The sequence below is a fragment of the Lithobates pipiens genome, unplaced genomic scaffold, assembly GCF_037356315.1.
Source record: "Lithobates pipiens isolate NorthernLeopardFrog02 unplaced genomic scaffold, aLitPip1_a1.2 Scaffold_16, whole genome shotgun sequence".
NCBI lineage: Eukaryota > Metazoa > Chordata > Amphibia > Anura > Ranidae > Lithobates > Lithobates pipiens.
In genome coordinates, this window is record NW_027507748.1 from 566,084,017 (window position 1) to 566,156,105 (window position 72,089).

Below are 72,089 nucleotides of genomic sequence, written 5' to 3' on the forward strand. Positions count from 1 at the left end.
CCCCTCCCTTTTGTTCCCTATGTATTTGTAATGCCTTCGTTTGCCGCTCTATTTTGTGATGCTTGTAAATACTTTCTCAATAAAAACGATTGTAACAGGAAAAATACAGACTTTATTGGGCAGACATAAACAGACTCTATTTCTGGAAGAGATGTTCTAACAGAATGAGTGAGAACTCTACACATCTAATAAACGTATCCACCTTCTTAGAGTGTAGGAACGTTGAGAAAAAGTTGTTTCTATTGTGATATCACACTTTACTAGGTGAAAGGGAAGCAAAAGAATACAGCAGTAAACATAGAAAGCAAATCTTTTATTTATACCACACATTCAAATAAGTAGGAAAAGTAAAAGAGACTAAAGAAAACCTGAATGACAACGTTGTCCTATCTACATTCCAGGCACAAATAACAATTATTGTAGATTTAGAATAGTCATTGAGATTTCAGGTGGGATTGGTTGGGTTCTGAGCCCACGTAGATTATATTGGTGTTGTTTCATGTTATTGTGCAGTCCTTTGTCTTTCTGCCTATACATGGAACTATTGTAAAGTCATCACAAGTAAGAAAAGAGGAGTGTTTCTTCCATGACATTTGCCGGAGGCCATACAAGGTGTGAGCCATTAGCAAGTGCGTCATTCTTCTTCCTTTGTGCCAGTTTTTCACTGACATCATCACTTTATCTGATGCTTGACTGTAGAGGAAGGAGTGGGTTCCACAGAATAGGAACAAAACTATTGCTGGGAAAGCACATTCTTATGCCATAATAGACTAATCATAAAACTCATTAATAATATATAGATTGATATTATTTTGACTTTGCTATCTATTTTATTAAGGTAGAATTACGGGTGTGGACTTTTTATACATAGTTACATTGGTCAAGGCTTGGACCAATGCAACAATGTACATACCATAACTGGCCGAATCCCCTGAAAGCTGGAAATCAATGACCCAAACAAAGCTACTCCAGTTATCTCCACTTGCTTCTGGGTCCTGCGCCGAGCGGCTGCTCAGCTACATTCTGAACACAGGAGGTCGGCCACGTGGCATGGGCGCCATTCATAGAATGATTTGGATTTTCTCAGAAAATATATAGGCTGCCATTATTGATCTCTGATTCTTTCCTTGTTTTCTTGCTCTTATGCTTATTCAAAGGCTAAATGCTAATCCAAAGGAAGCATGACACTTATGGGTGTAAAACTGGAAATTTTAAAATTTGGTGATTGTAAGGTTTTTTTTTGTTGTTTAAATAACAAACATATCATACTTACCTCCACTGTGCAGCTTGTTTTGCACAGAGTGGCCCCGAACATCCTCTTCTGGGGTCCCCGGCAGCATTCGGCGTCCATAGCCACCAAATGTATGACTCGGCCCCGCCCCCCCGGTGCCCGCATCATTGGATTTGATTGGCAGCAGCGGGAGCCAATGGTGGCGATGATATCAATCTAGCCAATCAGGACACGATACGTTGACTAGATCTGGTGTGCCTGAAAAAAAAAAAGAGGGCGCGAGAAAAAGAGGGTTCAGGTAAGTAAAACGGGGGCACTGGGGGGGACGCTGCACTGCAAGAGGCTTTTCACCGTAATGCATAGAATGCATTAAGGTGAAAAATCACAAAGGTTTATAACCCCTTTAAGCTTTGACAAAAAAAGTGGGAGCTGATTGGTTTCTATGCAGAGCTGCACCACATTTTCCACTCTCCAGTTTCAGTAAACCAACCCACAGTTTAACCCCCTTAATCCAGTTCTTTTGTGTAGTGTGAGTGCTTAAAACCGTGTCTGGGAATGGACCCAGCCTTTTTCTGACATTTGTTGTTTACAAGAAAAAATCTGTATTTTTTGCTAGAAAATTACTTAACATGTGTTTTTTTTAGCAGAGACCATAGAGAATAAAATGGTCAGGGCAATTTTTTATGCCACGTGGTTTTTGCGCAGCGACTTTTCAAATGCAATTTTTTAGAAAGAATGCACTTTAATGAGCTAAAAAAACATGATATATACCTCAATTTTTTTGTATAAATCTCCATAGATGACATGTTAATTTTTTTTTACAGATTATCAGTTTAGAGCAGGCTTTCTCAACCTTTTAATTCTAGAGCAACCCCAGAAATAATTTTCATGTCTCAAGGAACCCTTACTAAAACCCAATCATCAAGGCTCAATAGGAAAAATGTTCCTTATACTGGTGGTCAATAGGAAGAATGTCCCCCATAAAATGGTGTTTAGAATACCCCCCTTAAAGACAGCTAAAAATATATTTGGTGTCATGCTGCTGGCTTTGCTAAGTGGTGCTGAACCTTGAACTCTGTTGGCAACATCAAATAGGGGGTTCATCAGCCAATGCTCAAGGAACCCCTAGCAACCTAGGAACCCCAGGGTTCCACAGGACCCTGGTTGAGAATGGCTGGTTTAGAGTTACAGATTTATTTTATCTTTTGCTTTAATTAAAAAAAAAAAAAAACATGTTGACATAGCCCAAGAACCGGAAGTGACGCTATGACGTTGCTGTGGTCCTCCAAGGGCAAGACACGGAAGGACGCCGGGTGGTTCCCGAGTTCAGCAATCAGTAACATAAGCCCGGGAACCATCGGAAAGCGCCAGGAGGGTCCAACACCTCTCTCTGCCTCAGGGATCACTTTTATCTGAAAGAGAATTGCCTAAAGAAAAAGAAAATGCTGGGGTTATGGCATCTAGCTGCAGCCATAACCCCAGTATTTAACATCAAAGTATTGACATAAATTCCCAGTTAGGTGGTCGGCAAGGTGGATAAAGTGGTTGTAAACCTCAGAAATGAAATATGAACAAAGAATACCCCCTATAGGGTGCACTTGTCTCTATCTAGAGCATTCTCTGCTATCTGCATGAGTCACTTCTAAGCCCTTGTACACACGGTCGGACATTCCAACGGAAAATGTCGATCGGACCGTGTTGTCGGATAATCTGACCGTGTGTGGGCTCCATCTGACTGTTTCCGTCGGAATATCCGACGGACCAAGTTTTCCAGCTTGGCTATAAAATTTTCCGACAACATGATCCGATCGGACCTTGTCCGATCATGTGTAGAGAATTCCGATCGGACAAAGTGCCACACATGCTCAGATCAAATTCCTACATCAAAGCTATTGGCCACTAGCCTGAACGTAGTCCCATCGTAATGAAATAACGTCATCACGTTCTGAACGATCAGATTTTCCGACAACTTTGTTCGACCGTGTGTATGCAATAGTTTCGGACAAATTCCGTCGGACAAAATCTGATTATAGATCAGTGTGAGTACAGACCAGTGAGGGAGTGGGGACAAGGGACGACAGTCAAAGAGGGTTCAGTTCAACCGTGTCCAGTGTTATTGCTCCCTTAAAAGTTCTGACATTCTTACAATTTCTCTATCTGCATGTTTTTTGGGGTTATTAATATAGAACATAATGAGGCCAGAGGATCTAGCATTTCCAGTAGTAGGTCATTCATGCAAGCCCCAACATTTCTCTCTTTCATATCTTTCATATCTCTATTAAAGCAAGTTAGGGTAAGGAACCCTTCCCCACTTTCAACCTGCTACATGAACACAGACATATTAGAATTGTGAAGTTGATGGCAAGTTAAATCACGTTTTTCTATTCAATACCAGGCACTTTCAGCCCCTTCCTGCCCAGGCCAACTTTCAGCTATAGCGCTGTCCCATTTTGAATGACAATTGCACGGTAATGCAAAACTGTACACAAATGAAATTGTTCTAATTTTCCTCCCACAAATAGAGCATTGTTTTGGTGGTATTTAATCACCGCTGGGCTTTTTTATTTTTTGCTATAAAAAAAAATGAAAAAAGGACGAAAATTTGGGAAAAAAAAATGTTTTTCTTAGTTTTTGTCAGAAAGTAATTTTACTCCTTCACTGATCTGCGCTGATGAGGCAGCACTGATGGGCACTGATAGGCTGCACTGATTGGCACTGATAAGGCAGAACTTATGGGTACTGACCAAATGAAAGAGTTATAGATTCCATAATGGAAATGTATGCTAAACCAGGAAATCAATGTTTGGCACCAAGACACATTTATTATGGCTTTGTCAGAATGGGGAAGGCGACTCTTTCTGCCAAGGTCTACCTAAATTACAACTGAAATACATACCAAATGTCAAGGATAGGCTACTTCAAACTAAAGACAAAGAAATGTATGTTTGGCCTGTAAAAAGTACTACTATATACTCGAGTATAGGCCGACCCGAATATAAGCCGAGGCCCCCAATTTACCCCCAAAAAAACTGGCAAACTTATTGACTCGTGTATAAGCCGAGGGTGAGACATGCCTGTCCATCCCTGTGTGTCCGTCCATCCCTGTGTGTCCGTCCATCCCTGTGTGTCCGTCCATCCCTGTGTGTCCGTCCATCCCTGTGTGTCCGTCCATCCATCCCTGTGTGTGTGTGTGTCCATCCATCCATCCATCCCTGTGTGTGTGTGTGTCCATCCATCCATCCATCCCTGTGTGTGTGTGTGTCCATCCATCCATCCATCCCTGTGTGTGTGTGTCTCCATCCATCCATCCATCCCTGTGTGTGTGTGTCTCCATCCATCCATCCCTGTGTGTGTGTGTCCGTGTGTGTGTGTGTGTGTGTGTGTGTGTGTGTGTGTGTCCAGCCTACCTGTGTCCCGAGCCTGTGTCCCGAGCCTCCGTCCCGTGCCTTGCCTCCTTGCCTCCGTCCCGTGCCGTGCCTTGCCTCCTTGCCTCCGTCCCGTGCCGTGCCTTGCCTCCGTCCCGTGTCGTGCCTTGCCTCCGTCCCGTCCCGTGCCGTGCCTTGCCTTGCCTCCGTCCCGTGCCTTGCTCTTCGTCGGCGCCTCGGCGGCCATTCTAAAATTCAAAAGCCGCGCCTCCGCCTTCGCCTGTGATAGGCGGAACACTGAATTTCCCAGCAGCCTGTGTTCTGCCTATCACGGACATCGTCTCATCCTCGTCCGTAGTACGAGGATGAGCGGATGTCCGTGATAGGCGGAACACTGACTGCTGGGAAATTGAGTGTTCCGCCTATCACAGGCGGAGGCGGAGGCGGAGGCGCGGCTTTCGAATTGTAGTATGTCCGCCGTCTGTCTGCTCGATACGCTGATCGAGCAGTCAGACGGCGATGACTCGAGTATAAGCCGAGGGGGGCACTTTCAGCCTCAAAAAAGAGGCTGAAAATCTCGGCTTATACTCGAGTATATACGGTATGTTAAATAAACGGATGGACGGTATTGTATTTTTTTTCTTTTTATTTGATCGTTTTTTGTAATTGTAGTATGCATTAGTGGAACTATGTGACATCTGTTCTTGTGATCCCAGCGTTATCCCTAATATATTCACTTCTGTCATAGAAATTTGGCTATATGCTATGCACACAACCCCATCTACCGCTGTGCTTCCAATAAGCACCCATTTCCGTCTTAATGATATAATGCTTTAGGTTACCTTCCAACACATTCATCCCAATGAACAGACTCAACCATTCTTCTACGTTCTCAGTTCCATGCTTCTGCCCCCCCCCGGGGGCTCAACATTGACTTTTATTATCTCCCAAAGAATGACAAACAGGAAGTCCTGCCCCCAACAGGCAGGCACTCCCTTAGTACAGAAAATGACATCACAGGAAATGACATACATTAAAGGGGAGGGCATTCACAAGAGGAAATGCACACGCCCCCTTTTAGTCAGTATGGCGCACAGACCATAGTGCTTTCAAAGTAAACAGTATGGGGTGAGCTCATTATGATTCTTAAAAGCTTGAGACAATCTGCGGGGACATTGCTACTGGTGTTGTTAACATACGGTACTAGTATATTAACAAGGCAGATACCAGATGTCCTCTTATTAAAGCAGATATGTATCCAAAAAGGATAACGTAGCCACACAGAGATAAAATAATATGTCTATCTCGTTATGTAGACTTCGCTTCTCTAATGCCCATATTCATTTGAAGGCAAGAAGCCCAGCGCATTGCGCTTGGTACCTACAAACATCCACAGACACAGAGAACACGTCTCAAATCCGATGAGAAGGTTTTTATACTGACTTTTTACCACTGGTCTCGATTTGACCCAAGTACGCTCTGCTAGAGCGCTCCTAAATCAAACCAGACACAGGGAGACAGATGACAAACTATAAAACACACATCCTAGAATAAAATATTATACAATCAAATTGTCCACAACACTTCTTAAAATAAAACTGATTTACCTTTTGTATGAGGCCATTTTTAATGTAGATTTTTTTTTTCACTGTCATATTTCACAACATGAAATCATACTTTTGGTTGTGGCAAAAGGGGCAGTAATAAGTGCATCAGTATCTAATTATCTGTTTGCATTTATTTTAAAGGCAGTTAGGCACATCAGATACGTGGGATAATGCAAGCACATGAAGTTGTGAAATGTTGTGCATTGATAAGTGGGTTTTTGCACATGCAAATGTTAGCTGAATTGCTAAAAGATCCTAAAGGTTATGTGTTGTGATCATGCTTATCCCATGAATTGACTACTTTATTTATTGGCGTATAACACTCACTTTTTCACCATGAAAATTGGGTGCAAATAGCGTGTGTATGTTATACGCCAATACTTCAATTTTAGCTGCCTTGGAGGGGACAGGGAGGGGGCGGGACGAGCGTCGTCAGATTACATACAGTTAGAGTCTCCTGTTTACTTATCAGCCTCTGTAATAGGAAGTCCCATCTCTTGGGCTGCCATTGGACCACTGTTCTGTCTATCATAGGAGATTCTCACTGTATGTAATCTGTCTGCGCTCCTCCCACCCCCTCCCTGTCCCCTCTAGGCTGCAGATGGGCATCAATCAGGCTGCACTGAAGGCAGTGGTGAGGCTGCTGCATTGAAGGCAATGGCGAGGCTACTGCATTGATGGCAATGGCGAGGCTGCTGCATTGATGGCAATGGCGAGGCTGCTGCATTGATGGCAATGGCGAGGCTGCTGCATTGATGGCAATGGCGAGGCTGCTGCATTGATGGCAATGGCGAGGCTGCTGCATTGATGGCAATGGCGAGGCTACTGCATTGAAGGCAATGGCGAAGATGCTGCATTGATGGCAATGGCGAGGCTGCTGCCTTGATGGCAATGGAGAGGCTGCTGCCTTGATGGCAATGGAGAGGCTGCTGCATTGATGTGGACTGATGAGGCTGCATTGATGGCACTTGTGAGGCTGATGATGGGCATTGATCAGGCTGCATTGATGGCAATAGTGAGGCTGCAAATTGGCACTGACCCTTATTTTGCTTCAAACTTCCATATTTAAAATTTAAGTTTTTTTCCTGAAACTTCCCTATTAAAATAAATGTGCATGTTATAGGCCAATAAATACAGTTGTTGTTTAGACTGTATATATCCAAAGCTCCCAGTATTGCAGATCAGATCATGGTCATCCTATCTACAATGCCAATTCCAAAAATGTTGGGAAGGTAATTTTAAAATAGAAAACATATCAAATGTTTAAACTGAGAAAATGTACCATTTGAAAAAAAAAAATAAGGTCATTTTAAAATTGATGACAGCAACATGTCTCAAAAAGTTGGGTCATAGAACAAATATTGTATTTGCCTTTTGGGGCGTCCTATATCCCAACTTTTTTGAGATATGTTGCTGCCATCAATTTTAAAATGACCTTATTTTTTTTTTTTCATATGGTACATTTTCTCAGTTTAAACATTTGATATGTTTTCTATTTTCTATTGTGAATAGAATATGAGTTCACGGGATGTGCAAGTCATTGCATTCTGTTTTTATGTAGATTTTACATGATTGGCCAACTTTTTTGGAATTGGGGTTATATAAGGATGAAGGTTTGTACCCAATTAACAGATGTGTGTCTCATGGCTTTTGCCTGGGAGAGCTGTTATTTAGACATGATCATGACATGGTAATTAGCATCACAAGCAATCAGACCTTTATATTACCTAAGCTGCAGCTTCCGCACAATAAAGAGGAGAGATCCTACAAAATGATGACTCATGAATGTCGCAATATAAATCTCTTTGTATGAAATAACAAGTATTGCCAACTTTGCCCTGAATACATGTGCAAACCTATTTTCTAATGAACATTTACAGTAATGCCACGTACACACGCTCAGAATTTCTGACGGGAAATGTTCAATGTGAGCTTGTTGTCAGAAATTCCGACCGCGTGTAGGCTCCATCGGACATCAGACATTTGCTGTCAGAATTTCCAACAACAAAAATTTGAGAGATAGATCTCAAATTTTCCAACAACAAAATCTGTTGTTGGAAATTCCGAGCGTGTGTAGACAATTGTGACTCACAAAATGCCACACATGCTCGGAATCAAGCAGAAGAGCCACACTGGCTATTGAACATGTTGTACATCACAGCGTTCTTGACGTTCGGAATTTCCAAAATTTGTGTGACCGTGTGTATGCAAGACAAGTTTGAGCCAACATCCGTTGGAAAAAAAATCCACGGATTTTGTTGTCGGAAATTCCGTGGCATAAGACATACAAGTACAAATGACAGAATTTGTTGCTACCATTAGATGTTAGACTTTGGTGGAACATCTATGACCACGTTGACAAAGGATTTATTTTCAAGACGAGGTGAACATCCATTGGATCTACATGTAGGATGTTAGGATTCAGCAGCTGGGAGACCAGATATACACTCACTTTGCTAGTACCAGGATGGACCCCCCTTTTAACTGCAGAACTGCCTTAATTCTTTATAGCATAGATTCAACAAGGTGATGGAAACATTCCTCAAAGATTTTACTTCATAGCCACACGATAGCATCATGCAGTTGCTGCATATTTGTTGGCTGCACATCCATGATGAATCTCCTATTCCACCACATCCAACAGGTGATCTATTGGGTTGAGATTTGATGACTGTGGGGGCCATTGGAGGTGGCCAGTAGATCAGCAGTTTCAAACACTCAGACCAGCTTGTCTGGTACAAACAACCATGCCACGTTCAAAGTCACTTAAATCCCCTTTCTTCCCCAGTTCCGATGCTCAGTTTGAACTTCAGCAAGTTGCCTTCACCACGTCCAGTTGTCTAAATGCATTGAGTTGCTGCCATCTGATTGGCTGATTAGCAATTTCTGTTAACAAGCAATTAAACAGGTGTACCTAATAAATGGGCCGGGGAGTGTATGTAGCTGAACCAAGAAACTGGGACCAGACCATGTATGTATATCTTTAAAGTGAGATTTATTTACAGTGAACAATAACCACACACCAACAGCAATAAACATGAGAATGCATGAAAATCAAAACTAAAAAATGACAAAATGCCTAACCAGCACCCCAACAAACTAACTATATACATACAAATGTACAGCAACGCAAGAGCAAGATCAAAAGAAAATAGCTACAGAGTCAAGCAGCAGCGCGACAAATAAGGTACAAGAAGAAGCAGGCAAAACACTGAGGCAAGGAGCAGTAGCAAAAGTGGAACTTAAGTACCCTCTCAGCGGGTGTGGCCAGGTGAAGCTGATTGCTGGAACCTGCTGAGTGCTGGGAGACACCTGCTGGTGGACACGAAAACTGCAGCTTTCTGCCCAGAGAACCACAGTGCCACCAGCAGACGGACTCCATCCTAACATACAGCCAGATAGCTGCATCTTCAGGCTGATGAGCACCACTGTCATTGGTTGGTGCATGTAGAATGTCCCCAATTCACTTCTTTGGCAAAAGCAGGTTGTCATACTGTACATAGGGTAGGAAGTATTCAAAGCCAAACTGAATCCACGCATGCATTTACCTGCATTGGAGTTGTGATCTGACTTGTACAGGAATTTAGAGAAGAAAATTACAATACATTTACATTTAGTTTTATTGTTCAGTACCATAGCAGTGAATGGAGCCATCTTGCATGGATCCAAGCCCAGATGGGCACAAAGTCAGTAAGATCCTGGGTTAGTAGCAGATTTAAGCCCGTACACACGGGCCGAATGTCGGGAGACAACGGCCGGTTCAATAAAAACTGGGCGACATTCGGCTCATGTGAATGTCGGTCTGTCTGACAAAAGCCAACCATTTGGCCAACTTCTGTCGGGCGAGCATGCTGGAAAACCAGCAGCCGACTGACTCCCAATCAGTGCTCCCAGCCAATGGCAGAGAGAGCTGATCAGAGTGTTTTGGTAGGGGGCCGTCCTCCTGTCAGAACACAACGACTCAACAGGGGAGATCGCTGTACTTACTTTGCACAGTGAGTACATTGGCTCTGACCGGAGCTGACAGTTTTTTTTTTTTTTTATTCAACCCTTGGCTTGGTTGAAACCTATAGTGCGTACCAGGCTTAAGACTGAATGTTTAACTTTTTAGGCTGGGCAGTAAAATCATTGTATTGCCTCACAAGGATCCAGGGGTAACATTTCTGCACTAGTTTCCAAGCCCATATGCCCAATACATCATTTACAAGCCATCCCATTCTTCCTGATGGGTTATTTTATAACATGGAGCATGCAACAGCAGCAGTAAAACATAAAGCTGTCCCCATAGGGGTTATGTAACATCAGTAGAAGAAAAATAATTGCATAAAAAGTACACTGTTTAGTCTTTCTTTTCACGATGCCCAGTGTAGTGCCAGAATCAAGAAAAATTCTGATCTGAACAATACCTCTGTCATATATTGTTATCTTACAGCTTCTAGGTCATCTTGTTTAAATCTGTCGGACTCATAATTCATTTTAATAAATAGGTTTGCTGGGCCATTGTTCTCTGAAGCAGCTCAGTTATGGCTGTTGTATAACATTTCACGTTGCATCCCAGCAACAGAAAATAGGAAAATAATTTGAAAATTAGAGCAATAGCATTTTCAATTAGCATGAGACATTGTGTGTTCCAGCTGAATACAAAAGAACGGCTGAGCAAATTTCTATTGCATTGTGTTTATTGATACAACTTGTCTTGTCCATATTGTAAACCAAAATGTGCACATTGCTGCATCATTGTATTAAAGTTTATTTCACAAAATAATGGAGCCCAGACTTTTTAAAACCAATGCAAGTATAAGTTTACAATAGATGGAAATATTATTCTAGTTGAGTATAACTTTATGTAACTGCCATAGATGGAAATATTATTGTTGTGTATAACTTTATGTAACTGCCATAGATGGAAATATTATTATTGTTATCTATAACTTTATGTAACTGCCATTTGCTTATAGTTCATTCAGTTACATAACTATCATAATTCATTATCATTTTTGTATGTCATTACTTTTTTCAATAAATTTATATATTTTTCTAAATTATCTTTGAAACTTTCACTGCAACACAAAACACTATTCCAATCGGGGCACGCAGTTACTTTTTATTTCACAACCAGCATTGCTTTCCATTTTTTCAAATTAATTATAATTATTTATAAACATGCTTCAGAATAATATATATTTATTAAAATGCTTATTAAAAATGTTTGTTTGGAACAAATAATAGATTCAAAAAATCACAATAAGGCTGTTCACTTAGCAAAGTGAATGTTCTGTTTGAAAAGTGTGTGTTTACTTTGCAAAGTGAATAATAACAAATAAGGCAAATCTGTGTTTCCTTTGAATACCCAATCATGTATAAGGGGGGAAAAAAAAGAACTTTAGCTAGCATTTGGTTGGTTGATTGAAGTAAACTCTACTTCATCTTCTTTACTAAGCCTTTTTGCTCTTTACTACTTCAGTAAATGAACCCCCCAGTTTTAAAGTCTGCTAAATAGCCCACCAGTCTTCAAACCAACTAAATCACCTCCAAACATTTTTAGATAATATTTCAAAATGTTTAAACCTGTTCTCCCTTGATTTGTCTAAGTTCTGCCCTAATGGAATACAATATGCTAGTGCTCAAATCAGTGGCAGCTGGTGCTCTATTTTTTTTTTGCGGGGTGGGGGGGCGGGGGGGGGGCGGCACACATATCACCCGACCCCCCCCAAAAAAAAAAAACATTGAAATCCATGCATCTGGCATCCTGTAGATTAGGGAACATGGATTTGTGCCTCTGCGCCCCTAAAGGAGTGGCCGCCACTGGTTCAAATCAAAACTGAAAGCTTTATAGACAAGTCTTTATCTAACTTCCTTTTTTGTGTATCATTTATTTTTGTTTCTTTTGTAAAACACTTTGAGAAGGTACCTTTGAAGGCACTATATAAAATAATGTTTATGGTAATAATGATGTCTATAGGCACTTCCATAAGTAAGCAGAAACCCCCTGCCAACCAAATATAGAAGAAAAGTTAGTCATCCATAGGATGGCACCAGAGCTGTCAGCCTTGGTGAGCATCATCATGTAGGATAAATATTTCTATGAACGTTGAATCATATAGACACCATCAATCCTTTGCCTAACATCTATGATCAACTTTAAAGTGGTTCTAAAGACTAATCGTTTTTTACCTTAACGTAGGTTGTAAAGTCACAAATCACAAATCCAGTATCCGTGTTCTTTTTAAATTATGCAGTGAAACACCTTATTTCAGAGCACCGCTGTGCGCTCTCACATTACCTCCTGGCGCTCAGCTTCCCTGATCTACAGTGGGAGGGGTTGAGATTCCCCATTGACGTCAGCCGGGAGGAGAGGAGAAGAGAGACAGGAGGTCACATGAGCGCACAGCAGCGCTCTGAAAATTTTTTATTTTGCTGCATAATTTTTTAAACACAGATGCTGCACAGTATATCTTTCTGTAACAGAGAGGCTTCCAGGATTTGTGATTTGTGATTTTACAGCCATAGTGGCGGGAGAGGAGGAGATGGCTGACACACAGACTCCTGAGCTGACAGGCAGGGAGGGAGGGGGAATGGGAGAGACTGCAGGCTGATGGAGGCACGTAAACTGATCACGGTATCATGAATCAGCAGCCATGATTACCATGGTCAGCACACTAAGGGGGACACAGGAACAGGCAGGATCAACCAGGTATTTTACAGCATAGAGAGGGACAAATTACACTGCAAAAGGACTATGCTGTATATTTTGCTTTAAAGGAACAGGGTACATTTTTTTCTAGGGTTACAACCACAATAATACATTCCCTCTGTTAAGATAAAATACTCCTCACTAACTGTTCCCCCCTTTATCCCCCCACAAACACTTACCTGAGCCTTTCAGCAAACCAGTGCTTTCCCAACTGCAGGCCTTCTTCTTTAACTTCCTGGTGACTCAGGCAGCAGCGAGAGCCCCTGGTTCCTGCCTCCTGCTGTCAATTAAATCCTATAAAGAGGGAGCAGAGGAAATGGCTGAGCCATGTTTTGCGTGTCTATGGACACACACAGCTTAACTCTGGAACACGCCCACAAGGGTTCCCCCATAGCACGCGGCTTGCTATAGGGACACATAAGAAGAAGCAAAGTGCACCAGTGGGGGGCTCCAGAAGAGGAGGTAAGGGACTGCTCTGTGCAATACCGTTGCACAGAACAGGTAAGTATAGCATCTTTTTTATTTTCATTTAAAAAAAATTAGGCTTTACAATTACTTTAAGCTTTAATATTACAGATTATAGCCCAATTATTTTTCTACTTTTGAATAAAGAAAGTGTTAGAACTAGAACCTCTGCCACGTTTTTATTGTTGTCTGTGTTCTAAAGGGCAGATTGATCCTCTATTGTCTGATCATCATTACCAGTGGGGTAGAAGGGGGTGAGAAATTTAAAACTTTAGAGTTGTTTCCAGAACAAGAGGTGAGGGTTAATCTCCCAGTAGGGATATCTGTTCCAGTGAAACTGTCTAACATAGGAATTCCCGTCACTTTGGAGTCTCGGAGTTGGGTCTCAAAAAGGAAGCAAAGAAAATCTCCCAAATGGAACTGAATGAAGTTTTAAGCCTTCCGTAATCTATTAAAAACTGCATTATTTTTTTTACATATACAGGTACATACATTATATTGCTATGTGTCCTGCTTTCTAATTGTTAACAGCGTGGGGGATGTTTGATCTACCCCTTGGCATCTACTGTACGCAGCCAGAGACAAAATAACATGGATAATCTGTGCACATACTGTAAGTACCTCCAATAGTATTATGTGCAGGTTACCAATCACCCTTATCCAATATCTTCACTTTAAAATAGCTTTGCCATGTATAGCTTCCTTGACAGATCAGCAAATGGCAATCTAAACAGAAACACTACATCAAAATCAGCCACATAACCCTCACAAATAACAGGAAGGAAAGAAAAGTTAATATATACATGTAGTGTACTGCAAACCTTCATATTTCATCAGTTAACTTTCTAGTGCAGGTTGGAAAGAAAACTTTTGATTGGTTCTTATGAACACCTCCTTCATATATTATTTTCCTCAGTTTTTATAGAGTGTCTCAAAGGAAGCCTGAAAAAGTCCTGTTCTTGATTTAAGCATCACCCAAGATCCTGTCCTACCCCTTTCAGGACCTCTGATAATCCACTCCACCTGTTCCTCTCCCTTGCAGGCCATTCAGGATTATCTGAAACTCCAGCCAGTGCTCTACCATCTGGGGAGCAGACAGGTCATGTCTGTTGGAGTTAAAGGTTACTGAAAACTGCACAATTGTGTACGTGGAAGCTGACAAGCATCAGGCTTTGACGGTCTGATAGTCAGGACTGTGATTGTGTAGATAGTGCCGGGACACGGCTAGGATTTTGTTTTGGAAGTTTTTGGACTGTTTCCTTATCGAGTACTGTACAGCAAATGTTCTCAACGCCAGTCCTCAAGTACCCCCAATAGGTCATATTTTCATGCTTTCCATTGTTTTGCACAGGTGATTTGATCAGTTTCACTGCCCTAGTAATTACCACAGCCTTTTCATCTGAGGAAAATCCTGAAAACATGACGTGTTGGGGGTATTTCAGGACTGGAGTTGAGAAACATTGCTGTACAGCACCTTTACATAGCCTTGTAAATAGCACAAATAAACACCCGCTGGTCACTATATCACTGGACTGGTTATCTGTGTCTGAAAGAGTTGTTCGTCCCAGGGAGCATTATCCCCTCTACCTATTCCCAGGTCATGATAGTTAGACTTAGCATCTCTGCCCTTGTTCTGCTTAGCACATTCAGTTACAGGAACTTGTCTGTTCTTGTGTCATTGGGGGTTATTTACTAAAGGAAAATCCACTTTGCACTGAACGTGCTCTTGGAAGTAAAGTCACTGTAGATCCGAGGGGGACATGCAAGGAAAATAAAAAACAGCATTTTAGCTTACACATGATTGGATGATACAATTAGCAGAGCTTCCCCTCATTTCAGATCTTCCCCTTAAATTTAGAGTGACTGCACTTTTAAGTGCACTTGCAGTGCAAAGTGGATTTACCTTTCGTAATGAACCCCCATTGTGGCACATTTTTATAACAACTTCCATTAGTGTATTAATCATTATATCCTCCGAGACATAAAGGGTTATAACTAAACTATCTAGGCATGGACTTGTGCGTAAATAACAGCCTATTAGACACAATTACTATTTGTGGTGGGCAGTATTTTCTTCTTTTGGTTAAAAGATGTCTACCTGCCTTTTAAATAGTATAGGGCAGTGATGGCAAACCTTGGCACCCCAGATGTTTTGGAACTACATTTCCCATGATGCTCATGCACTCTGCAGTGTAGTTGAGCATCATGGGAAATGTAGTTCCAAAACATCTGGAGTGCCAAGGTTCGCCATCACTGGTATAGGGCAATAAAGGCTTACTTTTAAGCCTTTTGCATCCTGCATGCTTGTGTTTTAATATGTTGCTGTTAGCAATGGGTTACCTGGGTTTGGCCTTGGACTGGCCCCATGTAACCTAAAAATGGATCGGTTTTTGAAATATTTTAGATTAGAACTCACCAGACATGAGGTCCCTTGGCACAGATTGTGACTTTAAACATTTTGGCAAAAATACAGACTAAGACCCTATGATTTCATGAATTTTGGGGAGTGTGTTCAAATATTTAAAATGCTTACCAGCCTGCCTACTTAAATAGAAAAGGCAACAAGAAGCTGGTTTGCAAGCATTGTGCACCCACAATTATAATATGGTTTTAGACTTTAGTATGTTGCTGTTAGCAATCAAAGGCAAACCAAACTTGATAATAAATAACAATTGTTTATTAAATATTTATTACAAATTTATTTAATTACATTTATTTTTGAATACTTATTTGCAGAGGCAATAAGAAAACATTGTTTTTCATATAAAATAAAAACATATATTTAGTTATTTAATAAATATACAAAAATATAAAAAATTATATACACAAAGGCAAGGTAACAGTATGCAAATAAATAAGTTTTAAATACATATATAAAGAAGTTATAAAAAATATAATAATATACAGCAGCAATTAAATTACTGGAGGTAATGAAGATTAGGGAACAGAGGACTGTGGTGACAGAATAAATTACTATAAATAAATTATTGTGTATATATTTATATAAAAACTCATAATGGCTTAGTAATTTCTCTTGTACGGCCATCTGCACAAGCATCATTGGTCCATTGCTTGGTGTATGCACAACGATCATAACTTAAAACATGATTTGACTGTGATGATTGCCATTATCCTAAATGTCTTGGCTGTCTTCATTTTCATCTGGACCTATTTAAATGAAATCGTAACTCTCCTTTTGGTACTGTAAGGCAAGCCAATGACAAAAAGGTTCTTAAATTGCATTCATTCATGATGTATGTTTGCACTGGCCGTTGATGTTATCAACTGCATCATAACAAATGGTCAAGATGTCTATAGTTATCAACAAGTAGCCATGAAATCTCAGTCACACCTTGTGCCAAGATATCATTTTGGACATTGCAGACATTTTAAGAGGTTGTATGAATTCAATTTTGGAATCTGATTCCCTTCTGTCATGCCTCACAGTAATACATTCCAAAAAGTTAAAATGCAAAACATCCCTAACCTTTATAAAAAGTTGGAAATTTCTTGAAATCTTCAGTGTTTCACTGTTCTCTATTTATGCTTCCTTAGTAAGTATAAAATAAGTTCACAGTTGTAATGTTCTATGCATAGAACTATATGGTACATAAACCTGAGGTGTAAGGTGAGGCTGGTACACTTTTATGATTTCTCTCTGTATATCAAGGACTCCTGCAGGCCTTGAAACAAGACATATGCGCACCTCTAAAAGGTGACCAGGTTTAGGAAGTTCTACTTCTAATAACAAACAATAGCAGACTAATTAACGGTCCAAAAACTGAATGTTGATTTCTCTGTCCGGTACTAGGAGTGTCCTGGTCATAGGTTTCACCAAGTTTCCTGGGCATTCAGGTCGAACTTCAAAATGGGTAAGGATCTGCAAAGGATATCAATAGGTCATTATTGTCAAGAGAAAAGCTAAAGTGAAATAATGCTTTCCATTGAAACATCACAAAGGGTGATTTTCAGTGCACACAGAAATAAAAATAAAAAAGTCCACCCAATAATTGATCTTTCAGTTTTTGGTAAATGTTAGTGGGTTGGATTGTCATTCAGCTTTGTATATTTCTTAGAGCTGTGGATTTACTAAAGCTGGAAAGTGCAAAATCTGGTTCCGCTATGCATAGTAGCCAATCAGATTCTAACGTCAGTTTGTTCAATTAAGCTTTGACAAAAAACTTGGAAGCTGATTGGTTTCTATGCTGCACCATATTTTGTACTCTCGAGTTTTAGTAAATCAACCCAGAGAGTCTTTTTGCCTTTAGTAAATCAACTCCTCTGCTCACATGTAGATCTTCCATTCAATATTTTTTTTCACATTACACAGACAGCAGCAGTAAGAACAAAAGACCCTTAAATGAATTCATATTGGTAGGAGGGGGCAAAATCAGGAACTGCATCATGAAGGTTTTACTGGAAGAGTCCATTAAAACTCAATAGGTGATATTTTCTTTTTTTTTTTGTTAATTGTCTGGATAAACTTTCAATAAAAACGAAATGAATCAAAAACTCAATAGGTGATTCATTTCTATAAATATTTAGCCAGAACTGGAGAATACATTATTAATACTTGCATAATAACACCCTTAACCTCTAAACAACCCTTATGTTTTATATTTATTTATCCTAGATGTTTTGAAGGGTCAGGGTTTTAAAATGTATATGTGGAGCCTAGTCGGATAAGTCAGGTTTTAAATGTATCTCAGATAGTCCCATAAGGTACATCTCTGGACATCATTCTTGATCACTGTCCACCTGGAAGTTGTGGATGTTCCTGCCTTCCTTTCAGTGTTCCAGCCCTCCTCGTTACATTTCCCATTAAAATACAATAGGTATAAATCCAGCAGGGAGAGCAGGAACCCCTCAGAATGGTCACACCAGGTATGTAGATACATGAATTCTAGCATAGAGATGTCACTAACAGAGTTGTTAGAGATTTAAAAAATGGATGGCCTAACCTACCAGTGTATACTACAAACCAAAATATCAGTTATGGGGGGGGGGCACTTTAGGAGAGGTTGGGAAAGTCCTCTTACCCGTGAAAGAGCAAGGTAAACTTCCAGTTCAGCTATCCGCCTCCCAATGCAGCTTCTCTTTCCAAATCCAAATGGGATAGAGGCATATGGATGGTGGCACTCATCTTTCTTCAGCCAGCGCTCTGGTTTAAACTCATCGGGCTCTGAGAAGAACTTCTCATCTCGTGATGTAGCATAGTGGCAGAGGGTAATAAGTGTCTGAAAGAAATTTGAATGGATTAACGTTTTGCCCTTATCAAACCAAGCTTACTATTCAGTGTGTAGAATGGCTACAGAATTTCTAAATGGTTGTGTGCCGTAAATCTGACAGCAAAACTGTATTTTTATACCAATCTTGTAAATTCTGCATGTTTAACTTACCTTTTTTGGTATGGTGTACTCTCCTATTTGGATATCTCTGTCTGATACAACTCGGGCATTGCCAGGAATTACCGGATACAACCTACAATGATCGAAAAGAGCTCAGAGTTACAAAGGTGATTTTATATTTATTTTCAAATAAAAACAATTTAGTCTGTTATTCCCTCAGCAAGATAGTACTTTCCAGTATCTGCTTTTTGTATGTTTTAGGGGAACAATTAGACAGAGCAGCTGTTTGAAGCCCCTGTGGGGTTCACAAGAAGGACTTCTTTATGCAATGGTAATTAGAGATGGCACTTAGTTTTCTCTCTGCTGATGCAAGTCCTATGTTCAGGGCATAAGTTCAGTCCCTCCTAACCAGTCCATTAAGCACAGATCGCTTACTGGCACAAGAGGACAGAGCAGCAGGATTTAGCTTTTGCCAGGGGAGTTAAATAAGAAGTCAAAGTGGGCTTTAATTTGATAGTTGCAGCAACATTTTTGCTTGGAGCTGCATAACATCAATAAATACCCACTGCCAATGTAATAATGCATTTCTCTTCCCTAGAATATCCATATACTGGAAACCACCCATAATATAGTGCTGCCTATTGTCTTTTCACCATTCCTTGGGCTTACTTTGGACAATATACCCTAATGATTTAGAAATCAAACTATATTCATTGTCTTTCCAACACACCTTTTCTCAACCTTTGTATTTTATTGTATCTCTATTGTTTTATTTACGTAATTTTTACCTTAATACTTCTTTTACAACGGCCTTCATTAGGGGCATTTTAGCTACGTCAGCTGCAGTTGCAATTGTCCGTCCTTGTTGCACATCCGTGATCTCTTTATACAGAGCAGACTGTACTTGTGGATGTCTTGCTAGCTCATACAGGGACCATGAAAGTGTACTTGATATCTGGCATAAATATAAAAAAAGTTTATTATAATAGGTGAATCCTGAATATACATTATAATAAATACATTTATTGCAGGAAGCATCTTGTCTACACAAGCCAAGATTAGGGGTTGTAAAAATTAGTAATAATAAAGAGCAAATCCAGACAAGTGAAGACAATCAGAAAATGGCTAATTCTACTGAGCAAATGCTGCAGCTACCACTTCATATTTCAGACATGTTTAATATGAGACTTTCAACGCAGCAGAGCATCAGTGGGTGTGTTTGGGAACAGCTCTTATGCATTACAATTAAAAGTACCGACCAAAGATAGTGGAGTGGTATTGATGAACTTAAGCAATGACTGTATTTAAAATTAAAGTACTGAGCAGGTAAACAGTGTTCCTTGCAGGTACCTAATGGTTAAGTTTCGACTGATGTTTACCAAATAGAAATATAAGCTTTCAGATAATACTACAGATCTTTAGAATGTATGACCACGTCATTTAATAATTGGAAATCCAGATTCATTTCCTTCTTATTATTTGTAAACCAACATCATAATGCTAATGATGGTCCTAAATCTGCAAGCATTCCTTGCAAGTCTTTTTTTGTAAAATGTATGTAGAGTCAGCATATTATGCTGAACTTTAGTGATTAGATAATATTGTCTACATAGTGGCGCTGATAACCTCAGTATTGCTACCTTGTACAGTCAGCCAGGGTATCTTGTAAGGCAAATTACAGGTAAAAATTACATAATCTAATAGCATGTTTTCAGATTGAGAGAGGAAGTAAAGCACAAGTTAATGCTTTAGTAGGGTAGTGTGGGAAGTGGTAGAACCCCACACATCAATGCTGCAAGGCCTCAGTGGTAACCAGAATATTAGCATGTGGAACATCCAACGTTTTTGTTGTATATCAGGTTTACTAGTATGTGAAACCCATAATGATCCCTTACCGTGTCTACGCCCGCCAGAAGCAGCTCGGTGACATTGCCATAGACTGCCTTCATGGGTATTTTCTCCTGGGCCAGGTAATAGGTCAGGAATTTTCCTTCCACTTTTTCACCTCGGGACACTTTCTCAGCTATATCAGCCATTCTTTGATCAATATGTCCTTTAGCTGCACAAATAAATGATATCATTAAATATAAAACAGATGCCATCAAATTCTTAACAATTAGTAAGCAATATGATTTTTTCCAAGTCTACTTTAATTTTAAAAATGTATGAGGTTTCTATCTAATCTCCAGCAATGGAGTTTTATATTTATGCAGTGTCAGTTTACTGAAGGGTTATACTAAGTGTTTAATGATGGATGCATATTTAAGGGAAACTATAGGCAATATTAAAAATTACATGTTATATAGTCTGTCATCAGGATTAACACATCGCCCCCTGTAACATAGTTTTATTAACTGTTGATCCTGTCAGTAGAATAAGTAAAGCAAAAGGTACCATTGCAATGGTTAGGGGAAACCATATAACACTGCCTGTGGGGGTTCTTACAACTGTCAGTTTTTACTGATATTGCATAAAGTTTGTTTCCAAAGATTAAAAAGGCATGTTGTGTAACTGCATAAAAACACATCAGATAGAGCCCACACACGATCGGATTTTCCGACAACATAATCCGATCAGACTTTTTCCGTCTGAATTTCCGACCGTGTGTATGGGGCATTCGACTACCATCGTATGATAATACTGCTGTGCGCTTTCACTGAAGAGCAAACAGCATTGTCTTCTTTTTCCAGGAAGTTGGAAATAATGTATCAACTGGCAGAATCAACAGCATAGTTACACTTACAAAGTTACATAGTAGGTGAGGTTGAAAAAAGACACAAGTCCATAAAGTCCAACCTATGTGTTCGATTATATGTCAGTATTACATTGTATATCGCTGTATGTTGCGGTCGTTCAGGTGCTTATCTAATTGTTTTTTTAATCTATCGATGCCCCCTCTGAGACCACCGCCTGTGGAAGGAAATTCCACATCCTTGTCGCTCTTACAGTAAAGAACCCTCTACGTAGTTTAAGGTTAAACCTCTTTTTTTCTAATTTGAATGAGTGGCCACGTGTCTTGTTAAACTCCTTTCCATGAAAATGTTTTATCCCTACTGTGGGGTCACCAGTATGGTGTTTGTAAATTTAAATCATTTCCTCTCTCAAGCATCTCTTCTCCAGAGAGAACAAATTCAGTGCTCACAACCTTTCCCCATAACTAATATCCTCCAGACCCTTTATTAGCTTTGTTTCCCTTGTTTGTACTCGCTCCATTTCCAATACATCCTTCCTGAGGACTGGTGCCCAGAACTAGACAGCATACTGTAGGTGAGGCCGGACCAAAGTCTTGTAGAATGGGAGAATTATCACTTTATTCCTAGAGTTAATCCCTTTTTTAATGCATGCCAATATTCTGTTTGCTTTGTTAGCAGCAGCTTGGTGAGCCTATCATCTACTAGGACCCCCAAGTCCTTTTTCATCCTAGATTCCACCAGAGGTTCTCCCCTTAGTGTATAGATTAACTATCTATAACAGCCATTATCAACCAGGGTTCCATGGAACCCTATGGTTCCTCCAGTGTGGGGTTACTTGAGTTCTGGCTAACCGACCTCCCATCTGATGGTGCCTGCATAGTTCCAGGTTCAACATCACTTGGCAGAGCCTGAATCATGACTGCAAGAGTGTCATTCCGGCCAACTTGTAAGGAGGCATTCTTCCCCCCTTACCACTACAAGGTCAAGGGGTATTTTTTCAATGACCGGTAATGGACTAATCTTACCAGGGGGTTCCCCGAGACCAAAAACATATTTCAAGGGTTCCACTGGGGTAAAAAGGTCGAGAAAGGCTGATCTATAATATAAACTAATAGTTCTTCCAATGATTCATTTTTAAATGCTCCTCAAAATGTAAATATTAGTAAACATACTATAGCAAAGTACAACTGACAGTAAGGGCCGGTTCACACTGCAGGCGAGGCGAGGCGACTCCGACTTGCCTCGCCGCGACCTGCCGCGACCTCAGCGGCAACTTGCAGATGACTTCTGTATAGAAGTCAATGCAAGTCGCCCCGAGGTCGCCCAAAAGTAGTACAGGAACCTTTTTTCTGAGTCGGAGCGACTCGAGTCGCTCCTCTCAGAACGGTTCCATTGTACAGAACGGGGGCGACTTGCGAGAGCGAGGCGAGTCGTGTCGCCTCGCATCGCCCGCTGTGTGAACCGGCTCTAAACCAGCAGACCTGCAAAGAGCAGTTGCTCCAGAGCTTAGTAAATTAGCAAAAGCTCTACTGACTTCTATTATCCAATCACATGCAAACAAAAATGCTGTTTTTTCTATTTTGCCTGCACATGATTGGGTATTCTTTGCCAAATTAAGCTTTATCTCATTTACTAAGCTCTGGAGCAACTGCACTTGCACAGTCTATTTGCCTTTAATAAATCAACTCCATTTTGTTATTTAGTTACCTGATTGTAAACATGGGGTCGATCATGTTTCATGTAAGCTATCATGAACAGTAACTAGCATGAGCAGTAACTCTTGTATTAAACTGCATTGTACTTGTACTGTCCCTTTATTTTTTATAGTGTTGCGCTAACTTTTGGAACTTTATGAATCCTGTATAATAATATACAAATAGACTAATAGATAGTAAAAGACTACTACTATAACTTGTATAAATGAACGTTGCCAAATTCCAGATCCTTTTTTATTTTTTGCAAACAAAGAAAATAATGAACGCTTGAAAGTTAAATATATACTATAATTGGCCTTATCAATGTATACACAACAGTAACATCTATTTTCAGTGTTTGCCTTTCATAGGTAAAAGACCTCGGAAGCGGCATCATGAAAGCCTAACCCGGCTGATGTAAACTTTCCTGTGTCCTTCATGCCATCTAGAAAAGGAAATTACTGTAGGCCTTGGAGTGATAGGAAAGACAAAACAAAGCTTACATCAGCCTCACTAACTACTTACAGAAAAGGTAAACTTGCATGATTGGCGTTTCATAGCTTGCCCAAGCCAATTCTTCAGTTCTAATGACTGTCAGGAAGATACCCCAACATTTATTTACACACCTTTATACACCTTAATCTAATCACAATAGAATGTTTAGATGCTGGTGACTGGATTAATATGGATATAAATGTTGGGGTAACTTCTGATGTTCCTTAGAAGACATTGCTTGTATAAGCTGTGAAACATCTTCGATATTACAGAATAAGTCCACCTGAATGTGAACTAGTTAGTTACTCCACCTATAGAGAGTCCCATGACTCCCTGTAGAACATGCAACTCTTGACATGACCGTCGGCATCCTCAACATCCCTCCCCTTAGTTTTGCTTCTAATTTTACCCACAAGTGACCAGAATTGACCACCAAAGAACAAAACTAATAGAAAACATAACCTGAAAATGTATGTTGGAACTGTACCCTGGTGCCTCAGGCCCTGTCCCCCAAACCTTAATGGGAAACACATGCCTACTAACCATCTGTATCAAGTAGGGGATGTCTGGATATTCTCCGTGGAGTTTCAAAAGTCAAAGAGGGCTGTATAAATAACAGCCAGGGCCTTGGTGCAAAATCCTAATAGGAGTCCCTTGATATATCATTCAAAACCATAGAATGGTCCAGCTTGTATATTAATGAGATGATAGTAGTCCAAAAAGAGGGAAAATATCTGGGTGGAGAATTCTACTTTCTGCAATGTAAGCTAGTTAACACAATGGAGTGCCAACCAGAGCAGTGGTGACCTTTGCAGTTAGGCCATAGACCATAATCACTACTGATATACGTGTAAAGTATAGTGAGACTTACCAAAAGAAAACATGTAATCCCAGGACTCGCAGAACTTTTGCCAGGGCTTTCTGAAAATTTTGTGCAAAAATTTGGGCATGGCCATGGTTAGAAGGGTCATTACAAACATAGTATTGATGGACTTAATGAATTTCTCAGTTTCTTCGGGGATCGTGGTCTCCAGGCAACCAATCCGTGAATCAAACAGGACAGAGGAAATACCTAGGAAAATGCAGAGTAGGAAAAGTTATTGGAAAATGCACAACCTGAATCTGTTACACATGAGGCAAAATTGGAGCATTGTGGAGACAGGTTACATTTTGTAATAGATACATTGTTCTGCTCTAGATGTGTAATCAGTAGTGGGTGATCAGAGACTTGGCACCTTTTATTGAAATCCCTAAAACTTTTGCATAGAGCACCCTATAAGCTGCACAATAGCTGCTTAGTGAATTTCCTGATATTTCACTTCGCAAAGAATATCCAATCAATTGCTTTTTTTTTTTTTTTTTATTGCTTGCAAATGATTGGATGATGGAAGTCATTGAAGCTTCTCTTCTTTCACTAAGCTCTAGGGAAAATTGCCATTCAAAGTGCAACTTCCCATGCAAAGTGAACCATCTATTTGCCTTTAGCAAACCAACCCACCGTAAAGCTGCATCCACATTTGAGCTCAGTGTCTATGGTCAGTTTTACAGGCTTTTTTTTTTTTTGCATTTCTACAGGAGTTTTTGAGTGTTTTTGTTAGTTCATTTAAATATTTTAGCTGGTTACTAGGTAGGAAAATGCAGAATATGCATTTTTATGGGTTTTGAATGCATTTTTCAGGCATTCTTATTGAACTCTATTGGGGCCAAAATCTTATGCAACTTGAACCTTGTAGCTAAAAAGATGAAAAAGTTCCTTCACTTTTTCGAGCTTCATGCGACACAATACTTATGTGTGAACAGGCACAATGGAAAACCATGGTTTGAGGATGTTTAGCATTTTGGAGCTTTGGGCTTGATAATGCTCAGGCGTGAATGGGGCCTAGCAATGATCTTGACACTGCAGTACTTGGGGGGCCTGAATTTATTCCTAAATTGTTACAATGTTCTGGACACAGTCGGACTCAATGAACATATGTTACTTTGATAATCGGTGAAGTGCTACATGTCCAAGTGTTCGTTTGTAGATGAATGAACCATTTAGCGGGGTTGCAACTTGTACAAAAAAAGTCAGTAATAAATCTATATTGAATAATTACCTTCTAAACCAAATCTGTAGAATTCGCTGGAAATGTCTTTGACAACCTGATTTGGATTTTGATTCCGCTGGTGATTTAACTTCTTTATAAGATCCCCAACCACATCGTTGAAAACATCACTGTATCCCTCTACCTCCTTTGGTTTCAGCATGTATTTCCCGAGAATACTGCGGAACTGCTGCCATTCTTCTCCCTCACTACAAACATCAGAGAGTAATATTTAATGACATTCCTATATACAATCATATGTGTTACACTTACATAATTACATAGTTAGCCAGGTTGAAAAAAGACACAAGTCCACCCAGTTCAACACAAAAAAACATAATAATAAAAAAAATAATAGAAAAAAATAATAAAATAAAAATAATAATAATGATAATACATAATGGGGGTTATTTACTAAAGGAAATTCCACTTTCCACTGCAAGTGCACTTGGAAGTAAAGTCATTGTAGATCCGAGGGGGATATGCAAGGAAAATAAAAAACAGCATTTTAGCTTGAACATGATTGCATGATAAAATCAGCAGAGCTTCCCCTCATTTCAGATCTACCCCTTAGATTTAGAGCGACTGCACTTCCAAATGCACTTGCAGTGCAAAGTGGATTTGCCTTTCATAAATAACCCCCAATGTATCATTTAGTAAAGCATTACTTATGGGCATAGTGCAGTAACCCATACAAACAGAAATCTGCTCTTAGCTGGATATAATTCAAATGATTTTACATACAAATGGCATAGGTACCTAAATCAGGCCTGATATTAGCCATCTGTAATCTCCTACACAGCAGTGCTCAGACTGGTAGAGGGAGAAGCAGCACTCTCAGCCAAGCAGGTTCTAACGCTTTGCATAGTACTGTTGGTTCAACACACTAAACATGCTTACAAGAAGGCAGAAAAGAGAGGTGATCTCATTGGGTGCTGCAGTTCCTTCATTGTCCAGTAAGAAGCTGTAGAGAGCCATTAACTATGCTTTATTGCGTCATTACTGTATAGTGTGCAGTAAGACCTGGCTGTGCTTTCTGGCGGGGGTATCTGAATCACAAGGCTTTTAGGACAAAATTACAAATGCCTTGGCTGGTAAAACAGTTATATATATTTTAATTGTGTGTTATCTGCTTGCCTGGAGTTAAGCATTTAATGAACAGACAATGATATCACTGAGTGTTCCCTAGCAGGTACAGGTAATATGCATTTTTTTTGTAGCAGTGTCCTGCTAGTACATGGTTGGGAGGTGAATTGCTATCAGATATAAAGTTTACCCTGAAGTTTAAAAACAAAACATAGATTTTAAATAGTTATTAGAGGAACACCTTCAGTTCTTTTTTGCAGCTTTAGAAATCATTTTGTGGACCCCAGCCCTTATACCAGTACTACAATCATAATAAGACGTTTTTGCAGGATACTTACGCAGTAAGCAGACCGTATGAGTGTCCTCTGTACTCCCTGTAGTCTTTCCAGGAGGAGAGATCCGAACGAATGGGATGTTTTCCTTCCTGACGTAAGACCTGCTCAATTAGCGATGGATCTGCCACATGAACAGTAAGGATTGGACCAAAACTCGCCTTCCACACTGGACCATATTTGGCTTTTCCTTGCAGCTGAAGAGAACGTATAGGAGTTAGACATTGTTATTTATTACTTAATTAATGGATGTATATCCTACTAATTCTTGGTTTCACTCTAGATAATAAATATATATATATATATATATATATATATATATATATATATATATATATATATATATATATATATATATATATATATATATATATATATGAGCGTGTGGCACTCACGGGTCTTGAAAGGTGAATGCTCATGGGAGGTTTCATTTTGACGTTTCGATGAGGACCAAGCTCAGCTTCCTCAGGACGAACTTGAGGAAGACGAGCTTGTGCCTCGTCAAAATAAAACCTTCACTGTGCATTTACCTTTCAAGACCCGTGAGTGCCGTTTGCTCTTTTGAATTATATGTACTACAGTCTTTATTGGGCTCCCAGACCCATTTTTTATTTCTGATATGTGTGCAGTGGTAACCTTTGGATAATATATATATATATATATATATATATATATATATATATATATATATATATATTATGCATATAATATGCATATATACATTATTATATATATTAGAGCTGCGCGGTTAATCGTTAAAAGATCACAATCTCGATTCAAACCCCCTCACAATGCTAATCAACTGTTTCCGCGATTCTATGTAAACAGTGCAGAGCCGAACTGTCAAAAAAAAAAAAGCCAACAAATGTTTATCAACATTCCTCAGCGCTGAGAGGTGGCCCCTTTCAAATAGTGCTTAATCACTATGATTAAGCACTATTTGTAGTGTGAAACGTGTCAGTTCTGTCCTTTCTGCTGTGGCATGCGTTTTTGATCTTGCATTTTGAATAAAAGGCAAATATTTTTTTGGAGTGCGGCAGTCCAGAACTACTTTCTATCTATAATGCGAAAGATTATGTTACGCCGAGAGAATCGTGATCTTTATTCTAAGAAAAAAAATTGGGATTCTCATTTTAGCCAGAATCGCGTAGCTCCAAAATATATCTATATATATATATATATATATATATAGATAGATAGATAGATAGATAGATAGATAGATAGATAGATAGATAGATAGATAGAGATAATATATATATTGAGTGGATCAGAAGGCTATTCTTCCAAAATCTGCACACAAACACATAAAAAGATGTGTAATTATTATATAAAATAGATAAATAGATAGATAGATAGATAGATAGATAGATAGATAGATAGATAGATAGATAGATAGATAGATAGATAGATAGATAGATAGATAGATAGATAGATTAGATAGATAGATATAAATTACACGTCTTTTTACGTGTTTGTGTGCAGATTTTGGAAGAAAAGCTTTCTGATCCACTCAACGTTACATAGAATAACATTACAAGGTTGCAGATTAGCTTGCTTAGTTTTTGTTAATGAGAAATGTCCCGGTGATATGTGCTGGCAGCTGTGTCTGAAGTGACAGGTATGATACAGCCCTTTCAGCACTGAGTATGTGGCCTGAGCTGATCATCCTTGTCCACCCAGTGTGGTGCTGAAACGCATTGCCCCAGTTTGTGGTCAGGAAAGTGATGATGCATATTCCAGAAATGAGGCTCCTCATTCCTTATGAAAAGGAAATTAGTAAGAGAGGAAATACGATGACTCATCATTTATATCACATATGTGATGTCAGTCTAGCCTCGGGTATTGGACAGTGATTTGCTCCCGTGTCTATCCTTCCATGCAGGCAGAGGCTGCAGTAGCAGCGATTCACCGACTGTATTCATGGAAAGTTCTGCCAGCAGACTAACTATATAGGAATGTTAATTGCGACCTCATGAAATGAGATAATGACAATAGTGTATTACTATTACAGGAAGGAGGATTGCTCATTCAGATCTCCTTCTTTTAATTCAGGAAACAAGCAATTTATTTGCAGGGGGACTCAACATGCATTTTTTTTTTTAAATAAGCACAATTCTTAAAGCATCATCATGTCCAATGCAGGGCTATGGACCTTGCATCAGTCTGGGGGAGCATGGGGGAGAGCATGGGGGAGAAGCCGCTATGGGGACTGGTCTAGCAGTGCAGAGAAGCTGAAGTTCAGGCATATAAATCTGCTTTTCTATGCTCCATAGACATAAACCAACAGTTAACCCTTATAGTGCAGACGCAGCCCCACTGCAAGAGACTTTTCACGTTTCCTGGAGTTAGGGTTTAATAACATGAAATAGTTTTAAATAACCAGATTAAAGCATTACTATGTTAACAGCAGAAGGGGCTTCCTATTAGAATTCACATACTATGCATATTTAATTATTATTAATAATAGTCATGTAGAAACAAAGCCATATGTAATATACTATAATACAACATACAGAGGAATAATATGGCGGACAGCAATCACACTGTAACTGGAACCACACAGTACCCTAGGAGAAATCTACCATTTTTAATAAGCCCAGCACTGCCCTTCTCATCATATATATAATATAAATGGAAGATAATGGGGTATTTTTGTTATTGGTCGCTCCTTACAAACGCTGCGTTTGTTATTCAAACGCTCAAATGGAAAAGGCTGCATTTGACAACAAATGATTGTTGTGACCTGCTTTGTTGGCAGATCAAATGCATCTTAATAGGACATGCGGGCATCCAAAGAAACGCAGTGCAGCGTAAAATCTGGTCAAACGCGAACTCTGAATGGCTCAATTAAAGTGTGTTTCAACAGCAAGAAAACAATGCCTATTGCCATGAGCCCCTAAGCTGGCCATACACTATACAAGTTGATTGTACAATCTCTGTATAATCTCATTTACCAAAAGTATGTGGTGGAGCTGCACAATTAATTAATCGTCAAGAATCGTTATCACGGCCGTGACTAAAGTGTTTCACAATTATTTCTAGGCAAAGAATTCTCTCTGCTCTTCTGAAGCCACAGCCAAAAGAAAGGAAGAGAAAAACTGGGCAGTCTGCCAAGAATCACAACATTCTTTATCAGTTGAACTTAACTATAAACATTGTAACAATTTGTCAATGGAATAGACTTTGTGTGTAAGTGAAAAAAGTTTAACCACTTAAACACTAAACCCTTTTCTGCCATTTGTTGGTTTCAAGTTAAAATAATTTTTTATTTTTTTTGTTAGAAAATTACTTAGAACCCGCAAACATTCTATATATTTTATATACTATATATTTTTTTAGTAGTGGTGGTTGTTGCAATATTTTATGTCACACTGCATTTGCGCAGCGATCTTTCAAATGCAGTTATTTTGGAAATTATTACTTTAACGAATTAAAAAAAACAAAAACTAACCAGTAATGTTAGCCCATTTTTTTATTTTTTTTTTGTATAATGTGAAAGATTTTATGTTGCGAGAATCGTGAGAGAATCGTGATGTTTTTATTCTAAGCAAAAAAAATTGTGATTCTCATTTTGACCAGAATCGTGCAGCTCTAGTATGTGATAGGAGGACACAGCTAAACAATCAATTTCATTTGTATCCAATCAGGGAGGTCCTTGTGCTACATAGTTGATGGTAGATCAGAAGACAAAAGAAGATTGTACAATCAGATTCTATAGTGTATTGTAAAACAAGATTATAGTGTGCTGTACAATCACATTGCATAGTGTGTAGCAAAAGCTCATTCTATAGTGCATTCTACAATCAGATTCTATAGTGCATTCTACAATCAGATTCTATGGTGTGCTCTACAATCAGATTGCATACTTATTAGATTGTAAGCTCTTCTGAGCAGGGCCCTATTAATCATCTTGTATTTTATTTATTATAACTGTATTGTCTCCCTTTTATATTGTAAAGTGCTGCGTAAACTGTTGGCGCTATTTAAATCCTGTATAATAATAATCACAATAATAATAGTGTCTTCTACAATCAGATTCTATAGTGAGTTGTACAATCAGATTCTATAGTGAGTTGTACAATCAGATTCCATATTGAGTTGTACAATCAGATTGCATAGTGTATTGTACAATCAGATTCTATAGTGAGTTGTACAATCAGATTGCATAGTGTATTGTCAGCTTCTGTCATCATATAACGAGTATTCAGTGATTTCTTGGGGTGCCTCTTACCTGTAGCTCATGCAGCCTGGACAGGCCCCCCCTGCAGAAGATATCAGTGAGGAAGCTGATGGCAGAGGGACCAGGCACGTCTGCCAGGGACTTGTGCCTCTTGATGACAGTCTCTGGTCTCCTCAGTAAGGACTCAGTCCATGCCTCAGTCAGGGTCCTGAATATAGAAGAGGACCTGTTAGCCAGTTTAAGTGTCTGTGCCATGTTGCCCTCGGGATGCCTGGGCAAGGATCGGATAAGAAGTGTAAATTCTGCATCCTCCAGCTATGCCAGCTCCTCTATTTATACACAAACATACTATATTCCCCGCTGCAAAACGCAAGGCATGTGTACACCGCAGACACGCCCCCTTGGGTCATCCCCCAATCAGTTTCATCATCCTTCTCTAGAAATACTACATACTAGTGAGGAATTAATGGGAGGGGCGTGGTCAGGATGAGACAGGGGCACTCGGGCAGCCTATACCTTTGAAGAGGGCGTGGTTTTGTCGCTGGGTATTGGCCAGGCTCTGCATGTGTGGAGTGTTGCCAACAGCCTGCCCTCCACGTGGGCCGCTGGTGACAGGGGCAGCCAAGAGTGAAGGGGAGATGTCACCTGCTGGGATGGCAGTCACACTCTGCAGCATTCCCTAATAGACTGTTCACCTGTCATCACCTTACCGCTCTGATACCACCAATCGTAATCATAGGGGTAAGAAAAGGGCTGATCCGGGCACTGCCATGTGTATGAGATCCTCATACCTCGGAATAGTGTGTGTGTGATCCTGTGACCATCCGACTTCATATATATAGTGAGAGACCGCCCATCCTACTTCATATATAGAGACAGACCGCCCATCCGACTTCATATATAGTGAGAGACCGCCCATCCTACTTCATATATAGAGACAGACCGCCCATCCTACTTCATATATAGAGACAGACCGCCCATCCGACTTCATATATAGTGAGAGACCGCCCATCCTACTTCATATATAGTGACAGACCGCCCATCCTACTTCATATATAGAGACAGACCGCCCATCCGACTTCATATATAGTGAGAGACCGCCCATCCTACTTCATATATAGTGACAGACCGCCCATCCTACTTCATATATAGTGACAGACCGCCCATCTTACTTCATATATAGTGACAGACCGCCCATCTTACTTCATATATAGTGACAGACCGCCCATCTTACTTCATATATAGTGACAGACCGCCCATCTTACTTCATATATAGTGACAGACCGCCCATCTTACTTCATATATAGTGACAGACCGCCCATCTGACTTCATATATAGAGACAGACCGCCCATCCTACTTCATATATAGTGACAGACCGCCCATCCTACTTCATATATAGAGACAGACCGCCCATCCTACTTCATATATAGAGACAGACCGCCCATCCTACTTCATATATAGTGACAGACCGCCCATCCTACTTCATATATAGTGACAGACCGCCCATCCGACATCATATATAGTGACAGACCGCCCATCCTACTTCATATATAGAGACAGACCGCCCATCCTACTTCATATATAGTGACAGACCGCCCATCCTACTTCATATATAGTGACAGACCGCCCATCCGACATCATATATAGTGACAGACCGCCCATCCTACTTCATATATAGTGACAGACCGCCCATCCTACTTCATATATAGAGACAGACCGCCCATCCTACTTCATATATAGAGACAGACCGCCCATCCTACTTCATATATAGTGACAGACCGCCCATCCGACTTCATATATAGTGACAGACCGCCCATCCGACTTCATATATAGTGACAGACCGCCCATCCGACTTCATATATAGTGACAGACCGCCCATCCGACTTCATATATAGTGACAGACCGCCCATCCTACTTCATATATAGTGACAGACCGCCCATCCTACTTCATATATAGTGACAGACCGCCCATCCGACTTCATATATAGTGACAGACCGCCCATCCGACTTCATATATAGTGACAGACCGCCCATCCTACTTCATATATAGTGACAGACCGCCCATCTGACTTCATATATAGTGAGAGACCGCCCATCCGACTTCATATATAGAGACAAACCGCCCATCCGACTTCATATATAGTGACAGACCGCCCATCCGACATCATATATAGAGACAGACCGCCCATCCGACTTCATATATAGAGACAGACCGCCCATCCTACTTCATATATAGAGACAGACCGCCCATCCGACTTCATATATAGAGACAGACCGCCCATCCGACTTCATATATAGTGACAGACCGCCCATCCGACTTCATATATAGTGACAGACCGCCCATCTGACTTCATATATAGTGACAGACCGCCCATCCGACTTCATATATAGTGACAGACCGCCCATCTGACTTCATATATAGTGACAGACCGCCCATCCGACTTCATATATAGTGACAGACCGCCCATCTGACTTCATATATAGTGACAGACCGCCCATCCGACTTCATATATAGTGACAGACTGCCCATCTGACTTCATATATAGTGACAGACCGCCCATCCTACTTCATATATAGTGACAGACCGCCCATCCTACTTCATATATAGTGACAGACCGCCCATCTGACTTCATATATAGTGAGAGACCGCCCATCTGACTTCATATATAGAGACAAACCGCCCATCCGACTTCATATATAGTGACAGACCGCCCATCCGACATCATATATAGAGACAGACCGCCCATCCGACTTCATATATAGAGACAGACCGCCCATCCTACTTCATATATAGAGACAGACCGCCCATCCGACTTCATATATAGAGACAGACCGCCCATCCGACTTCATATATAGAGACAAACCGCCCATCCGACTTCATATATAGTGACAGACCGCCCATCCTACTTCATATATAGTGACAGACCGCCCATCCTACTTCATATATAGTGACAGACCGCCCATCTGACTTCATATATAGTGAGAGACCTCCCATCCGACTTCATATATAGAGACAAACCGCCCATCCGACTTCATATATAGTGACAGACCGCCCATCCGACATCATATATAGAGACAGACCGCCCATCCGACTTCATATATAGAGACAGACCGCCCATCCTACTTCATATATAGAGACAGACCGCCCATCCGACTTCATATATAGAGACAGACCGCCCATCCGACTTCATATATAGTGACAGACCGCCCATCCGACTTCATATATAGTGACAGACCGCCCATCTGACTTCATATATAGTGACAGACCGCCCATCCGACTTCATATATAGTGACAGACTGCCCATCTGACTTCATATATAGTGACAGACCGCCCATCCGACTTCATATATAGTGACAGACCGCCCATCTGACTTCATATATAGTGACAGACCGCCCATCCGACTTCATATATAGTGACAGACTGCCCATCTGACTTCATATATAGTGACAGACCGCCCATCCTACTTCATATATAGTGACAGACCGCCCATCCTACTTCATATATAGTGACAGACCGCCCATCTGACTTCATATATAGTGAGAGACCGCCCATCCGACTTCATATATAGAGACAAACCGCCCATCCGACTTCATATATAGTGACAGACCGCCCATCCGACATCATATATAGAGACAGACCGCCCATCCGACTTCATATATAGAGACAGACCGCCCATCCGACTTCATATATAGAGACAGACCGCCCATCCGACATCATATATAGAGACAGACCGCTCATCCGACTTCATATATAGAGACAGACCGCTCATCTGACTTCATATATAGTGACAGACCGCCCATCCTACTTCATATATAGTGACAGACCGCCCATCCGACTTCATATATAGTGACAGACCGCCCATCCTACTTCATATATAGTGACAGATCGCCCATCTGACTTCATATATAGTGACAGACCGCCCATCCTACTTCATATATAGTGACAGACCGCCCATCTGACTTCATATATAGTGAGAGACCGCCCATCCGACTTCATATATAGAGACAAACCGCCCATCCGACTTCATATATAGTGACAGACCGCCCATCCGACATCATATATAGAGACAGACCGCCCATCCGACTTCATATATAGAGACAGACCGCCCATCCGACTTCATATATAGAGACAGACCGCCCATCCGACATCATATATAGAGACAGACCGCTCATCCGACTTCATATATAGAGACAGACCGCTCATCCGACTTCATATATAGTGACAGACCGCCCATCCTACTTCATATATAGTGACAGACCGCCCATCCGACTTCATATATAGTGACAGACCGCCCATCCTACTTCATATATAGTGACAGATCGCCCATCTGACTTCATATATAGAGACAGACCGCCCATCCGACATCATATATAGAGACAGACCGCTCATCCGACTTCATATATAGAGACAGACCGCTCATCCGACTTCATATATAGTGACAGACCGCCCATCCTACTTCATATATAGTGACAGACCGCCCATCCGACTTCATATATAGTGACAGACCGCCCATCCTACTTCATATATAGAGACAGATCGCCCATCTGACTTCATATATAGTGACAGACCGCCCATCCGACATCATATATAGAGACAGACAGTTCACACCTGTATGAATTGTTGGGTGTGGGTTTCCCCACATCCAATTCGCATAGCAGGAGAATATGACGGGCTCTCTATGTCTCTCATAATTTCTGTGCATCTTTGCCTCCGTTTCAGGGCTGAATTTAGGAAAAGACTCTGCCCTGATTCGTCCCTGAAATGGAGAAAAGCTGAGCGTTGCTGTGCGATCCGCGGCCGGCTTAGGTGTGGACTGAGCCTTAAAGTTCTTTTGATGTATTACAGTTTTTACTGTGTTGAACGTACAGATCAATGCATCATATGGACTGTGTTATACAATAGAATGGATAGGCTCATTGTTTACTGTAATGCTACACATTTATTATTTTCATCAGTTAGAACTATCATCAGTCATGATCCATGTTCCAGGCTTTTATCTCTTTTTAATACAGAGGTAGAATTGTAGTATTCCTATTTTTTTTTACAATATGCGACTGTGTTTAAAAAAAATCCCAACTGATACTCCAGACTTTGATTTCTATAATACAATTGATATATTTATATATACACTGTACATGTTGCAATGTCCCGCTCACACCATCTACTATACGACATTAAACATACCCCAGTGCATATTCTTGACATATTTACTTGTATTTTCAAACCATTTCCACTCTTATTGGCTCCAGTGCATTGCCCCTTATTGATGTCTAATTCTCATTATGTACCCCCTCACCTGTGATTCTCTTTTTTTTTTATTCTGTAACTCAAAATTATATTTTTGTTTAATAAAAAAATATTTAGCAAAAAAAAAAAAAAGTATCATTTGTGCACTGTGCAATTTATTCCATAGAACTATAAGAGCAAGAATTTCTTTGCAGCACTTTCAATAGAATTTATCTGACTGGTTTTGATTGATAATTTTCAGTTCATCTTTTAAATTTAGAATTTTTTACAATTTTGGATAACAAAATATTAACCTGTCCTTTATATTAACTCCATAATATATATATATATATACAAAACTAATTTAAAATCACTTGTAAATGTGTCAGGAGCCAACTAAGAGCGTGCAATTTTTGGCATCCTCCTGAAAATACAACTTAACTGACTGTTGTGACACAATACACCTCATTGCAACCTGACTGCAATTAATAAAGGTGAATGATACTGAATGTTTCTTTGTGACAATTCAAATGAAGGTCAAAAAGTATCTAATGTGGTGCTTCAGCACCACTTCATTCACAGCACACCTTAGGACTCCTTTCACACTGGCACCGCTCCACGTTAGCGGTAAAGCGCTGCTAGTTTTAGCGGCGCTTTACCTTCATTTTAGCTGCGCATTTTCGGCCACTAGCGGGGAACTTTTAACCACTGCTAGTAGGGCGATTTCAACCGCTGCTAGCAGCCAAAGAAAGGGTTAAATGTACTCGAAGCTCTTTGCAGGCGCTTCGGCAGCGGTGCCCTTGCACTCCAATGGGCAGGGGTGGCGGTTGAGCGGTGTATACACCCCAAAGATACTGCTTGCAGGACTTTTTCTAACGTCCCGCAAGCGCACCGCTCCAGTGTGAAATCACTCGGGCTCTCACACTGGGGCTTCAGGGGAGGCATTTTACAGGCACTATTTTGAGTGCTTTAGCGCCCGAAAAATGCCTCCAGTGTGGAAGGGGTAAGCGTCTCTGTACTCCCTAAGCTTGGTCAACATTTACTTTTAAAGTGATAATTTAGTACTTCTTTAGTAATTCAACACCACGGACTTTGAACAAGTATGCAGATTAGAAATGTCAGAAATCTTCATAATTGTTCCCAACAACGTAAGAGATCCCACGTGACAGACAAAATCACAGCATTGTCAGGATGTCAGCTTAAGAGAGGACAGTCTTTGGCAGGATAGATAATTAGCTGTATCCATGGCAGGTAATAAAAGCACATTTCAATTCAAATTGGAAAGTAAGCCTTGTAATGCCAACAGGGGGCACCTAACCTACCTAATTACAATGTGTATTCTTCATCCTGGCGTGATTGGTTCTCCGAGTCTCTCCATTACCTGCAATCACCTTGCTACCAATAATCTGGTGTTGTTCGAACACTGATGCCCTGTACACACGGTCGGACATTCCGACAACAAAATCCCTCAGATTTTTTCGGATTTTGGCCCAAACTTGTCTTGCATACATACGGTCGCACAAAATTGTCGGAAAATCCGATCGTTCAGAACGAGGTGACGTAGAACATGTACGAAGGGACTATAAACGGGCCAGTAGCCAATAGCTTTTGTCTCGTAATTTATTCTGAGCATACGTGGCACTTTGTCCGTCGGAATTGTCTACACACGATTGGATTTTGTTGTCAGAAAATTTTAGATCCTGCTCCGACAACAGGATCCGATCGCACATTTTCCGTCGGAAAGTCCGAACGTGTGTACGTGGCATTACTCTTGTTTGGCCACTACTTCACTCATCACTTGCTGTCCTCACACATTGCTTCTGTACAATGTTTTCTATCTCATTCTCTATGGCTGCTGCTTATATGATAAAAAGTAATAGAAAACACAGAGAGGGACACACATGGCCCCCTAGATGTTTGTATGTGTAAGGCCGCGTACACACGGGCGGATTGTCTGCCCAACTAAGTTCGTCAGACAATCCGACAGACAGTCCGTTCAAAATTTGCATGAACGGACTTGACCACACACGATGAGCAGACAGTCCGCTGAAAGCGTGCGCGATGACGTGTACAGCACGTACGACGGGACTAGAAAAACGACGTCCTATACACTGCAATGCAACCTTCGGCCGTGTAAATCCTTTCTGAGCATGCGCCATACTTAGTCCGTCCAACTTGCCTACACACGAGCGGACTGTTCGCTGAAACCAAGTTTGGACGGACAAAACCAAGTTTGAACGGACAAAATTTCGGAAATTCCGTAAGACTTTGTTCGTCAGACAGTCCGCTGAAAAAATCCGCTGAAGCCCACACACGAGCGGATTGTCCGCTGAAACACGGTTCAGCGGACTAAGTTGGACAGACAATCCGCCGTGTGTACGCGGCCTAACACTTTCTTAAGCAGATTTACTGAAGGTGAATCATTAATACTTTCACTTGGCTAGTATGATTAACACTTTTATTACTAGCAGTCTTATACTGGCTAGATTTGAGTAACTTTCTTGTTACTCACAGCTCCCTAATTTCATTGACAGGAGCTGGATATGGATAACCCTTGGATGACAGATGGCTGAGAAAGATTATATTTTCCATTATAGGGCATGATTATCCCTTGGTGTTGGTTTGAATTATTCCTGTTCTTCATAGAGCAGCAAAAAGGCCTATTGGTCCTTTGCTGATAATCATCTTTTCCGTTTTATCATGATAGATTCTAACACACTACTATAACTATAAGCCAGCCCCCTGGAATTCTAAAACAACTTACTGCCTTCTGGAATATATTCTGAAAACAACTTTCAATTTCACCCAGAAATCTGTACCCTGCAGTAAGTTGTAATAGACATCACTGAATGTTATCACTAGTTTTAAATATTAATAATGCACCTTTGCAGGGTCGGGACAAGGGGTGGGCGTTAGAGGCGGCTGCCCCGGGAGCAATGGTTTACTATAGGGATGGGGACACCTTCCTTCTGTTACAAGGCTGACAGTGATTTTGATACACAAGTCACCACTGGGCATAGGATCCTCTAAATTTGCACATCATGAACCAGAGGGCAAAGTTTGGCACCTTTGACCTGGGCGCTGGATGACCTTGTCCCAGCAATGCATCTTTGCCATCAAAACTATGTTCATGCGTCTATTAATCTAACAGAAAAACCTGTCAACAATTTTCCAGCCATGCACCCACCAATACCAAGCCAAACTATTCCACCACCTAGACCTCTTAGGATATTCTATAATGCTGTCATTTCTACAAGGGATACCAAATTGGCCATAATAAGTATTATGCTAAATAGGATGTTAAAGCAATGATGTCAGGGGAATCCAAGTGAGACCCCCTCCAGATTTACCTACATGCTTAATTCCTCCAAAGGGATACAACTAACTTCTTCAGCTTCCAACTGTGTGCAAGTAAGGGCCTTTACTCCTCCATTAGGGATGCTGCCCAGTACACTTGCTAAATTAAGAAGAGTGTGATCCAATTCAAACTTAGATGTTGTGGTTCTGTCTTCTACATAAGTGCATGCACAAGGAAATGGGTAAGGGATCTTAAGAACCTTTTTACCAATTTATCATAGGCTGGTTGACCTTACTCCCCATGAACTACAGGAAGATTGCACATAATCTCCCCATCTCTATGCAAGTAATAGGGTTACTGAACAACTCAGTACCAGATTGCACATAATCTCCCCATTTCAATGCAAGTACTATGGTTACTGAAGAACTTAGTATTCTTAATGAACGTAGTATTCTTAATGAAATATGGCATCCCAGTGAGACGCAGACACAAAAATTAGTTAAAACTAGTTATGGGCAAATTTGCTTGGGCTTGATTTGCCGAGGGGTCAGCAAACTTTGTTTGAAATTTGGCAAACACAAAATAAGAGGTGAATCTCTTTGAAGTCTATAGAGGGCAAATCTTGATGGTAAATTTGTTCCAATTTTATAGCTAATACGCAGACTACTGTTAAAAAAAAGGCATGAGAAGCTGGGCACTGCCATGAGGGACATGTGCCAATACAAAAAATGTTTTTAAAAATCATATAGTGCTGGAAGGGTCTTTTCATGTGGCTTGAAGGGTGGGCCTTGGCGCTGAGTGACCTCATATTTGCATGCATTAGTGCAAATACAGCTGTGCAGAGAACGTATGCCCTGCACGCTCCCACCACAGTTACCAGCGGCTAATGGAATGCTTTTTCCGATCATGTGATCACAGTGACAGCCAATCACGGCAATAACATGATCATAAAGCCCGCCCTGCGTTCCAACATCTTAAACCCTTTTAAAGAGCTAGGAGGCACCGGCTCCAAGGGGTTAAATAACATATTTGGGGGATGCATTAACGCTGTATGTTGTTTAACAGCGCAGTATGATTTTCATGGACAGTCTCAGTGACAGTGTATATTGGCATTGCATATTTGGCTGTGGAATTTGTTTTTTTCTTCTACAATTAGCTTGGCTTACATATAGTAGCAGTACCCCATTTTGATTTAGTTCACTTAGGAAAAAAAAAAAAGTATTTTTCAAGTAGATTTAGCAGCAAGACATGTTTTTTCATCAAACAGTAATTGACCAGCTTTGAACGGCATCTAGATATTGGCCAGTAATCCGCTGTGGCTGTCCCTGTTCTCTTTGATGACTTTCCTGCCTCTGGACAATTTCTAAAAGGCTCTTATTAGAAGTTAAAGTGGCGCTAAACTCCAACTATATATTGTTAACTCAAAAAATACCTTCTATTGCTCTCAGCCTCCTCCAAATCTCCAAATTCCTTTCTTTTTTTTTCTTTTTTTGGCGACTGTGATCTGACTTCTTGTTAGATGATGGATACATTCATTCTTCATGGTCCCACTGTATAAAGCAATGTATCGACCCTCCCTTGTTCGCTCCCAAGATGGACTACAGACTATTGACCAGCAGCAGGTTGGTTTTAGCAAGTTATAAAACTTACTGTAAATGTGTATGTGCACTTAAATGTACTTTTTTTTTTTCCTTTAAAAGGATGCTGTGATGCTGCAAACAAAAGGCAACTCCAGGAACAGATGGTTAGTAAAAAGTGAATGCTCCACAACTTAAAAAAAGGCCCTATCATTGAGACCTCAAATGTTTACATCAGATGTTCTGGGTATTTATTTGGGGCAAAAAAAGACCACGTATAAGTTTTTGTACTTTACAGCAGCACCCTACCAGTGGTGGAATCCGTATGCCTGAACTTGAATTACATAATTTAGCTTCCCTTACCAGATATATAAGAGCTTGGATTTATGGCACTTCAACATATCCCAATAAATGTTTTGATCAAAACATGTTCCCTCATATCAACTTACTATATGATCAGCATTTTCATAAATAGCTTTTGCCTCCTTGATGCTCCTTAAGTCCTCCCTTATATTGCCTTACACAATGTCTTATGAACAGCCAAGCTTTACTCTTTCTTCCACTCTGGCAGAATCGTAATTTTCCTGAATCCACAGATCTACCCATTCTCAAAACATTGTACAATAAAGGTATTCAAAGTATTAGAACTGTGAATAATACTATTATGAAACAACCACTATCTTTGACTTGTCCAGGAAAAATTTCAGTTTTTAGGCAATGATCCTTTAGTTTTCTTGAAATTAAATCTTATATCACCTTCATAATTAAAAGCCGTTCTCAAAAAGACTGGTCAAATCCACTGGATACTGCATTATCTTAATCTGAACGGCGAGCTATTTCTAGCCTATACGCCAGCTACAGGTCACCTTTGGACTACTCTCAGGCACTGACTGGCCTTAAAAAATGGACTTGTTCCTTCCCCAATAGTTCCACAGAAACATATTTGAAATCACTATGTCTATCTTTGGGAACAATCAAAGCCATGATGTATCAAGAAATGGTACTAAGATTTTTTCATCACTCATATACCTCAACATCATTCTTACCTCATGGGTTTAAGCTCCTCTTCTTCCTGTTTAAAATGTGGACATCAGATTTGTATTATGCATTTTTGGCCTGTTCCAAGATCAAGAAATTCGGGACTGCTGTGGTACAATATACCACTACACACCTAGTTATTTACTTTTCTTTAACTCCAGATTGGGCACTCTTGGTATAGTAGACATCCTAGTACTCGAATTTCCAGGGGCTGTAATCAACTTCTTACCATCATTTCCCTGGTGGCCAAAAATGATATACTAATGCTAGATATATTCTGAGTGCCCTTGTGTTTTGTTGTTTACAGTAAAGTTGATGTATGCATGCCATATGGAGTGCCTGTCTAATCAAAAAACCCAGGTCTAAAATTTTTATAAAGTATAGGAATCATATATAAACGTGGTCGCCTGATACTCAGCGGTCAATAAAAAAAAGAGTTTCCGTCATATCCAATGACATCTAACCTTTCTGCATTGACCAAGCATAACAATTGTTCTAGCTGAGGCATCGCCACTCCCTGAAAACAAATTAGTTATCTGATTACCGCCCATCATCTGGTTACTAGTTTATTTGGTGGGATTGTTATTTAATAGATTTACAGATTTTAAATTGCTTGATGGGGAATTTGATTCTCTTGTGTAATTTCAAGTTTCCATTGGCTAACTGTAATGGCTCTTTTACACATTCTAGCTCCATGACTGCTGAATGGCCAAATGGCGTTGTCTTATGTTTGTCAACTGCATTCTTGCTTATTAATAAAAAAATAAAAACAAAATAATAGTAATTAAAAGGCCATAGCAACATAAAGTAAAGGCCATTATACCCCAAAAATAATTGAGAACTCTAAAATACCACTTCCTGAGACCAAAAGCCATTTTAAAGGGGAGCCTCAGGGCAAAAAAAGTGCTCAAATCAGCCACAAAATGAAGTGTAGCAATTGACCCTCATCTCTCTTTGCTGTTTTCCAGCTTTCCCTTTATAACCTTCCAATTAACTGACACTGCCATGTGCCCCCCACCCACTCTGCTTTCATAATGAGGGGGCTGACCTAACTAAAACCCTGTATTTGCCCTTCTAACATTGCTGATCATAGTTCAAATGCCATATAGTGCAATATGGTTTACAAAAATTGCAGACAAACCTGTAAATTCATTCACCAGAACCACAGAATCTCAAACCCACAGGATTTGCCTCAAACCCATGGTAGCAGCTGACCCAATCCTCATCCCTACTGGAAACATAATAGCAAGTTTACAAACAGACTTATGCAACGAATCCTGAATTGTAGGATGCAGAGGAACTGGCTCTTAATTTGGCAGCATTGGAGGCACTTTTGAAGCAATAAACTTAGCTGTGGAATTTTCCAATATCAGAAGTCAATTCTTTGGGGGGTGGATTTGCACACCAAACTTATTTTGCATAGCATACCTGGGAGCTGGTGCATAGTTTGGTAGAATAAATGACACTTTTGTAATGAAATGATTTACAAACACAGGGAAAATTATATTAGTAAGATTAGTAAGGCACTAATTTATCAAGGCATGTTATGGTGTTATTAGAGAGGCCTTGATCAATACAAACACCAGGGAGCTGCTGTTGGTGATGAATAAATTAATCATATCCAGTCATGCGCAGCAAATAGTCATGTAAGGAATAATTATTTTCAGTCAAGTAGAAGAGCTTGTCATAAATGCGTAATCATACCCAGCCTTTAGTAATAAAAGGCTTAGTCCAATCCAGCCACTAGGGAGATACAAATAATGAAAGAATCAATTATATCCAGCAACTGGGAGCTTCTAGTCATGTATGGGTTAATCTTAGCCAGTCACTAGTCTTGAAAGTGTTATAAAGGCATATAGAAATAAACTCAACATCTGTCAGAGTGCGAGAATGTGCACAAAACATTGCCCATATGGGTGTGGGAAGAGCACAATGACAACACAAGGGTAGTGTGCATGATGCTGAACTTTTTGGGGAATTTACTATTGGAGTAGAAAGTTCACTTAGCCCTGTAGGCAGGGCCATGGCTGGAGTACCCAGTTATAAGGAAGCACACACACAGTCTAATGCTGCGTACACACGAATAGACTTTCCAGCAGACTAGGTCCGACGGTCTTCCCGACGGACTTTCGGTGGAGTTCCGACGGACTTTCCGAACTAATGGACTTGTCCACACATGAATGGACTAAGTCAGTTCAAAAGTCTGTTTGTTTTGAACGTGATGACATACGACGGGACTAAAAAAGGAAGTTCAATAGCCAGTAGCCAATAGCATCCCTTGCGTCGTATTTGGTCCATCAGACCAGCATACAGACGAACGGTTTTCCTGATAGGAATTGAGTCTGTTGGACAGATTTGAAACATGCACTATTTCTAGGTCTGTTGGATTTTTTTTTAGGAAAAACTATCGGATTAGCCAACACACGTTCGGATTGTCCAATATAGTATAAGCAATTCACTCAGTATGCCAGTAAGGCACTGTTCCAGGTGAGACTTTACTCAAGTACGGCTTCTGCTGGAAGGGTGGAGGGCTGAATAATAAAGTAGCGGGACCTCTGTCCTGTAAGGAGTCTCCCAGAAGCTGCTCCAGTGACCAGAATGTTCAGCACAGCCCAACTTACTGGATAGAGGGCAAACTACACCTGTCTACACCCCAGTAAAGCTTTGTTGACTAAACATGCCTAAAAATGTGTGGGGGAACTTCCTTTGCACATGAGCTGTTGATTGAAGTGGGTTAATTCAACATTCTATACCTTTAGTAAATCAACTCCTCTGACTTCAGCACAATTGTATTTTTTCTGAACAGCATTACAGATCACTGATTAAATCAACATATTGCCTGGAGTTGCCTTTTAAGATTGATAATGACTGCCCAATGCTGAGCATTTCAGCAGGATTGGGTAACTGTTTTCATGTCTGTAGGTGTCCCCAAACTGCTACAGGTACCTTAAGATGTCAGGTATTGGTAGGGTTGCCACCTCATCCCTTTAAACCCGAACACATGGTACTGAAGTTAATTGCAGATGAGGCACCAAGTGAGTTTAATTACCGCCCTCATCAGCCACAGAACCTGTGTATTTAATATGTGTTCGGCTTTAAAGGGATGAGGTGGCAGCCTGGGTATTGGATGTATTGAATACTGTTGAAGTATACATGTGTTCTCAGACTGCTTTAAAACAGTAGGCAGAAGAAAAACTTCTGCCATTACGGGATAAGCCATGCAATGTCAGCAGTTTGTCATGAAAGGCTGACTGGGGACAGTGGTCCGTTGCCTGTCTGCGTGCACCTGCGGGCACCTGCGGGCACCTGGGCGCATGCTTGTGCATGCGCACTCGCGAGCGGCGGCACGCGCGTGCGCTGGTGCGTGTGCACGGTTACCGGCGCCAGGCGGTCTATTTAAACCCAGTTCTCCCTTCAGATCTTGTAGCTTGATCTACAGCGTTCCTGAGTCTATTGCCTGAATCTGATCTGATCGTGTGTTGACCCGCCTGACCTGTGACGTTTCTTGCCTTTTGCCTGCCTCTGACCTCCGGCTTGTCTATGACTCTGCACCTGTCTAATCCTCTGGTCCATCCGTGCTAATCCGTTACTGACCCGGCCTGTTCCTGCCTCTGCCTGCTGCATGTGTTCCTGTAGTGACCGTCTGGTTTGACCCGGCTTGCCTGACTGTTCTTTGTGCCTGCTCCTGAGTGATCTACCTGTTCCTGTTGGTCTCCTGCTGTCTGCTTGTTCCTGTCCACTGCTGCTGAGGCCTGCTTGTCCAGCTACAGTTCCTGAAGTCTGCCTGATCCATCCTTCGGCTGTTGATCCTGCCAGACACTCATGCTACCCTTGACTCCCGTGCCTCCTGTCACCACCATCAGGGGCCGTGAGTCGGGGATGCAAGAGAGGTCTCCTTCTGCATTCCGGGCTCACCACTAGGTATGTGACACAGTTGTTCTGCAGGGATGCTGATTATAAAGCCTCATTTAGATAATCAATATAGCATGAACCCACAAATCTGTACATGACATACAGTATGAGCAGTAATGAACAGCAAGCCTATAAAAATATGAAAAAAAATCTATTTAGGAAAACATTACAACACCTCATCATGCTTAGGTTTTAAATACATTATAGCTTCCATTTTGAAACACTTGCGTTTGGGCAGACATAACCCTGTCACATGGTAACATGCAGCAAGTACCTATTAGGTTCATTCTTATGCTTCATATGCTACTCACACACAACAGATTGGTCTAGCTGGCAGAGTTGGCTTCCTCTGTAATTAACAGATCTGCCCACATTGTTTGGAGAGTAAAGTGAACAACTGTAGAATCACTATATGAACTTGGAGAGCAGTGGTCTCCAAAATGCGGCCCTTTGTGTGCCTTTAACCAGCCCTTGTGGAATTATTAACTGATAATAATAATAGTGGGGTATAATTCCTCCTACTTACATGTATGATGGGGCATTACTCCTCCCTCTGATGCTAACAGTGGGCACTATTTCCCCCACTGGCTACAACTTTGGGACACTATTCCTCCCACTGACTGTAATTTTATTGCTCCAACTAACCAACAAGCCTGAGCCACTGTCTGCTTCAACTGATGCTGGGGCATATTCTACTCCCACTAGCCACAGTCCAGACCCCGTGAAATATGAAAAATTACATTTTTGTTGCAGGGGATGCCTGAAATATGACTTGTATCTTAGGCAGACTTATGGGAAAATTGGTGAGCCAATGACACAAGCAGGAAATTATGTTTCTGGGGGGTGGTCCTTACACATTCTGTGTACAGAACAGCTCCATGTAGCCATATTGCAATCTATTCTCCGAAAATTACAGTGACTGCAGATTGAAAAGGAAAGGTCATTTTTAATAACATTCAATTACAATAGGACTTGTATCGCAATTGTATGTGCTATATTATTTTTTCTTGATTTGCTATTTTTTCCCCACGAAAGTGGAGTTACCCTTTAAGCTTTCCCTAAATAGGAAAAGTAAAGGAACATTTTGATGAAAGATAGTCACGCGGCAGCCTATCCATTTTGCTCTTTTAACCCCGCTCCCCTTGCATCAACTTGTACTGAGCCAAAATATCCTACACCTTAGAAGGCAGATCATGTTTTCAATTAAATAATCAGCTGGATTTATCAGCCAGCAGTTTGTTTCCAAATAATACCAAGCTAAATCTTTTTCCATGGGTGTTATGTGTATTCAGAGATTAACATATTTCATTAGAAATCTCACAATTGTTCAAAGTAACGCCACGGGAACGATACAGCAAGATTTGTAATTACTGCTAAACTGCGTAATTTAATATTATTTTTCTTAGTGCAAATTGCGACTCTAACAGTTTGTTTTTTTCATCTGTTTATATTGTGTTTATCTTTTTGGAAAAAAGAACTTGTAAAATTTGAAATTAGCTGTAAAATAAGTTGCTCTGTCATCAAAGCTGTTTGCTCATGGGTGTTGTGTGATTGCTATGTTCCTTCCCGTACACTTAAGTTTTCCATGGTTGTATATTTATTTTTATATTTTCAAACAACTTTAGAACATAAAGGTAGTTGCAGAAAATGTCATTTCAAGGTTGCAGAATTTCAGCACAAAATTTTAATCAAACATCCGATTGAAAGACATGTAAAACATGTCCACGGTTTGTGATAAAAGGATAAGGGTGAATGTAAAAAAAATAACAAGTTCTTCATGCAGATCAATAGAGATCAATAATTAAAAGCTTGGTTCTATCAATCTTACCACTTTACTACTACTACTGTCAAGAATGTAAACAAATCTGTTGCATTTAAGATGACCAGAGGCAGGCTAAAATTCTAAAACTGGTCTACCTCCCAATCACTTTAAACATCTTTATTAAAAATAAATACGGTGGGTATAGTAAAGTTCACCCCTTCCTCCTTAGAATAATCACATTTTGTTTCTTTTCAGCCTGAAATTAAGACAGACACAGTGAGTAAAGACAGCTGGATAAAACAAAAACTAACAGGCAAGTGAAAGATATGACACCAACATGTCATAAAAAAAGAAACATTTCAAAATCAGAATTTCTGAGTTGGAAAAAGGATCGCTCCCTTCTAAAAGTGACTTGTAAAATAAATCGAGTGTAGCTAATCACTTTCTCAATAGCACACAAAGCCATTTGACTTTCAACTGTGATCAGATGTGGTCATTTTGATTCGCTCAGCATGAAAAGAGCTTTCCTGAAGCATTTTATTCCCTGGTAGTGCAACTGAAGCAAACAATGAACTATGGGTGGCAAGCAGGGCTGGACTGGGACAAAAATTTGGCCCTGGACTTCATCCAGACCAGCCCACTTTAATTTTTAACAAGCACAAAAACAGTACATAAAACTATACATAATTGTGCAAAAAAACATAAGTAGAGGAGGCTAGAAAGATCGTAGATTGGAGGCTAGAAAGTATGAAGAAAAAAAAATCAATAAAAGTACTAATAGAATTCAATATTTAATCTTTGACAGGGTTTTGGGATTGCATCTTGGGAATCCAGTGACCTGTTGGTGACGCCCGTTTGTTGCCCCTTCCCTGTTGGGCTCGCTCTCCCCCTCTTATCCCCCTCCCCATCTGCCCCCTGGTCTCTAAACAACAAACACGGCCTCTTGTAGGTCTTCAGTTTAGCTGGGTGGGTACTTGTTTCTCCTGTGGTGTGGACGCATCTGACCTTGTAGCGTGTTTTGGATCAGTGGGCACCAAGCGTGGGCATAATATCTGGAAGCTACGATATACAGACGTCAGTGGTAAATATAAAATGTCCAAACATAACTTCCTTCTGGAATCAATATATTCTTTTGGCTTGTTTTAATATATTCCTTTAAACATTATATATTTTCTAGAAATCTGTATCTTTCCCCCCCTAAAGAAGACCTATACTACATGTGGTCAAAACACATTGAGGCTTTTTTTACATGATGTTCTACAGATACTATGCTATTTTTGAAGGTTAATTGTATTGATAGTGTACTGTACTGTACTTAACCACTTGACCACTGGGCACTTAAACACCCTTAATAATCAGACCAATTTTCAGCTTTTGGTGCTCTCACATTTTGAATAACAATTACTCAGTCATGCAACACTGTACCCATATGAAATTTTTGTCCTTTTTTTCACACAAATAGAGCTTTCTTTTGGTGGTATTTAATCACCTCTCGGTTTTTTATTTTTTGTGCTATAAAAGAAAAAGACCGAAAATTCTGTAAAAAAAATAATTTTTCTTCATTTCTGTTATAAAATTTAGCAGATTAGTAATTTTTCTTCATAAATTTTGGCCAAAATTTATACCACTACATATCTTTGGTAAAAATAAGTACAAATTGGTGGATATTATTTTGTCTTTGTGAAAGTTATAGAGTCCACAAGCTATGGTGCCAATATCTGAAAATGTATCACACCTCAACACATCTCATTTCTTGAGACCCTAACATGCCAGAAAAGTACAAATATCCCCCAAATGACCCCTTTTTGGAAAGAAGACATTCCAAGGTATTTAGTAAGAGGCATGATGAGTTTTTTGAAGTTGTCATTTTTTTCCCACAATTCTTTGCAAAATCAAGATTTTTTTTCCTTTTTTTTTTCCACAAAATTGTCATATTATCAGTTTATTTCTCACACACAGCATATGCATACCACAAATTACACCCCAAAACACATTTTGCTATTACTCCCGAGTACGGCGATACCACATTTGTGAGATTTTTACACAGCGTGGCCACATACAGAGGCCCAAAATGCAGGGAGCGCCATCAGGCGTTCTGGAGCACCCAGGAGAATTCTGACATTTCTCTCCTACATGTAAAAATCATAATTTATTTGCAGAAAATTACATAGAACCCCAAAACATTATATATTTTTTTTTAGCAAAGACCCTAGAAAATACAATGGTGGTCGTTGCAAATTTTTATCTCACACGGTATTTGCGCAGCAATTTTTCAAACGCGTTTTTTTGGGGAAAAAAACAGTTTTGTGCTTAAAAAAAAAAAAGTAAAGTTAGTCCAATTTTTCCATAAAGTGAAAGATGAAGTTATGCTGAGTAAATAGATACCTAACATGTCACGCTTCAAAATTGCACATGCCTGTGGAATGGCGCCAAACGTCGCTACTTAAAATTCCCCATAGGTGACGCTTTACATTTTTTTTACTGGTTACATGTTTTGAGTTACAGAGGAGATCTAGGGCTAGAATTATTTCTCTCGCTCTAACTTTCACGGCGATACCTCACATGTGTGGTTTGAACATCGTTTTCATATGTGGGCGGGGCTTATGTATGCGTTCGCTTCTGCATGCGAGCACATGGGGACAGGGGCGCTTAAATTTTTTTTTTTATTGTTCATTTTACTTTATTTATTTTAGTTTGACATTTTTTTCCCCAAAAATAAATTTTTGATCACTTTTATTCCTATTACAAGGAATGTAAACATCCCTTGTAACAGGAATATGGGATGACAGGTCCTCTTTACAGTGAGATCTGGGGGTTAATAAGACCCCACATCTCACCTCTGGGCTGGTAAGCCTGAAATAAAAAATAAAAAAAAAGATTCTGGCTTTGATCGTATTGGCGAGTTGGTAGAAGCACCGGAGGGTGGCGAGGGGGGGGGGGGGCGTCTATGGCTGGGTATTGCAGGGTATCACCGAGTATGGCTGGGGATCTGCGAGTATGGCTGGGTATCTCCGTGTATGGCTGGGTATTGCAGGGTATCTCCAAGTATGGCTGGGTATGGCAATTTCTGGCAGGGTATTGCAGAGTATTGGCGGGGTATTGCAGAGTATTGGCGGGGTATTGCAGAGTATTGGTAAGAGTATTGCAGAGTATTGGCGGGTATTGCAGAGTATTGGCTGGTATTGGCTGGTATTGCAGAGTATTGGCGGCTATTGCAGAGTATTGCCGGGTATTGCAGAGTATTGGCTAGTATTGCCTAGTATTGCAGAGTATTGGCGGGTATTGCAGAGTATTGGCGGGGTATTTCAGAGTATTGGCGGGTATTGCAGAGTATTGGCGGGTATTGCAGAGTATTGGCGGGTATTGGAGAGTATTGGCGGGTATTGCAGAGTATTGGCGGTTATTGCAGAGTATTGGCTAGTATTGCAGAGTATTGGCTGGTATTGCAGAGTATTGGCGGGTATTGGAGTGTATTGGCGGTTATTGCAGAGTATTGGCGGGTATTGCAGAGTATTAGCTGGCATTGCAGAGTATTGGCGGGTATTGCAGAGTATTGCCAGGGTATGGAGGAGTTAAATTCGATGAGCAGCGATGTGGGCACTGCAGATGCAGCCCACAGCGCTGCTGACACCGATCTCTTTCCCCTCCGCTGTACTGATCGGTACAGAGAGGGGGAGGGAGGAACCGGCGTCATAACATGATGCCGGTTTGTTTACAAGTGATTGACGGAATGATCACGTGGTAAACGGCCACGATGAGCGGCCGTTTACCATGATCCATGATGCGCCGGGTCCTGTGGACCCGACGGTCACGGATGCTCTCGAGTGTGCGCCCCAGGGGGCACGCGAGAGCGGAATTCTGGGAGGACGTCATATGACGGCCCCCCAGAGTTAAACAACCGCCCTGTAGCCGTCATTCGGCTATGGCCCGGTTGTTAAGTGGTTAAAGGAGCTGCACAAACATCTGGCAAGTACTGGCTGTGTGGTACATGTGACAACAATCTCCTGTATTCTTCATATGCCAAAAGTGGTGTTCAAACCTCCAGTTTAGTCACTTGGTCAAAAATGATAGACCATTAAATTTCATGCGGTCTTGGGTGAAGCGTATTCAGGCAACACTACAGAGAAATGCTAACTGTATATCTGTCAGAAAGGAGGATGTATTAATTCAGGAGACACAAGATAGTGGAGCAAAAGTGCTTAAAAAAGGCAGCGTGCTTGGCTCCTTGTGTGTGAAGGCACTTATCATATTCCTTGTTTGAACACGCTATCTGTGCAGGTGATTGAGCCAAAGGAATTCCAGCTATTGAGCTAAGTAAACTTTATGACAATTTTGCATGCACAAATTCAGAGAGATGGTAAGATGTATTTATCAAGAGCTGACACAACTGATGCAATCAGAAAAATGATGCAATGTAGAAGCCTATACAGTGCCCCTGCCAAGTCAGAATTATAAAACATGTTACATAATGCCTTGTACATCTTTTATGTCTTAATAAAATGATAGGCACTAAAAAAATATAAAAAAATATAAGAAATCTGATCAGCCTAAGGGTACTACCTATATCGTTAAAGGTGGAACCCTGGCAAGCAGCTTAAAGCGGGATTCCACCCTAAAGTGGAACCTCCGCTGATTGGAACCCCCCCCCCTCCGGTGTCACAATTGACACCTTTCAGGGGGGAGGGGGGTGGAGATACCTATCAAAGACAGGTATTTTCACCCACTTCAGGGCATAGACTCCCACGGGAGTCTACGCTATTTCCTGCCCTGCCGCGCTGTCTGCTGGGACACACACGGGTCCCAGTGACAGCGCAGAGATTTCCTATTGTGCGGCGCGGCTCGCGCATGCGCAGTAGAGAACCGGGAAGTGAAGCCGATTCGCTTCACTTCCTGATTCCCTCACTTAGAATGGCGGCGGCAGCAGCCGAGGCCCGAGCGGTCGATCGGCCTCGGCTGCCGGCATCGCTGGAACCCGGGACAGGTGAGTGTCCATTTATTAAAAGTCAGCAGCTGTAGTATTTATAGCTGCTGGCTTTTAATATTTTTTTTTTGGGCGGAATCCCTCTTTAAAGTGGTAAACCCCAAACCAAAAATGTAATATATTGCAGCTTACCAATCCTGAGATGTGTTGCCTCCATTGGTTTTCTTCTTTTAGTTTTTTTCCCTCTCGTTTCATCTGGGGATCTGGCCAGTAACACACCTTCTGTATAAAGCCCCATACACACTATCAGTTTTTTTGCTGAGTTTTTCCTTCAGGTTTACCAAAACCATGTAGTACAAGGGCCTGCCTGATTGCATACACATTGAAACTCCTAAGATTTGACCTCATATTATATGGTTTTGGTAAATCTGAAGGAAAAACTCAGAGGAAAAACTGATAGTGTGTATGGGGCTTTAGAGTGCCTACACTCTGAATGATGCAGGACAGGGAGAATGGCAGATATTGGCATCGTCAGTCTGGGGGGAAGGTAGTGCTAAATGTTCTAGCGTATTTGGATACACTTAGGCTGGGTTCACATATATGTGAATGGATGCGGCCACGGTCTGCATTCCAAAAGGGTCCTGTGTGTCTTTGGGTCCGATTCAGGTGCAAAATTCAGGTAGAAATTCTGACTTTATTCGCACCTGAACTGGTAAACAGGGACGCACCGGACCACAGTCACGAACCCGCGGCCACACATGTGTGAACCCGACCTTACAAATTTAATCCAAACTCCAGCTCACATTTTATAATCAGTTGCAGCAAACTGTTTTCATTTTCTTTTAGGATAAAGGTTTTACATGAATAAATTAATGCTGATCATTGTAATCACCCCTGCCAGTGGATACTGGAAGAGAGCTTGTGCTTGCGCTTTTGAAAAACAACAGCTTGTTGGATCACCAAATAAAAATAGAAGAAAGAAAGCCTAAAAAAATGAATGCAAGCTATCACATCTAAGAATTGGTAAGCTGCAATATAATAAATATTTTCTTATAGGCTTAGTACTACTTAAAGTGGTGTTCCACACAGCAAAAAAAAAAAATGCTTAAAAATGCTAAAAAAACAAAACAAAAAAACATTTGGAATTTTTTTTTTAACTCACCTCTAAATGCCTGTTGCTAGGGGGTCCCTCATAGTCTGCCTCCTTTGTCCTGACGTCACTTTCCCTTGGCGCAGGAAGGGCTCAGCTCCGCCCCCTCCCTCCTGTCAGTCAGTGAAGCCACAGCCGGGTGCCCACAGTTGCAATGCCAGCGCTGCTGAGAGGAGGGAGGGACGAGTGGGGCTTCGTTCCCCCTCATCGCTGGACCTTGGGACAGGTAAGTGTCCGATTATTAAAAGTCAGCAGCTGCAGTATTTGTAGCTGTTGACTTTAATTTTTTTTTTTTTTAAGGGAAACTCCTCTTTAACTACTTGCCGACCGGCTCACGCCAATATACGTCGGCAAAAGTGGCACGTTCCCGTGAATCGCCATATGGATTAGTCGTCCCCTTTAAGAGCCACCAGAGGCACGCATGCCTGCGGAACAGCGGGGGACCCAATTCATGTGACCGGCTGGCCTGATTGCCGCCGGCCATCCACGATTGCAGGAACGAGAGCTAGAATGGGGATTTGTATGTGTAAACACACAAATCCCTGTTCTGTCAGGGGAGAGGAGACATATAGTTAGTTCCTAGTAAGTAGGAACAGTGATATATCTCCTCCCTCAGTCAGTCCCATCCCCATACAGTAAGAAACACCCACTAGGGAACACAGTTAACCCGTTGATCGTCCCCTAGTGTTAACCCCTTCCCTGCCAGTGACATTTACACAGTAATCAGTACATTTTTATAGCATTGATCACTGTATAAATGTCAGTGGTCCAAAAAATGTGTCAAAAGTGTCTGCTCTGTCCGCTGCAATGCTGCAGTATCGCTAAAAAATCACAGATTACCACCATTGCTAGTAAAAAAAAGTGCCATAAATCTTTCCCATAGTTTGTAGATGCTATAACTTTTGCGCAAACCAATCTATAAATGCTTATTGCGATTTCTTTTTACCAAAAATATGTAAAAGAATATATATTGGCCTAAACTGATGAAGAAATTTGTTTTTTAAAAACATTTTTGGGGATATTTATTATAGCAAACAGTAAAAAATATATATATATATTTTTTTTTAATTTTCACTTTTTTTGTTTATAATGCAAAAAATAAAAACCACAGAGGTGATCAAATACCACCATACGAAAGCTCTATTTCTGGGTTTATTTGAGTACAGCATCTCATGACCATGCAATTGTCAGTTAAAGTGATGCAGTGTCATATCGCAAAAAATGACTTGGTCATTAAGCAGGCAAATCTTCTGGTCTATAAATGGTTAATCACCATTTTGTTCAGCTACTTAGTCCTTACAAGATTATTAAATAGTTAATCATGAAAAAAAATTCAAGAAAAGTTAACAAAATTACAGAATTCTGTCTTTAAATCACCTTCCTGTAATTACCTGCACAGGAGTACTCGGGAGGAAGGGAGGAGCAGCAGTAGATGGCAGTCAGATTCTACTTCTCTGCACAGTGCTGAAAGTTCAACACTTAGAGCTTGCTGATAGAAGAAGAGTGAGGCCTTGCAAGCATTGCAAAATATCTGGGGACTACGCTACTATTTTCTCATGTAGTAATCCAAGGGGTACTCACTAGAACAAGCACCTAATAACATAAGAGAAACATGTGTGAATTGCCTGCATTATAGAAAACATAAGCCTCTGTACAGAGCTAAATAAAAGAACATAAAGCAAATAAAAATAATATCTTAGGACTCAGGTAGCGCACAAGTGTCAGACATTTCTACCCAGGGTTTTGATCAAATTTATTGGGGGCAACCTCTAGCTTCATGCTTCATGCTTTATGCATAGCACATATGCCATAGTCCTTGTACCCATAAAATATTCTTTTACATTTTGTGATACAAGCAAATTCTCACAGATGTGTTTAAGCCTCAGCACAATCATTAAAAAAAAAAAAAAAATCTTCTATTACACTATTTTTGCGTACACTGAAAATAGAGAGAGCTAACACTTTGTTTGAGCCTACCTTGAGCCTACCTTAAAAGAAGAGCATCATTAAAATAGGGACTGCTTATCAACCAGAAAAATGTTGGGATATAGTGCAGAAGTCTGCAAAGCAGGGTTCAGGGGTGTGTGATGCAAAGAGTGCATGGGGTCAGGAGTAAGTAACATACAGATCACTGCAAACAGGATTATTTAAAGAGGAAGTAAACCCTGATGGGTTTACTTCCTCTTTGATTCCCTGCAAAGGTAAAGCATAATGGACTACTATGCATCGCATAGTAGTCCATTATGTGTCACTTATCTGACACAGGAGCCAGCGTAGTCACCGCTGTCCCCTGTAGTCCGGCGCATCCATCTTCTCGGTGGGTCTCACAGCTCCGCCGCTGTCATTCGGCGAAGCCGCGATGACGTCACTCCCGCGCATGCGCACGGGAGCCGCCACTCGCAGCATATCGCTGTTGACCGCGGCGCGCTCAGTGCGCCAGCACGCTGCTGTCTACGGCGCATTGCGCCGTAGACAGCGGTGCCTGTCTTTCGGCAAATATCTCCTAAACCGTGTAGGTTTAGGAGATATTTCTTGGACCTACAGGTAAGCCTTAATCTAGGCTTACCTGTAGGTCAAAGTTGGTTGTTAGGGTTTACAACCACTTTAACACAAGTAAGCAGGGTATAGGAGTGAAGGGGTCAAGGGTGTGTAATGCAAGGAGTTCAGGGGTTAGGGGAATGGAAGGCTCAGTGTGCAGGAGTCAGAAGTACATAGCGTACAGACTGCGGGAGTCAGGAGTATGTAAGGCACATAATGCTGGGATCAGGAATATGTAATAGACAAGATGGGGAGAGTGTACTGCACAATGTGAGGGTCAAGTGTGTGTGTAATCCACAGAGTGCAAGAGTCAGGAGGGTGTAAGCCATGGGATGCAGGGATCAGGATAGGGCAACATTACTCCCCACAAGCAGTACTCTCCCCCACTTTCCCCTCTCAGCAACATCCCCCCCCCCCCCCAAATAAATCTAGCACTAATCTCACCCCCAAGCACAAATTTTTCCCCAACTGAAATGGTACATTTTTCTCATCCTCACAATACAGATCACCCCTCTGCTCAATTTCTTCCACCCATAAAAAATCCTTAACCCCCCCCCCCAATCACTTCTCCCAGCTCATTACCCCAAATCTCTCCTCACAGAACCAGTCTTCCCCTCAAAGTGTCTCCGCCCAACAAAAGTCTTTGATTCAGCACCCTCCACCCCCTCCTTAGGTCATTATGACTTCCAGCACAATTCACCCCTTCCACCCTGAACTCACCAGACCTTAGATACAGCATGGTGAACAACGGGAAGTCAACCCAGCCAATGTAGTTGTTTAAAATTATTCCCCCTCGAGTCGTGTCATGTCATACATCACAGCCAAAAAGTAGCCGGGGAAGCTTACCTTGGCTCCTACTTCTACAAGAAAAAATAAGCAGAATTGCCTTCAAGTAGAACCAATGTCAAAATGATCGGTAGATCCAAGAAGGTAGGCAGCTGAAAGGATATGCAATCTTTTCCTGTAAAAGGTCCATCAGTCCTTTAATCTGACTTAACATAATAAGTCAGCCTTAATTGTATACAGTGCCTTGAAAAAGTCAACAAAAAATGGAAATGTATTTTATTGGGATTTTATGTGATAGACCAACACAAAGTGGCACATACCGTATTTATCAGCGTATGAAAACAGAGGGTAAACAAAGGGTAAACCGTGCCAAGCCTATATTATTTTTTTACCAACGGGGGGGGGGGGGGGTGGCGATCGGCCATCTGCCCTGGATGCCACCCATTGCGGGGGTGTCGGGCCGGCCGCCCCGCCTCTCCTGGCCCTGGAACAGCGCTTGAACATCTCATGTAGCACTGTTCAATCCATCATCCAAAAATGGAAAGCGTGTGGCACAACTGCAATCCTACCAAGACATGGCCGTCCACCTAAACTGAAAGGCTGGGCAAGGAGAGCATTATTCAGAGAAGCAGCCAATAGGCCCATGGTAACTCTGCAGCAGCTGCAGAGATCCACAGCTCAGGTGGGAGAATCTGTGCACAGGACAACTATTAGTCGTGCATATCAACAAATCTGGCCCTCATGGAAGAGTGGCAAGAACAAAGCCATTGTTGATAGAAAGCCTTAAGAAGTCCAGTTTGCGAGAAGCCAGGTGGGGGGACACAGCAACGTGAAAGAAGGTGCTCTGGTCAGATGAGACCAACAATGAACTCTTTGGCCTAAAAACAAAACTCTATATGTGGCAGAAAACTAACACTGCATATCACCCTGAACACACCATCCCCACTGTGAAACATGGAGGTGGCAGCATCATGTTGTGGGGATGCTTTTCTTCATCGGGGACAGGGATGAAGTGGTTATAGTTAATGGGAAGATGGAAGAAGCCAAATACAGGGCAAGCTTAGAAGAAAACCTGTTAGGGTCTGCAAAAGGCTTGAGACTAGGGTGGAGGTTCACCTTCCAGCAGGGACAATGACCCTAAACATACAGCCAGAGCTTCAATAGAATGGTAGATAGATCAATAAAAATGCATGCCACACTTCACATATTTATTTGTTAAAAATTTTTGAAAACCAATTATCATTTTCCTTCCACTTCACAATTATGTGCCACTTTGTGTTGGTCTATCACAGATGTAGCACCCTGGTTGTAGGCCGGGTTGCTAACAAATTTAGTTTTCTAAGTGGTAACTAGCCTGGCTAATGGTTGGGGGATCCCTGACTTTCTCTAACTCTGGATTTTATGCACCTTTCTCTTCTGTCACTAGGTGGCATTGTTGACTGTGGTGTTAGAATGACAAGGGCATAGTGAATTCAGACTAGGAGTGGTTGGGTTGTCTCAGCCAATTAGCAGGGGTTTATTTGGCCCCTTGGCCTTCTGGGAGAGCCAGCTTGCTAGGACAGAATCTTGAGGCCTATCCCTGGCCTATCTACAGTGGGATACTGTGAGATGTGAGAGAAGATCTGTAATCGATTACCGTGAGTTACATGTATAGATCTCTATTGACTGTTGAAAGTTCAGTTGCCATAGAAGACAGTAATTCTACAAATACAGTTTGTATGTTTGTACATCCAGCTTAAAGGCCCTCCACCTGTATAGCTGTCTGTTTATTATTTTTGTCTCGGAGTCTGCCAATTGCTATTGCATCTGCCTAAGCGTGTCCTGGCCCTAACCTTCTCTCCACCCGTTCTGTTTGAGAGACAATAAATCTATTTTTCTTGCATTCAAAAAGTAACTGGCTCTCATGTTTCCAACTTGCAATACACCCACCATGCCTAATAACCCACACTTCAAGGAAGGATGTCAGCTCTCCCTGATTCTGGAGGTCCCCACTAGGCCTATAGGGGTCGGGGACACTGCTACACATAAAATCCCATATAAAACACATTTATGTTTTTGGTTATAACATGACAAAATGTGGAGAATTTCAAGGAGTGTGAATACTTTTTTCAAGGCACTGTATGTGGTTTCAAAGAACAATAAAGAGGTTAGGAAATCTATAGTGGATGTGGCCAAGCGCAGCCTTTTCAGAAAAAAAGTTATATGATTTCAGTTGCCCGTATCAGTGGAATTTTTTGCTAAGTTTCAGTTGCACAGAGTTGGTACACATTTACACAGGTAAAAATTATAGCATGATACAAATGATTGTAGCAGTATAGTTAGTATGATAATATCTACTGTATGAACAGTCCTAGCAGTAGACTTCAGAACGGCTGGATTAATTTGTTTGATATTCTATTTAAATGCGTAATATTGAATGTGTAGAGCATGATCATTTAGAGATTGAACAGATTTACTTGTATATAGACACATATATGGCAGTTAACCTCATTATGTGACATCCAAGTAAGGTATACATAAAAAGATTATCTATTAAACTGTACTGGTAAAAGATCACAACCTTTAACCGGAGGGCTTTGAGAAGAACATGATTTTTCACCATCATTAGAGCATTCAGTAACAACAGTGAGGTTCAATGACCTACAAAGAATGAACTGCGTATTTATTATGTTCAGGATTTCTTCTTTTTTCAAATGTCAGACTTATGTTCTGTATATACAAACAGAGGCATATAAACTATAAAATATACATTTTACTATAAAAAAAATTGTAAAAAATTATATCTGTGTGTACTGTAGATAGGTCTTGTGACTCTCCTTCGTCCTATAGAGCTAAAAGTGAGCAAGGGGACTGATCTTCCCAAAACTTCCTGTATAGTTCCCTGGTGATGTTACCCCAATCCAACTTCCTAAAACTACCAACACCTGGATGCATAAGACTGTGCAGCCAGTGATAGTACTATCAGAAAAAAGGAATCAGCGCCAAAGAAATTAGTGGACATTTGTGGATTTCAGTTGTAGTAGTGAACAGTAGTGAGTGAGTGTACAGCTTGTATAACAGTGTAAAGTTGCTGTCCCCTCGAAATAACTCAACACGCAGCTATTAATGTCTAAACGTGTCAATATTTTGTGGCCACCATTATTTTCCAGCACTGCCTTAACCCTCTTGGGCATGGAGTTCACCAGAGCTTACCAGAGTTAGCCAGAGCTTCTCCATGACAACATCACGGAGCTGGTGGATGTTAGAGACCTTGCGCTCTTCCACCTTTCATTTGAGGATGCCCCACAGATACTCAACCTTTACCCTCAGCTTCTTTAGCAAGGCAGGGGTCATCTTGGAGGTGTGTTTGGGGTCATTATTATGTTGGAATACTGCCCTGCGGCCCAGTCTCCGAAGAGAGGGGGATAATGCTCTGGTTCAGTATGTCACAGTACATGTTGGCATTCATGGTTCCCTCAATCAACTGTAGCTCCCCAGTGGCGGCAGCACTCCTGCAGCCCCAGACCATGACACTCCCACCACCATGCTTGACTGTAGGCAAGATACACTTGTCTTTGTACTCCTCACCTGGTTGCTGCTACACGCGCTTGACACCATCTGAACCAAATACGTTTATCTTGGTCTCATCAGACCACAGGAAATAGTTCCAGTAATCCATGTTCTTAGTCTGTTTGTCTTCAGCAAACTGTTTGCAGGCTTTCTTGGGCATCATCTTTACAAGAGGCTTCCTTCTAGGATGACAGCCATGCAGACCAAATTTGATGCAGTGTGCAGCGTATGGTCTGAGCACTGACAGGCTGACCCCCCACCCCTTCAACCTCTGCAGCAATGCTGGCAACGCTCATACGTCTATTTCCCAAAGACAACCTCTGGATATGACGCTGAGATTGTGCACTCAATTTCTTTGGTCGACCATGGCGAGGCCTGTTCTGAGTGGAACCTGTCCTGTTAAACCGCTGTATGGTCTTGGCCACCGTGCTGAAGCTCAGTTTCGGGATCTTGGCAATTTTCTTATAGCATAGGCCATCTTTACGTAGAGCAAAATTCTTTTTTTTTCAGATCCTCAGAGAGTTCTTTTCCATGAGGTGTCATGTTGAACCAGTAACCAGTATGAGAGAGTGAGAGCAATAACATCAAATTTAACACACCTACTCCCTTGTAACATGAGTCACATGACACTGGGGAGGGAAAATGGCTAATTGGGTCCAGTTTGGACATTTTCACTTAGGGGTGTACTCACTTTTAATGCCAGCGGTTTAGATATTAATGGCTGTGTGTTGAGTTATTTTGAGGGGACAGAAAATGTACACTGTTATACAAGCTGTACACTCACTACTTTACATTGTAGCAAATTGTAATTTCTTCAGTGTTGTCACATGGAATGATATAATAAAATATTTGGAAAAATTTGAGGGTTGTACTCACTTTTTTTGAGATACTATATAATGATAAAAACGTATTGAATGATGAAGAATTCTCCCTACCAATAATGGGGAAATGCTAACACATAGTGTAAACCTTAGTTACTGTGTCACTGATGAGCACTGATCGGACCAGCTCACATTCCAGGACCTGACTGAAGTAAAGAGATTAATTTTTAAACATTATACCATGAGGTATCCATGGATGACAAAGCCATTCCTCAAGAGTCAGATTCTTGGAAACAATAAGTCAGCTCCCTCTTGGTAACATTGAGATTCTTTTACGAACTCATGGTTTGCTCTCTTTTGAAAGCTGCTATTGTTTTGAGCTATTGTATTCCATTTCATAACAAAAACAGACATTATTGAAAATAAACTCACTGGACATTCCAGTAAAGTCCATACACATGTGTTAGGGGGTCAAATAATTATTTTCCCCACTGTATATGATGTGTATCTTTTTATTACACATATGAGAATTGTCTTGTTTCTGGTAAAGGAGCTTGATGCATGGACTTGTATTGAGCAGTCAGGGTGTGTCTTAAAGAGATCAGATGTTTGAGGTTTCTCGTTGGTTTCTATGGGTTAATGCATTTTGCTTGCATATCAGGAATTCTCTTTGCACTACAATTTTAAAAGCCTACACGTTAAGTCTGTGATTCATTAAAGGCCTTGCAACACAATTCTGACAATATAGCTGTTCCTAGAACTCTTGTGGCAAATTCATAAATTCATAAAAAATGTGCTACACTTCTGTCGCTAATACAAGGTCATTATTATTCATTATTTCTTCATTATTGTTTCTTATTTGCGATGTGAGCAGATTGGGGAGGGGGTCTGTGCTGAAGTGATATAGGTTACGCACAGTGCAGAAAAGTGAGATCACCAACCAGGTTTAGCTGGTGGTGTTCTCCAGATTACAAGACCTCAAGAGCTTTTGGCATTTTTACATAACCTGAAACTATACATCGACTATACTGTTTAGAATTTTTGCCAAAATTTTATATTTGAATGATATGTTCCCCCCATTTTCAGGGTAGAACATGTAAAATGTTGCCACTGCTGCAGCCTCTCCCCGACCCACCGCCTCTAATGACAGGGAGCCAGGGATCTTCTCTCTGTGCTCACTGTCACAATTTTACAATTGTCATTCATTTACAGAGTTCTGTGAATGGGAGAACTACAAGTACAGACAGCTTTTAATCTGTCGGCTTGTAGTTCTCATTGAGCTGTTGAGTGCTGTTGAGCTCTTTAGGTTTCATTGATTCTTCCTGCCTGTATGAGGTACAAGCAGACAGCGTACGCTGACAGTCTGCAGGAGTCCTGCATTGCACCCATGGTCTGCTGATCACTGGTGCAATGCTTTGCAAGCTCCTAGTAAAAAAACAACAATTGCACTTTTTTTTTACCTGCAAAAAGATGTGCATTCATTTTTTTTTTTTTTTACAAAAATTTCATTATATATGAGCTTTGTCTGACCATGGATAGGGTGTAATGGCTATATGTCTGTTTCAATTTCTACTTTATAATCAGTTTTTTCATCTGTGATTATGAACCAGTATGCCAATTAACCAGTTCCCGACCGGCGCACGACGATGTACGTCGGCAGAATGGCATGGGCAGGCAAACTGGCGTACAGGTACATCCAGTTGAAATTGCCACCCTGCTATCGTGTGTGCGCCACCGGTGGCTTACACGCGTGCCGGTCGGGACCCCCGTGAGTCCGGACGCGGGTCCCGCGGACTCGATCACCGCGGGGATACCCGTGATCATCTCACGGGAAGGCTGAACGGGGAGATGCCGATGTAAACAGATGTGAACCCCATGGTGTTCTGCCTAGCAACAAGTGACACTGATATCTGCTCCCTGTGATTGGAGCAGAGATCAGTGTTCACTAGCACACAGCCCAGCCCCCCACAGTTAGTAACACGCCCCTAGGACACACTTAACCCCTTCACTGCCAGTGTCATTTACACAGGAATCAGTGCATTTGTATAGTAATGATTGCTGTATAAATGACAGTGGTCCCAAAAATGTCCGATGTGTCCGCCATAATGTTGCAGTCACAATAAAAATCGCTGATCACCGCTATTACTAGTAAAAAAAAAATTATTAATAAAAATGCCATAAAGCTATCCCCTATTTTGTAAACGCTATAAATTTTGCCCAAACCAATCAATAATTGCTTATTGCGTTTTTGTTTTTACCAAAAATATGTAGAAGAATACGAATCGGCCTAACCTGAGAATTTTTTTTTTTATATATTTTGGGGGATATTTATTATAGCAAAAAGTAAAAAATAATGCGTTTTTTTCAAAATTGTCGCTCTTTTTTTGTTTATAGCGCAAAAAATAAAAACCGCAGGGGTGATCAAATACCACCAAAAGAAAGCTCTATTTGTGGGAAAGGATGTCAATTTTGTTTGGGAGCCACGTCGCACGACCGCGCAATTGTCAGTTAAAGCAACACAGTGCCGAATCGCAAAAAGTGGTCTAGTCTTAAGCCAGCAAAATAGTCCGGTCTGAAAGTGATTAAAACATGTCAGACTGTAACTGAATCATCTTAAAAAGCTCCATTTAGATTTTAATCTAGAGATTTCATGCGCTGATTATGTTTTTGCTGGATTGTTCTAGCTACCTGCATAAAGCAAGAGGGGAGGAGGATTAACATTTGTAAGTTCTTGGATAATATGAGTTGCTGAATACAATGCCTCTTCCATTGTTAAACCACCTCAATACGGGGCACTTTCACTCCCTTCCTGGCAGGGCCATTTTTCAGCTTTCAATGCTGTCATAGCTTCATTGACAATTGCGCAGTCATGTAACACAGTACAGTTAATTTTTAATCATTTTCTTCACAGAAATAGAGCTTTCTTTTGGTGTATTTAACCACTGCTGGTTTTTTTTATAAAAAAAGACCGAAAATTTTGAGAAGTTTTTCTTAGTTTCTGTCAGTAAATATGGTAAATAAGTAATTTTTCTCCTTCACTGATGTGCGCTGATGAGGCTGCACTGATGGACACCGATGAGGCAGCACTTATGGGCACTGATTAGGTGGCACTGATGAGGAGACACTAATATGTCTCACTGATAGGCACTGATATGCGGCACTGATGAGCACTGATAGGTGGCACTAATGGAAGGCACTGGTAGGCGCTGATAGGTGGCATGGATAGGCGGCACTGATGGGCTGCACTGATGGGCGCCACTGATGGGAGGCACAGATGAGCACTGATGGGCAGCACTGATAAGCAGGCACTGAGGGGCACTGAAAAGCAGCACTGACTGACATCACTAATGGACACTGATTAGTGCCACTGATGGGCAATAGGAGGCTTTACTGTAATCAGTGCCCTGATTACCTGTCCTGATATCCCCTGCAAGGAGATGCCGCTGATCGGCTCTCCTTGCCACACACTCTGTCAATGTGAGGTGATGAAATGCGATTACCGGCACTTCCGCATTTACACGTGACTGGCTGTGATTGGAGCGTCATCGGCTCTTTTCAGAGATCAGGGTCGCACCATGTCCTAGAAACATGGTGCGCCCATTCTGAGGCAAGTTCATATGACGGTGGGCGAGTGGCAAGTGGTTAAAAAGTTTGTGTAGCCAAAACTTTTTCAGTTCTGACTAGTGATGGAAAAGCTTAAAATCACTTCCAATTTATTTTTTGTTGTCTATGGCCTGTTTGCCCTTCACTTCCTGTCTTGCAGTCACAACAGATGTGAAAAGACACCTCTAGAAAGTGAGGATAAATACCTTCTCAGGCAATCACTAGAACAGGTGTCCCCTTGAAAGATTTACCATCACTTTCTGTTCAAGTTAAAACTGTAACATTTTGGATTACCCATCACTTTCTGTGTTTGTGAAGGCTCTCTTTTATCCAGGTCATGTTCTGTAATGTTGAAGATGTTTCAGAGCTTATCCAAGCCACTTTCTTCCAATGAGTGTCAAGAACATATACCAGCATTTATGTCTAAGCCCTTGTACACACGGTCGGACATTCTGACAGAAAATATCTGATCGGACCGTGTTATCGGATAATCCAACTGTGTGTGGGCTCCATCGGACTGTTTCAATCGGAATATCCGACCGGCAAAGTTTTAGAGCTGGGCTATAAAATTTTCTGACAACATGGTCCGATGGGACTTCGTCCTATCGTTTGTAGAGAATTCCGATCGGACAAAGTTCCACGCATGCTCAGATCAAATTCCTAGACCAAAGCTATTGGCTACTAGCCTGAACGTAGTCCCATCGTAACGAAATAACGTCACCACGATTGGATTTTCCAACGCATGCAACACAAGTTTTGGACAAAATCCGTCGGACAAAATCCAACGGATTTTGTTGTCATAATATCAGACCGTGTGTACAAGGGCTAACTCTTAATTCAATCAACAGTTGTCCAACCAAGCCAACCAATTGTCCTCTCTATCTAGAATGTGCATCTTACTGTCCTCAAAAGAATGTCAATTTTCATTTATGTGTCCCATGGAGAGGTTGTTTTGTTTCTCCAATTTATAGGCCTTTGCATTCTTTGCTACAGTGCACTGGATATATTAATTTACTTTGAATGTCTATGGGTGTTGGGACTTTGGTATGTACATGTTTCTCTCCCAGTGTATCATTGATTTTGATGGACACAGGAATGCAATGTTTGTTAAAGATACTTCTGAGTTTTTCTGACACTTCAGCTACATATGGAATGACTTTATTTTTCCATGTGTTCTGTTTCCCCACTCTGTTTGATGTTCCACTCCATAGAGATAGATGTCGGGTCAAAGAAATGATTGCTGTGTTTTTAGTAAAAATTCAGACCTTCAATATCCATATTGGCAGCTGCTGTTACCAAGTGGAAATGTTGACATTATTCACAAGAATATTATTTATTATTATAATTATTTTTGGTAGTTCTTATATAACTCTTATTTTTACAAAATTATTCGATTTTTACATGGTTAGGCCAAAAAAAAGTAAACAGCTCAATCACCAACTGTAATTGAAGAAAATGGGCCAATTGGTTCTTGTTCAGTAGAAAACTTATTTTGCTTTATAAAGTAAAGCTTTAATGGTTTTGTGTCTGTTTTATTCTATTTGAATGTTTATATGTTTTAAAACCAATGCGTTATTTATTAAAAAATTTTTTACAAAGTGTGTATACAGTTTTTGCTTAATGACTATACATTCAAAACATTTTAATACAGGATTCCTGGAGCACTATGGATTAACTTGGAAGATGGCCTGATAGTAAATTTCCCCCCTTCAGGCAGGCTGGCTCTAACTGAAACCTTCACTTGTGTGTGTACATTAAATATCAGCTTGAGCTACTGAACTATATAAGCAATCGGGTTTTTTTACCACCAGGTAGGGAAATTGGAAAAACAGAGCCAAGATTGCCACCCACTGCCTCCAAAGGAGTATACAGTAAAACATTGGATTGCAAGCATAATTCGTTTCGGAAGCATGCTTGTAATCCAAAGCACTTGAAAATCAAAGCGAATTTCCCCATAAAAAATAATGGAAACTCAGATGATTCATTCCACAACCATTTATTCATAATTCCTTCAGTTTATAATCCATATAAAAAGATTATAGCAATGTGACTAGGTTGTGTAACCATAAAATGTCCATCCACAAATGGAAGCCTCCAAAAGGAGATTAGAAGCAAAATCCAACAGGAGCTGCAGAGCATAAAAGAGAAGAGAGGCGCCTCTAAGTGTAGCAATATGGTTACATTTAATAAAGGTACAACATTTAGCAACTCACATGGTTGATTGATGATTAACCACTTAAGGACCGAGCCTCTTTCAGAGATTTGTTGCTTACAAGTTAAAAACATTTTTTTTGCTAGAAAATTACTTAGAACCCCCAAACATACTTTTTTTTTTTTCTAACACCCTAGAGAATAAAATAGCTGTCACCGCGTATTTGCACAGCTGTCTTACAAGCGCACTTTTTTTCAGAAAACTTTACTTTTTTAATGAAAAAATAAGACAACAGTATAGTTAACCCAATTGTTTTTTTATATTGTGAAAGATAATGTTACACAGAGTAAATTGATACCCAACATGTCACACTTCAAAATTGCGCCCGCTAGTGGAATAGCGACAAACGTTTACCCTTAAAAATATCCATAGGCGACATTTACAGCTTTTAAGTTTTGAGTTACAGAGGAGGTCTAGGGCTAGAATTATTGATTTTGCTCTATCAATTGCAGCGATACCTCACATGTGTGGTTTAAACACCGTTTTCATATGCAGGCACTACTCACTTATGCATTCACTTCTGTAAGCGAGCTCGTTGGAACAGGGTGCATTTAACCACTTAAGCCCTGGAACATTTGGCTAACCAAAGGCCAGAGCGTTTTTTGCGATTCGGCACTGCGTTGTTTTAACTGACAATTGCACAGTCGTGCAACGTGGCTCCCAAACAAAATTGACGTCCTTTTTTCCCCACAGATAGAGTGTCAGGTCACCTTGAGGCGAGGTAACACATGCACACCGTAGGGATCAGGAGTGCACCACAAGGTTGTGGACCCTACGGCTGACTGCTGCGGACAGGAGACAGGTCCCACCGGGGTTAGAGCGTAAGGTTCCCTGGGGTGCGGAGTCTAAGAGCCAGCAGGTGTTCACCAGAGCCTCGAGTGGTGAGGATGGACTTGGCTGCAACTGGCTCCAGGTTGCGACCCCCAGGGTCCCCCAGCTCACACCCACAGTAGGCAACAGGAGGATATGGATGGTGAGGGACAAAGCCAAGGTCGGGGCCACAAGCAGACAGAAATAGTCAGGGACACGCCAAAAGGTCAGGATCACAGGCAAACAGGGATAGTCAAAGACACACCAAAGTCGGTAACGGAACAACAGAAGAGCACACAGCAGGTAACAGAAAGCCAAACACACAAAGGAATACACAATGGTTGATCAGCACTGATGGCCTGCAGTGCACAGGTTAATATAGGGCTCCCTGGTAGGGCCTGGGGTAGAGCCATGCTTAGAGGAGAGGTTATAAAAACCACCAGGTGGAAGTGGCTGGCCTCTTAGTCTGAACACATGAGGGGAGGTAAGCAAACACAGGAAGATCACTGCATAACCATGACATAGAGCTTTCTTTTGGTGGTATTTGATCACCTGCAGTTTTTATTTTTTGAGCTATAAATAAAAAATAGCGGCAATTTTGAAAAAAACACATTTTTTACTTTTTGCTATAATAAAGATCCCCAAAAATATATAAAAAAAATTTTTTCCTGAGTTTAGGCCTTCTACATCCAGAAAGTCAGGGCAAAGATGTTTGGAAGAGATGGTGGAAAGAATAAGCCACTGAAGCAGCCTAAGAAAGCCTCCAAGCATTTAGATGAGGATTTTAGAGTTGCCTATAAAGACATCCCATAGAGATATTTGGAGTGAACATACCGCTGGATGCTGCTTGAGGCCTGTTAACCTCCGGGTTCTGGTGAGTTTGAATCCCTTGAGGGTGTGTGGAACATGTGGTAGAAGAAAGTTTTGGTGAAAGATGCACTCATCGACTATCTACTATATATACCATCTGTGTCCACTAGAGATTTTTTTCACCTACCATCATCCGTGTATTTACCTGTTTACTATTTTGCGTGTATGGTGGTGACCATATACTAGCCAATCAGATTTTTTAGCTTTTGCTATACTGAAGGGAGCACCACTTTGGTGTTTATTTGTTACTTATTCAGAGTTTCAAACTTTTACATCTATTATTTATATGTACAATTTTTTTTAAGTGGCTGCTGATCGAAAGATATTTTATCCTATTTATTTCTTTTATATTTCTTTTAGTTTATCATTTCCTGTGTGGAAGTTACCTATTATTCCATAGCACTGAGATAGGAAGAGTGGGGCAGGCGAGAGTTTTTTTCTTCCTTTTTTTTTTAATATATGGGTAGATGTTTAAATGAAAATTCTTAGAAGAGAAGGTTCTAATAAAGTTTGTTAGTTCTTCTAACCATTAGGGGTCAAATCGACATTTGTTTTCGATTGTAGTGAAGAGAAAATTCGAAGGAGCAAGATGAAAAATTTTTCTTGAACAAACTAATTTCTAACCATGTATGTGCTTTTCATTAGGCGAAGTCTATTCTTTCCAAAATCAAATGTTAAAAGCAAATTCAATTTTTTGAATGACATTCAAATGTTCTGGGAATGTATCAAGAATGTACTGAGAATTTTCGTATGAATTTTCCAAGACTGTTCTTAAGAATTTTCATTTGAAATTCTATCCATATAAAGCCAGCTTAAGAACACTATTAAATTATATTTAATCCTTCCTACAGGATTACATTTTATTTAATACTGGGTATTATAAATAACCTTTATTTTTATAAAGTACTATTTACATTTTTTTCATCGTGAGGCCAACACCCAAAATGTTTGGGAAGGGAGCAAATGAACTAGCCAATCCTGGATTTTTGATTGGTAAACTGCAAACAGCTTAAAGTCGTTGTATAGTCTTAATTTGAACTATTACTTACAGGTAAGCCTATAATAAGGCTTACCTGTAGGTAAAAAAACTCCTAAACCTGTACGGTTTAGGAGATATTCCCCTGGCACTGCGCCGCTGACTGCAGCAGCGCATGCGCACAGGAGATTCTTGGCTGGAAGCCCGGCAGACGCCGGACCCTGCCGGAAAGAAATCTCCTGTGCGCATGCATGGGAGTGATGATATCGCTGCTCCAGCCACTCACAGCGCCGGAGCCGCGATATCTGGAAGACACATCGAGGGAACATGTCAGCTCCCTCGGCGTGTATCGGGTGAGATGTTGGTGGCTTGTTCTAAGGTAAGTATTTCATAATGAGCTAGTATGCGGTGCATACTAGCTCATTATGCCATTTTCCTTGCAGGTGTGAAAAAAACAAAAAACATGTCAGCGGGTTTACTACCGCTTTAAGTTTTGAGTTGAACTCATGCGCTACCTGGATCCAAAGCTCATCCCTAGTTGTCACCCTATAACAAAAAATGTTTGTAGAGGGATATTCTTGCAGAATCACCAAGTATTTATTAATAAAAGATTATGAAAATTACATTTTTGATTAGGAAATGAAGCAGGCTCTGATTTGCTGCAACTTTTAATGCATGAGAAGCTCACAGTGTCCATCCAGTGATATCATAGAAAGCAGTTTCAGTACAAGAGAATTTGACAACAGTAGTGTCAGATGCCTCAGAAATCTTCTTATCTGATTTGGTGCCAAGCGGTGACCCTGCATAGGAGACCTTCTGGATCAGGAGAAAGGCCTAGGCTGGGTTAAAGCCACAATTACATTTGGTCTCTTGTAATAAGGGGTCAACTGGAGCTGGTAAGCAAGCTTTTCTGTTGATTGGTGGAGGCACTGTCGTGTTTTAATCACTATAGTGGTGGACGGTGTAGAGTGACCATAGGTTTCAACACATCATATCACTTGTAAACTATTTTTCTTTATTTGAATTATTTATTTATTTTTCATTGATTAGTGCAACCTATATGTTTTTTATACATTTATGCGTAACGTATATGTGGATTTCTTATGCCACGTACACACGACTGGACTTTCCTGCAGAATAGGTCCGACGGATATTCCGATTGTGTGTGGGATAATGTGATAGTTTTTCTTTTAAAAATTCAGACGGACTTAGAAATAGAACATGTTTCAAATCTGTCCGACGGACTTAATTCCTATGGGGAAAACCGTCCGTCTGTATGCTGGTCCGACGGACCAAATATGACGCAAAGGCAGCTATTAGCTACTGGCTATTGAACTTCCTTTTCTAGTCCCATCGTACGTCATCATGTTCAAAACGAGCAGACTTTAGTCCGTTCATGTGTGGGCAAGTCCGTTCGTTCGGAAGTCCATCGTAACTGCGTTGAAAGTCCATCGGGAAGACCGTTGGACCTTTTCTGCCGGAAAGTCCGGTGGTGCGTACTCAGCATTAGAAGTCCCGTATACAACGTTTGTCTACTAGATTTTCAAGATATTTGCCACATGCAATAAGAAAAGAAAAAAAACTCAGGCAGATATTTTGGAAGTGACGTCCACCTTACTGGAAGCATTACAGCAGGTGACATTTCCGGGCTGATTTAGTAAAGAAGTTAAGACTCTTAACACAATAATTCATGTGACTATTCATTGCAGTTATCCAATAATTTGCAGATGAAATAAACAGAATTTTGCTTTTCACATGATTGGA

The 72,089-nt window shown here is 40.8% G+C and overlaps 1 protein-coding gene across 1 annotated transcript; it reads right to left on the minus strand.

The window, feature by feature from the left end:
• Nucleotides 1-16,108: 16,108 nt before the first annotated feature.
• On the minus strand, nucleotides 16,109-31,627 carry CYP27B1 (cytochrome P450 family 27 subfamily B member 1). The gene is made up of 9 exons (XM_077483656.1): nucleotides 31,326-31,627; nucleotides 27,101-27,291; nucleotides 25,689-25,885; nucleotides 24,464-24,664; nucleotides 20,606-20,769; nucleotides 19,499-19,665; nucleotides 18,762-18,843; nucleotides 18,402-18,599; nucleotides 16,109-17,242 (listed from the first exon to the last, which is right to left on the minus strand). Exons 1-9 carry the CDS (start codon nucleotides 31,527-31,529, stop codon nucleotides 17,129-17,131), a joined length of 1,518 nt encoding a protein of 505 aa, XP_077339782.1. The 5' UTR covers nucleotides 31,530-31,627; the 3' UTR covers nucleotides 16,109-17,128.
• Between the last annotated feature and the right edge of the window lie 40,462 nt (nucleotides 31,628-72,089).

What these genes read in the sequence shown, in the direction of transcription:
- CYP27B1 (XM_077483656.1), bottom strand. Translation starts at nt 31,529, where the DNA reads ATGGCACAGACACTTAAACTGGCTAACAGGTCCTCTTCTATATTCAGG. An exon ending in TTCTGGCGGGCGTAGACACG is followed by an intron (nt 19,666 to 20,605) that starts GTAAGGGATCAT and finishes TATTTATGCCAG; the next exon opens with ATATCAAGTACACTTTCATG. An exon ending in GTTGTAAAAGAAGTATTAAG is followed by an intron (nt 18,844 to 19,498) that starts GTAAAAATTACG and finishes CGATCATTGTAG; the next exon opens with GTTGTATCCGGTAATTCCTG.